The following is a 72,089-nucleotide window of genomic DNA, read 5'->3' as shown; positions in this document are numbered from 1 at the left end:
AGGCTGAGTGAATTCCTCAGTATGCAGCAAGGACCTAGGGAAGGTATCCATTCGGCTGTGTCTGGGGGAATCAATAGCAACCTCCAAATCAGTTCTGACATGCTTTTGCCACATTATTGTCTATACGTATTTAAATTTAATTTTTAAGTAAATTAGTGATGCACAAATATATGCTTCCTTGGAAAATATTCACAAATAGAGAAAGGCTAAAATCCCATTTGCCATCACCCCTAAACCTGGTTTCCTCTTCCTTTTTTAAAGAAAAATCATGATTTTGTCCTGCTATATTAAGGAATATCTATCCAGAAGAAAAATTATAGACCAGAAGTCAATGAGAACACAGGTTTTAATATTGTCTTTTTTTTAGATTAAAAAAGACATGAAACACCAAGAATATAGGGAATATAAACAGGGGAAGGGAAAAAATAAAAAGAGCTTCTGATGAGATGTTGGAGATATTTACCTCTGTTAGCCCAGCCTCACAAATACAACATTTCTCAAGAGGAAGGAAAATGTAGTGAAAGATATGGGCCCATATTGATTGATGTACCCTTCCAATGTGTTTCAGGGAGAAAAAAAGAAAGAAGGAAGGGAGGGAGGAAGGAAGGAAGAAAGGGAGGGAGGAAGGGAGGGAGGGAGGAAGAAAGGAAGGAAGGAAGGAAAAAACCACATTACCGAGGTTGTAGCTACATAGGGCAAGCCTCTGCTGACAATATCTAATCATCTTCCTCAAAGCTGCCTCATCCAGGGACCCACGTTGGTGATTCAAAGTAGTTAAGAGGTAAGAGGTTAGGCAGCCTTTCACGGAGTGGCCTATTAACAACTTATCAGTAAAATTCCCTGATTTGACATGTTTCATGGAGTAGACAGGATTCCTAAGGCACCAAATAAATAGTCAAGGCCTCCATGTGCTAGTTAATTTCTTATCACATGTTTTAATGGAGCCATGTGATTATCATTATTTAACTTAATGAGGCAGGTGCTCTGATTACTGTGAAATAGTAATCTGGTAAATGGCACTTTCATGGCCTCCTAGAGTTAATGCAGTTTCCCTCTGGCTTACTGTCCAGGGGCAGAGTCCCCCCGTCTGGAGCATTTTGTTCTCTATCAACATGGCACATAACTGATGACAGATGACTTGGCGGTCCTCTGAGGTGTCAGGCAGGTGAGGCAGGAGTCCTGTCCCATCTAGGGGAGTTAAGTTGAAGATGAGTGAGCTGGATGCCCATGACCAATATAGCCCTAGTTATGGGACATCTCCTGCCTTTGCAGCCAGCACCTTAAGATCACCTTGCAGGACACAAGGACGACCAAATCTTCAGTCTTCCCTTTCTGCAGGAAAATACTCTGTGGGCCTCTAAAGAAGAGGTCACCTTTGCTTTCTCTCCCAGTCACTGATGCTCAGGCAACTTGGCTTATGACAAATGTGAGCAAGGTATTTTGTAGAAGTTATTTGGAAGCTGTGGCTTTTTGGGCTGATAGAATTTTCAAAGGGTTGATTCAAAGAGATGATAAGTTGGGGATTGTGATGGCCATACAGCTTGGGGGGAAAATGGGTCCATGGCCTGTTGCCCTGAGTTCTATTCCGGATTGCTCAGTTGTGTGTGGGCATCACAAATGATTTGGGAAGAAGAAGAACCCCACCACCACACACACAACTTGGGTGAACCCACAAAGCTGGGGAGTGTGTCCCTGGATGGGTGAACACTTTCCTAACCATTAGCCTTCAGACTGAGAATCAGGTCTATCTATTTGACAACTGAGGAACTGTGAAGGATGAGGGAGGCCAACAAAAGAATAACCGAGTCCCTGCCCTTGAGGGAGTGACAGCTCTGTATCCAAGCAGTCAGAGACGAATTGTTCCCCTTGCTGTCATGTGCACACCACACAAGCCTAGCTGACAGCAGGTTCTCAATACAGATGCGCTCTCAGCTGTAAGTATGACCAGGATGCCATGAAGGTGGGCAGGCTGAAGCCACAGAACGTGCCCGCATACGAGCAGAGGTGATGAAATTGAGGATTTTCATGTGTGGTGAGGAAGTGTGGGTAGTGTCTGAGAAGTGCAATTTGGCCATGTGGACAGTTCATGTTTGAGAGCACTGGCTTGGGAGTCAGGCAGGCCTGATCCAAATTCTGACTACCACTTACAAGCTCTGTGACCCTGGGCAGATTCCTGCATATTTCTGAGGCTCCGTTTCCTCTTCTATAAAACGGGATCAATGATACCTACTTTGAAGCATTGTTCTACAAGTGAAGAAAGATGACATATAGTAAGCTTTTAGCCCAGTGCCTGGTTACAGTTGATAAATAGAGGTGCTTACTCTTCTGGGGAAGGTATCAAAGAGCGATGTGTGGAGGGAACGACCATTAACTTAGTCAGGGTGGACCTGGACACAGCCAAAAGGAAGGAGCTGGAAGCAGCCATCCTGAGAGAACCTTGTAGGTCAGAGTGTGGGCTACGTGCAGAGAAGTGGTGGAAGGTTGAGTTAGACAGGGGTGAGGTGTGGACTGACAGCCAGGGTAGTCAGGCGGTGGAACAGAGAAGGGAAGAGGGGTCTCAAGAAGCCCATCTCCACGGGCTCCTGGGTGGCTCAGTTGTTTAAGTGTTCGCCTTCGGCTCAGGTCATGATCCCAAGGTCCCGGGATTGAGCCCCGTATCGAGACCTACATCGGGCTCCCTGCTCAGCAGGAAGCCTGCTTCTCCTTCTACCACTCCCCCTGCTTGTGTTCCCTCTCTTGTTGCGTCTCTCTCTGTCAAATAAATAAATAAAATCTTAAAAAAAAAAAAGCCCATCTCCACCCATTACCCCTCAACTGATTGGAAGAGAGAAGCCAACGAGTCCAGAAATCCTTGCTGCCCAGCGTGTTGGCAGCGCCACAAGAACTCACAAACTTCTCTGAGCTCCTTGTATTGTATCTTAACAACCAAGGGTATTTTCTTGTGCTGGGTTTTGATTAAATGCATGGAGTGAAGATTGGGCATATGGGAAGCTGGCCTGGAGCTGGGCACATGGTGGGCTGTCCTTTAATTGGACTCATCTCCTTACTCTGATTCCCTGACTTGCTCTCAAGAAGATACATGGAGACACTCATTTTCTACTCACAAGGGTCCTGTAATCTTTTAAGGTGACTGAAGAAATTGTGGGGAATATGCATATTGATCTCAGGCGGGGAGAAAAAGAACTTTCCAAAATGCGACTTCACCACTTACCAGCTCCTTGATCCTAGAGGAGTTTCCAGACCTCAGTGTCTCCATCTGTAAAATAGGGATGATAGTGTCTACCTCACTGGGGCTCCTGGGAGGACTCAGGAGAGCAACAGCCTGGAGCTCCTGACACTGCGGAGGCCTTCGGTAAATGGTAAGGGAGCAGGCCTGCCGCTCCTGCGTAGGATGGTGATGGCGACAGACTCAGACACCTACCAAATGAGGATTCGGAGATGGGAGCGCCAGAACAGAAAAGCAATGACTACAACACATCTCTCCCTTCTGTTTCTTAAAAAAAAAAAAAGAAAGAAAGAAAAAGAAAAAAACAAAAACAAAAACAAAAACCCCCACAAAAACAGCAACAACAACAACCAAACCAAAAATAAAACAACAAAATATCATTCAGGGCCTGCTCAGTGCAAAATTTCAAAATGCAAAATTTTATCTTTGGCTTTCACTACCCTTAACTTTAAAAAAGAAACTGTAATAAAATACACATAATGTAAAATTTATCTTCTTAACCCCTTTCAGGTGTGTAGTTCAGTAGTCTTTTTTTTTTTAAGATTTTATTTATTTATTTGACAGAGAGAGAGTGAGAGAAGGAACACAAGCAGGGGAAGTGGAAGAGAGAAAGCAGGCTTCCTGCTGAGCAGGGAGCCCAATGTGGGGCTCAGTCTCGGGACCCTGGGATCGTGACCTGAGCCAAAGGCAGATGCTGAACGTCTGAGCCACCCAGGTGCCCCGATATTTGTCTTTTTTATCACTGGCTTATTTTACGTAGCATAATGTCTTCAACATTCATCACCAGAGTAGCCTGTGGACTGAAAAATATCTCCTTGTGCATATAGACTTTATTTTGTTTATCCATTCACTTCTCAATAGATATCTGCGTGGTTTCCTCCTTTTGGCTATTGTGAATAATGCTGCCAGGAACGTGAGAAGACCCATAAGTCCCCTTCTTTCTCTCTCCCTCTCTCCGTTTCATAATCCAACCTTCGGATCGCACCCTATTCAACATTCTGCCGTCAGGAAAGAAGATGTGAGAAATCATTAACACCTTGCTGCAAATGTGCTTGATGTGTTACCTCTAAATGAAAGCGTCTGAATTTTAAAAAGAGGACCAAAGGGAAAGGAACATAAGGGAATGAATATCAAATGGTAGAGTCCCTGGGTGGGCATTCTGTGGGCTTATGGGCCTCCCAGGACATCTCAGAACCCATGGGAATTCTCTACCAATAGAAGCAGGACTCTGTTCCTGTTAGCCCAGAACTTTCTCGTCTTAGGTGCCAGCTCCAAACTGAGTCCATCTTTACCATGAGATGCACGGAGGAAATATAAAAATTCAGCATACGCTCATCTTCAACTGTAATCACTTCATGTCATGCTGGAAGAGAAAGTCCTTATACTGTGCTGGGGAAAGCTCATTCCCTCACACTGTGGTTTCCTTCAGATCCCAGAACACGCCTTCCCACTGAGCCGTTTCTTCTTCGCTCCAGCATCTCTGCGGCCACAGCTCCCGCACAGCTGTAATCCTCCCCGGCAAGGGTTTACTAATCTCTATTATCTTTTCCTTATGACAGGCTCTTGCTCTGCTCTGCCACACCTGTTAATTCATTTTCCTCTCCAAGTTCACCACCACGCTCACACTGTTGCCGGAAACGCAAGTCCTCCCACATCTAAAGATATGCAACCTAGGAAATCTTTTTCTTCCTACAGACTTTACCCACTGAATTCTCAGAAAATGTTACCAAAGCTGCAAGAATTCGTGGTGGCTTGAATGGAATCTCTCTATTCTTTTCTTCTGCTGTAATGTCAACAGCCATGACCTGTCACATCCACTCCGTTGCCCAGACCTGTGTGCTTCCTTTTTGCAATGCTTCCTGCATCCCTCCCTTCTTAGCAGCTGGACACAGAAAGGGGGCTGGTGCAGGGGGCTTGAAGCGGGACAATAGGGAAATACTGAGGCCGGTCTGCGAGGTTGATGCAGAATTTGGAACCAAGCAGGATGCCTGGGTGGCTCAGTCCATTAGGCATCTGCCTTGGTCTCAGGTCATGATCCCAGAGTCCTAGAATCAAGTCCCAAGTAGGTCCCCTTTCTCAGCGGGGAGCCTGTTTCTCCCTCTCCCTCTGCCACTCCCCCTGCTTCTGCTCTCTCTCTGACAAATAAATAAATAAAATCTTTAAAAAAAAAAAAGAATTTGGAACCCTAACCAACGTTAATTTGTGAGCATTGCAGTGAGAGACCGGGACTTAGGTGAGCGGGAGTAGCCAGCTGTTAAGCAGGGGCTGAAGTGGTAGGGGAGAGGGATGGGTGCCAGAGTAGTGGACCCGAATTCTGGAACTGCATGGAAGGGAGAGGGCAGGAACCAAAGAGCTAAGGAGGGTATGGAGAAATGAATTTAATCCTGGAAATAGCTTTTCACTGGCTGCTTTTCTTTTTTATTTTTTGTTAAGCAGGCTTTCACCCAACCTGGGGCTTGAGCTCATGACCCCAGGATCAGCAGTCCCATGCTCTACCTAAGGAGCCAGCCAGGCACTCCTTGATGACTGCATTGAAAAGATTAGGTATACCACTCAGCTATGCTTTGAGGGAATTTCCTTTCTTTAGGACTTCCGATTCCCACTTAAAACTCTCATGGTATTTTAAAAATATCTTCCTGCCTGAGTGAAGTCAGAGTCTCTGAAGACAGGCCTTAGGCATTAAATAACAAAACAGCAATTTCCCGGGTGATTTTAAAGAAGCCAGAATGAACTACTGCTTTTTTTTTTAAATTTTAAAAAATATATATATTTTATTTATTTGAGAGAGAGGGAGAGGGCACAAGCAGGGGGAGAGGCAGGGGGAGAGGGACAAGCAGGATCTTCACTGAGCAAGGAGCCCAATGTGGGACTCGATCCCAGGATTCGAGATCATGACCTGAGCCCAAGATAGCTGCTTACCTGACTGAGCCACCCAGGCATCTCTGATCTCCTGCTTTGGCCTCTCCCCATGTATGCCTTTTCTCCACACTGCTTCCAGGTAAATCTTTCAAAGTCTGATGATTTGGAACCCTTCATTTTCTCTCCATTTACCTCTGACATTGATCGGATTCCCTGGCCTGTCTTTGGAGACACTTTGTGTCGTGGCAGCCCACGGCAGCTTTAGCGCTGTGGCTTGCTTGCCTTCTTCTTATGCCTCCCGGCCTGGTTATCTCCTGGGTACTCCTGGTCTCCTCCATGGGCCCTGAAAGGGACAGGCCTGGGTACAGGTGCGGGAGGGAAATCCCATCTGGCAGGCAGAATGGGGTATCTGAGGGTCATGGGTGCAAACATGAGGGAAGCCCACTACAGGGACGGGAGGGGTCACATGAGCCTGGGTAGTCATATTCAGAGGCTCAAGCAGACGGGAAGATCACAGACCAAAGCAGGCTCCCCGCCATGAATTTGTGGTCCTAGAGCCCTAGAAGGAACGCTTATCAAACCCAGCTGGGCAATAAGATAGAATGTCAAGCCCAGCCCCAGTGCAGCTCTGTCCCCACTGTTCACAATAATGATCTGGAAATCTGTCATTCCTGCCCCCTCTCCAAGGCAACAGCATCTGCCGAGGATGATCCCCTAATCAGCAGGATAAGCACAGTCCTTGGTTGCCGGACTCTGGAGGCCTGGAGCCCAGAAGACCGGTGGGAAGACCAAGCCACCCATCTGGGCGTGCTCTCCTGCTTCATTCCTGGCAGCCTCATTTCCTGGGCTCGGCCTGCCTCCGGCTTTCCCGCACCTCCACGGCCTGGACCCCTGGGCTCTGACCCGGCTCTGCGTCTGCCCCTCCCACGTGCTCTGCTCTGCCCTTCTAAAGTCTCAGCTTAGCGGTAAGCCCTAGCAGAACCGCCCCACCCCCACCCCGAACGGGGTTGGGGGGGGGACTCCTGTACCAGCTGGGAAACAGGTGTTGAATGGGTCATGCCCCCGCTGCTCACCTGAGCTAGGTTTGTCATTGTGATCCCTTTCCAAAGCTACCACTCGCTCCTACTTCAGCCTGCATTCAGCTCCACCGCCTTCTTGCTCCGTTCAGACCCCAAATGGCCCCTCCCCGACCTGTATGCTTTGCATCCAACTCCCTATCAGACGGTAACGCTTAGAGGGAACAATTTAAAATCACGCTACAAAGAAATGTTTATCAATGTTGGTGTTGGTCTTAAGTGAAAAAAAAGGAGACTGAAAGAGAGTGTGCATTTTTTTGTGTTCAGCCCAGCTATGGGGTTAGACCATGCACAGAACAAGGATATTGAGTAATGTGAATACTACAAGGGTACAGTCTACAAGGGTATTCAGCAATGTGTTAAGAGTGGTTGTCTTTGGGGTGGAATTATGGAAGTCTTCCTGTTGTCTCCTTTTTGTTTATCTCTATCATCTAGTTACTCTACAGTAAATGAGAATTGTTTTTTAATAAGGAAAACAGTAAGGTTTTTTTTGTTTTTTGTTTTTGTTTTTGTTTTTTGTTTTTTTTTAACAAATAAAAAACACAAAGTAACTTCAGGGATCCTGGTTCTCAGAAACAGGACAGAGGTCCACCGTCAAGCACCAGCCCAAAAGCAGAGTTCAGTTTAAAGACTAGAAGTTGCAGCTGAATCCCAAAGTGTGGGTCCCCCACTCCCGAGGGCAGGTGCTTAAGACTTAAGGGGGGTGCTTGACACTGCTACTACTAGTATCTTGCTTGGGTTTGCATTCCAGCTCACCACCTGATAGCTGTGCAACTCTAGGCAAATTGCTTAACCTCACTGTGCTTTGCTTTTCTGATACTGAAAATGAGATAAGATAGTTTCATGGACAAGCTTATAGGAGTATTTTTTTTTTAATTTTTTATTTTAATAAACATATAATGTATTTTTATCCCCAGGGGTACAGGTCTGTGAATCATCTGGTTTACACATTTCACAGCACTCATCATAGCCCATACCCTCCCCAATGTCCATTTCCCCACCACCCTCTCCCGTCCCCCTTCCCCCCCGCAACCCTCAGTCTGTTTCTTGAGATTGAGTCTTTTATGGTTTGTCTCCCTCCCAATCCCATCTTTTCATTTTTTCTTTTCCTACCTCCCCCCAAACCCCCCCACCTTGCATCTCCCCTTCCTCATATCAAAGAGATCATATGATAGTTATATTTCTCCGATTGACTTATTTCGCTAAGCATGATACCCTCTAGTTCCATCCACGTCGTCGCAAATGGCAAGATTTCATGTCTTTTGATGGCTGCATAGTATTCCATTGTGTATATATACCACTTCTTCTTTATCCATTCATCTGTTGATGGACATCTAGGCGCTTTCCACAGTTTGGCTATTGTGGACATTGCTGCTATAAACATTCGGGTGCACGTGCCCTTCGGAGCACCACGTTTGTATCTTTAGGATATATACCCAGTAGTGCAATTGCTGGGTCGTAGGGTAGCTCTATTTTCAGTTTTTTGAGGAACCTCCACACTGTTTTCCAGAGTGGTTGCACCAGCTTGCATTCCCACCAGCAGTGTAGGAGGGTTCCCCTCTCTCCGCATCCTCGCCAGCATCTGTCATTTCTTGACTTGTTAATTTTAGCCATTCTGACTGGTGTGAGGTGGTATCTCATTGTGGTTTTGATTTGTATTTCCCTGATGCCGAGTGATGTGGAGCATTTTTTCATGTGTCTGTTGGCCATCTGGATGTCTTCCTTGCAGAAATGTCTGTTCATGTCCTCTGCCCATTTCTTGACTGGATTATTTGTTCTTTGGGTATTGAGTTTGATAAGCTCTTTATAGATTTTGGATACGAGCCCTTTATCTGATATGTCGTTTGCAAATATCTTCTCCCATTCTGTCAGTTGTCTTTTGGTTTTGTTTACTGTTTCCTTTGCTGTGCAAAAGCTTTTAATCTTGATGAAATCCCAATAGTTCATTTTTGCCCTTGCTTCTGTTGCCTTTGGCGATGTTCCTAGGAAGAAGTTGCTGCGGTTGAGGTCAAAGAGGTTGCTGCCTGCATTGTCCTCAAGGATTTTGATAGATTCCTTTCGCACATTGAGGTCCTTCATCCACTTTGAGTCTATTTTCGTGTGTGGTGTAAGGAAATAGTCCAATTTCATTTTTCTGCATGTGGCTGTCCAATTTTCCCAGCACCATTTGTTGAAGAGGCTGTCTTTTTTCCATTGGATATTCTTTCCTGCTTTGTCGAAGATTAGTTGACCATAGAGTTGAGGGTCTATTTCTGGGCTCTCTATTCTGTTCCATTGATCTATATGTCTGTTTTTGTGCCAGTACCATACTGTCTTGATGATGACAGCTTTGTAATAGAGCTTGAAGTCTGGAATTGTGATGCCACCGACCTTGGCTTTCTTTTTCAATATCCCTTTGGCTATTCGAGGTCTTTTCTGGTTCCATATAAATTTTAGGATTATTTGTTCTATTTCTTTAAAAAAAATGGATGGGATTTTGATAGGGATTGCATTAAATGTGTAGATTGCTTTAGGTAGAATAGACATTTTCACAATATTTGTTCTTCCAATTTATAGGAGTATTTTGGAACCAAAATGATCATATCATGTCACAAGTACTTCAAAGGGTGCTTGGTACACAGTTAGTGCACAATCAATGTTAGCTATTACTGGAAGGCCTACAGGGAGGTTGAGGGGAGGGGGAGTAACACAGTTGCGTGTGTACTTGTTTCATTCCCTTTTTAGAACCAGACACAAGGAACTCGTGTCGTACCTTCCGTGCTGTCGCACACATTCACTATTTGAGTTGTACCACACGTTTTGAAGACGATCCATTTGTCCTACCAAAATGCTAACTGCAATCTCTCACCTGGGCCCCCGGGAAGTGCTGAGATTTATCGCTTTAGTGGAATACTTGTTGCTTGACATGGAGAAGGAAAAGTAACCGCACATTTTAAATGGTGAACTTCGGTGACATGGAAAGGCTGACTGCATCAAAGAGTGCACCCATTCCCATCTGTGTTATTTGCAAAGTAGGTTGCAAATAAGATGGCAGGTTGTTGGAGGAAACCAGTATCTGGCCACAAAGTTGCAAATGTCTGCGATGGCATCCAAGTGCTGAAGAGGGATGGCATCTCATTCCCGGCCAATTTTAACGTGAGGAACTGTGCAAGGCTGTGTAGTTGGCCTGTAGTCAGCAACGTTCTATTTGGAGAAGAAAAATGCTAAACTTGCAAGAGTTTTGTTTTATATTTACCTCCTACATGTCTTGGCAAATAAACTACATACGTCGTTTGTTATTTTCCATCTAGACCATACTTCCTTCTCAAATGTTTCTCTATTACCTTTGCGGGGCAGCCCCAGTATCTGAACTGTAGCGTTGCATCAGCCTCTGTCAGTGGGAAGCGGCTAGAGGGTTGAGCACCTCCTCGCACACGGCTGTATGTTAGCGGCGTATGCCGAAGCGACGTGGCTACAAATGAGAGTTCAATGTCACAACACATTTGATCTGGGTTCAACGGCACACCACACCACCTCCTGTTCCAAGCCCACTGAAAATTGATTAGCAAGCACTGTTGTTGCTTTAGATGTGGAATAGTCTCTCAATAAATGCTTATCGATGGGTTGCCTCGCAATGCTTGTTTAATGCCAATTTTTGAAAGACAGCGATTGTAGAAATGGTGTCTGCCCATAAGGAACCTGCCGTGTTCACCGGACACAGAATTCCTGAAGTGGGCTAGGGCGGTGGGAAAATACAGAGCACGTAAAGAGAATTAAAGGCGATGGTGGGTAGCACGGAGCTTTGGGACATTGTGTCCACTGATGTCCTGCCTTGAAAGGTTGAGACCTATCTCTCTAAGACTTTTCTGAGCAGCAGGATGTTGGGGTGAGGAGGAGGTAGTGGGAATGTAATCTGCCCCAGCTTTGACCTCAGGATCTTTGTTTATCCAGAAGCATTCCTGCTTTTCTCCTTGGCTCTTGGGACTTCCTCTGCATGCGTGGGAGGGAGTTAGGCATGAATGGATAGATGGATGTCTGCTGAGTTTGAAAACAAGCCTTTAAACCTGGGACATAATGCGGGCCAAAAGGGCCAAGTTATTGGGAGGAGACATGTATTATTTATTGATTCAGAAAGATTTCAGCTTTCATTTATGATTTTAAAAATACAGAGGGGATCATTTTAAAAGAGAAAATGACTTCATTTTGAATCATTTGAAGAGAAATGTTACTATTACTACGGCATGTGGGGACAAGGTGGGGAGAGTGACAGATTAATGTTCTGTTGTTTCAGATCTAAAGACCCAATGCTAGGAAAAGGAAGAGAGGAAGACATGTGGGCACGTGGAGGGGAGACGGGACAATGCTAAGCGAGCGTAACTGCCCAGCACCCAGAGCCCTCACAGCCTTGACAATATGTGGACAACATATCTGTTGTGCTGTAAGTTTCATGGTGCTACGCTGAAGGTTCTTTATCTTTCAGAAAACTGAAATTACAGAAAGATTGTGGGGCACTGTTAGTCTCTCTAGCCTGGTTGAGCTTGACCTCTTCTGGTTTCCACTGACAATCGAGTGGGAAACCGCTTTTAGCAAGGCTTCACGGCAAATCCATAAGTTATTAACTGTAGCTATATTTAAACCTACAAGAATCAATCTCTACGATCCCAGCAATTGTTACTGACATAAAGACAGGTTTCTCAAAAACTCCTTTAAAAACAATGATTTCAGATCTGGGGGTGGGGATTTGCACTACCCTGTCTTCCAATCATCTTTGATTTGTTCCCTGGGGCTGGGATGCACACTTCCATCATGTTCTTAAGAGTACCTATCATTGGGAGGTCTCATAAGCAGGACTGCGATGTATCTTGTGTGTTGGGGCAGATGCAAAGTTAGAAACCACTGTTTAAATATAAGTCAAAACCAGTGTTTTCCAGGGAGGCTTTATTAATAATTCTGTTATGTGTTGAATTGTGCTCCCCCATTTATATGTTGAAGTCCCAAACCCCAGGCCCTCAAAGTGTATCCACGCTGGGACATGAGGTCTTTAATGAGACAATTAAGCCAAAATGAGGCTTTTAGGGTGGGGCCCTAATCCGGTATGACTGCTGTCCTGATAAGAAGAGAATGAGACACCAGTGGGTGTGTGCCCAGAAGGAACACCAGTGAAGACATAGCCAGAGGGTGGCCATCTGTAAGCCAAGGAAAGAGGTCTCAAAAGAAGCCAGCCTTGCTGGCACCGTGACCTTGGACCTGCAGCCTCCTGAATGGTGAGAAATAAATTTAAGGCCCCCAGCCCATGGCACGTTGTTGGCACTTTTGTGTAACAGCTCTAGCAAACTCATATAAAGGCTAAGTCACTTCTGGGTATGTTTATAGCTAAGTATTAGACATCATCTCATGATACTTATTTTGGACAGAAGCATATCAGCAAGTGTTTCAGATATGGTACTGTTAGAAGTAGATGGTTCACTCTAAGGATGTCATTGTTGAGTTTAAGGAAGGGATGATTTCCAGACATGTGTGCAAAGCAGAAGGGACAGAGGAGGATGGGGCAAACCAGGGACTGGCAAACAGTGGGATGCCATTAGCATACCCGACCTGAGGGACAAGGTGAAGAAAGTGTTGCTGGAGCCGCTGGCTGAACTGGAGCTGTGGAAGAGAGGCAGCTGGATGGAAACAGTAAGCATAGTATGGCAGGGGTTGGTGGGGGTAGAGGGTAGATAAATAAGCTGCCCACTCTGTCCTCCTGGTCTCTTAACCTCTGCCAATGCCTCCCATTGCCTGAACTGTGCATTGATACAGCCCTTCAAGGTCAGGCAGAGAAGGGTAGGAACAGAGGAGGGTGGGCACAGTGAATAGCTATTCCTCTCTCAGAAGACCCACCCCAGAGAACCTGCAGCATTTAGAGTGATGCTCCTTCACCCTGTGTTTCTTTGGTTTCTCCTTCTTCTCTCACTTTTGGTACTTTTCTTAGTTGCAGTTTCTTCATTTTTTTTTTAAGATTTTATTTATTTATTTGACAGACAGAGATCACAGGTAGGCAGAGAGGCAGGCAGAGAGAGGAAGGGAAGCAGGTTCCCTGCTAAGCAGAAAGCCCGATGCGGGGCTCGATCCCAGGACCCTGGGATCATAACCTGAGCCAAAGGCAGAGGCTTTAACCCACTGAGCCACCCAGGCACCCCAGCAGTTTCCTCATTTTTAAAAGGGGGAGGTGTAAATATCTTCTTCATGAAATTGTCATGAATGAAACAACCTATAAACCTATTGAAAGCCCTTGGCATAGAGGAGGTCCTCTGTTCATCTCATTTGTTCTCTTTCACCCCAACTAGCTCCCTTTCCCACTTGTATCTTCTCCATGATCTTCTTTAAACCTTCCAGAGGTCCATGCTAGATTCTCCTGGGGTGGCTTTGTCAGCAGGCCAGTGAACTCTACAAAAATGGGACAGGAATAGGAAAGGAATAGGTAAGAAAGCACTTTTGTGTAGTGGCCAGAATAGAGATAAAATAAATGTCCATTAAAGAAATGGAGAAGAAGAGAAAGTGCAGAAGATCCATCACAAAAGAAGAAACAGATGTTCTCTGGTTCTTTTTCTTTCCAAGGTCTGAAATCTCACTCCTGTTGAGGGAGAAGGGGAAGGAGAGTTGAGTGGATGGCTGGGTAGATAGGTGTTTGGAAAGATAGACTGGTGGATAAATGGATGGATGGATAGATGGATGGATGGATGGATGGATGGATGGATGGATGAATGGATGGTTGGATGGATAGATGGCTGGATGGTTGGATGAATCATTGGATAGGTAGATGGCTGGATGGTTGGATGGATGGATGGTTGGTTGGATAGATAGATGGTTGATAGATGGTTGCATGGGTGAATAGATGGATGGATGGGTAGATAGATGGGTGGATGGATGGATGGTTGGTTGGTTGGTTGGATAGATAGATGGATGGTTGGTTGGATAGATAGATGGATGCATGGGTGAATAAAGGGATGGGTGGATGGATGGATGGATAGATAAGTAGATGGAAGCTTCGGTTCCTGCATACCTATACATAACTGCTCTGTTCCAATAACAACATTATGATTTGGGAAGCACAGAAAGAAGTGCTAAAGATCCTAAGCCAGAGTTAGGAAGGAAATTTTTACAAGGGTATCTGGGTACTGTTTTGCCAGGTAATCTAGTTGTCAAGAGTGGATGGGAGGGTGACAGGGGTGATAATATTAAAAAGAGATACAAGGTGCCTGGCTGGCTCAGTTGGTAGAGCATATGACCCTTGGTTGCAGGGTCATGTGTTTGAGCCCCAGGGCTGGCTATAGAGATTACTTAAAAATAAAATCTTTAAAAAAAAAATCACAAAAAGAGATACAAAAATACAAGGTGAATTTTAGCTCTTGGTTTTATTTTTGAGATGAGAACCATAAATAGCCACAATCTTACCCAGTCTTCATCCTTCTTGGCTTTTCATAGGGAACTCTTACCTAAGCGCAGAAGATGCATAGTCAGAGCTAAGCTTCAAATAGACTTCATATCAAGAATTAGGAAAACTAGCAAGAATGCTTCTTACTTAGCATGATGTCTTTCTTAGGCTATCCCACACAAAGAAAGGGGCATTTCCTGTCCAGGAGAATGTAGCCGCATAGTGGGTATTCTTTGGTATCACCAAAAGAGTTAAGTGAACCTCAGTTTTCAATAAAAATGCCAAAATGTGGCTACTAATAAGAGAAATTATGCTAAGGTCTCATTAGTTTTAACATGCCTAAGGTAATGTCATAACACAATTGTTTTTTCCCTAAGAATCGCCATTGTTGGTCTGTGTTATGTTGCTCAGAGCAAGCAAGCATAACCATGTCCATTGGGTTGAGCACGCTGCCCTGGGGACTGCCAGTTGCTTGATGACGTAAGCCCATGAATGAGGTCTCCAGTCTGTCAAGAGGCAGACCAGATTCTGGAGCAGAGGCGTCCCAGCACACAGTGAGTGTCCAGTGAAGCTCTGCTTTCTCTGCATGTTCTTCTGCTTGTTTTCATTTCTCAAGGGCAACCTGGTTATGCACAAATTCTACGCAGTTTAGACTAAGTGGTGTGTCTTCCACTGACAAGTGTAAATAACTGAAGGATGATTTCTGAGATTGAATTAGGCACCCCATAGGTGTTTGAGTTAAAGAGGCAAACCACCCCTGATTTCAGATAGCACCCAAGAAGAGTTGTGACTGACAGGGAGAGGAGATCTTGTATGGGAGGTAATGACCATGGCCTTGCTCAGAGTCCTTCATCTTTTATATTTTCTACCATTGCATTTTAATTTTTTACTTTTCTAGATTTTTTTATTTTTTTAGATTTTATTTATTTATTTGACACAGAAAGAGACAGCAAGAGAGGGAACACAAGCAGGGGGAGTGGGAGAGGGAGAAGCAGGCTTCCTGCTGAGCAGGGAGCCCGATGTGGGGCTCGATCCCAGGACCCCGGGATCATGACCTGAGCCGAAGGCAGACGCTTAATGACTGAGCCACCCAGGTGCCCTACTTTTCTAGATTTTAAACCTAAATTATATTTACCCGATCTCTATTTCATTGTTTACACTTTTTTGACTTTCAGTCTTGATGTGGCTTAATTAATTCTCTTAAAATGTTTAATTGATGTTTTAAAGTACCATGAATTAATCCTAACTGATTAGATTTATTCTTCTCTTAAACAGCTGCCTTGCCTTTTATTCTTTCCTTTCTTTTCTCTGATATTTTAAATACTTTGTGATTTCATTTTAGGGATCATGCATAGTTCAGAATTTGATTTGGGGGATCACAGGACCAGACAGGAAAAGAAGTATATGACTTAAGCCAGACGGAAGACAACAGGGGGGTTGATGGAGAGAGCACTTCCTGACTAGAAGATCCAAATGGAGAAAAGCAACATTGATGCAAATATCGGGGATGAAAAGCAGGAGTTAATGGTGCTAATTATTGAGCAGGATTGTAGTTTGGTTTTTTCCTTTTCATTTGTCTATGTTTTCAACATCTTACAAATGTCAATTACAATAATAATGGGAGGAGAGTAAAAACAAAAGGAGAAGACAACATAACGGAAACACTATTCCAGCCAGATAAACTCGTCTGCTAGCTGTATACGGCCTGCGGGCTCCATGCGTGACCTTGATTTATTTTCCTAATGGCAGGACAGAAACTCACATTGCAAAGAGGGGAGGCTGGAGGCCCTGCTTCTCACAGCAGCTACCCTCCTGCTCTGCTCCTCGGGCTCCATGCCTCTCAAGGAGATTTCTCCCCAAATCTTTACTTGTCGGGTCTCCAAGCTCCTATCAGTAAAATTTCTTACCAGTGAAACTTAAGGAGTACTTTGTATGTTCCAGTGCTCCTCTTTCTTCTGAGCGACTGAATTCTTTTTATTTAATAACTATCGGGCGTCGTATTTCATTCTTTGGGTTGGCAGCTAGCTCAGAACCAAATAGAACAGTTGCTGTTCATGATTTTAGTATTATCTCGCAAAATGTCCAACTCTCATGTTTGTTCTTTGATTTTCTCATTAATCTGTGATCCTGTTTTTGTTGTCAGACACTTTAAATCTTCTTTGTAATAATATAGTATATTCATAAAGTAACTAAATGAACATGACCTGCCTCATTCACTTCCTCAGTCTCATTTCTGTAAACGTCTTTTCACACTGCTCTTTTATACACAACACACACACACACCCCATATGCAGGGCTATCCAGAATTAACAGAGATATCTACCTGTACATCCTTCCTGCTTTGCATTTGGTATCGCTTTACCCCCGAGTTGGCCTTTTGCTTACTTCACTGATTCCCACTCATTCTTTCAGAGTTTGAATCTCCTGCTCCAGCAGCTGAATATCCTCCTTCGGTTTCCCTCTCCTGCCTTTCCACTTAAGATACTTCTCTCAACGCTCATAGAACCCTCTAGAATAGTGCGTATCTTGATTGTAATAATCTGTTTGCTTCTCTTGATCTTCTCCACTAAACTGGGAATTCCCTGGGGGCTGGGACTTTCACTTTTTTGAACATTCCCATTAAGTAAGTGCAAGTAAAATGTTCTCCGGACACGTGTCCACATTGAAATGAGTGACGAAACGTAAAATAGAAAGCAGTGAGGACACTTCCAGAGGTATGGGCCTTTGTTTGGGTGGATACATCTAGTCTATGTAGATTTGATCTCGTCATTTCGTCATGCATCAATGTCAATGGATGACATTACCTTAAATCGCCTGGATCCCCCTGGAGAGCAAGGTTTCACTCACTCTATTAATATCTGTCATGATAGATCACTTGGTTTGCTACACACCGACCTTGCATTCAGTTGTGTGGAGAAATGGTTCAGGTTTTCAGACTCCAAACCTTCACACAGCTAGTGTTTGTGCATTTCCATCTCTTCTCTTACACAGTACCCAGCACATTTCCTTAGCATTCACCATATAGCTCCAGAAGTTTCCCTTCAAACCTGCTCTTTCTCTGGTCTACCCTGTAAAAACATCCTCCTGCTCCACCCCTCCCGAAGCCTGAAACCTTGAAATAGGCTGACATTTTAATCTTCTCCTCTTCCAGCGCAGGGTCAAACCCCGCAGATCGCTCTAGAACACACCCCCCAGAACATGCCCCCTGTGTGCTCTTGCCCGTCCTCTCAGTTGGCACCTTCATTGCCTGTCACGTACTCCTCTTTCTTCCGTGATCCACTGCAACTGGGTAAGAGGAATCTTCAAAAGCACCGCCCCCCTCCCCCAGCACCCCCCCCCCCCCCCGGCTCTCTGCACTCTTGTCACAGCGCTGGGCCCAGCCACCGGGCTCACACACCTTGTTGAACGGAAAAATTGTCTTCAGAGATGCCTCACCATCTTTGTCTGAATTCTGTACAAGACACTAGTGACCCTACAGAGTTACAACCTAATCTCTTCTTCCAGCTTCTCTGCAACTTTCTTGGCATTTCCCAGTTCTGCAGTTTCTCTCAACTCTGCCATTTCATACTCCGGGGACTCTCGTCCAGTCATCTCTGCTCACGCCAAGTGACATCTGTCCCTAAAGCTCAACTTGGTTGGTACCTCTTTCATGCTTCCACTTGGATGGATATATTTTCCCTCTCCATGATATTCAAGTGGGATTCAATTTATAATTTACTTCTCTCCTAGAATCTACTACATTTTTTCCCTTGACTTACATTTTTGTTTGTTTGTTTTTGCATTTGAAAACATACTGAGTTTCCCTTTCCGTGCTGGAGGGATTCTTTTTGATGGCAAGAAAAACCATTATTCTTGGCTTGGCATCCTCCAAAACATCTTGCAACATATATCTCCTTTTAGGAATGCTTACTGAACATAATTAGTCCTTTGTACGTAGTAACTAAGAAAGCCTAATTATCTCTTAAGAGTAGTGAGTGCTACAGGATAGGACACGGGGATCACAAAGACGAATAAAACATCCACCCCGAATGACTCCAACTGGGAACTAAGGTAATCAGGAAATCTGGGATTTGTTAAAATAAAAATTGTCTGAGGCCCAAGGCAAGTCATTTAACTTCCTTGCATCTCAGATAACTGATCTGTCAAATATCGCATCTTCAAGGGCTTTTCCAAGGAAAAACAAACTTTTCAAAACTGCCCAAATCTGTTAAGATCTTTAAATTTTATAGGAAAAGCCTTTGCATAAATAACCCTCATATAAATGGGTTTGGGGTGGTTAACCAGCAAAATTCCCAGGCGCCGATGGCCAAGGGGAATGACTGATAATGAAGGCAAGTTCTTCAGGTAGCATCAGCCTGGGAGTTACTGCCCCAGTTGGCTTATGTAACTCTACCTGACCACAGCACAGAGATAAAAGCCGTCCTGGGCAATTGCAGCAGGTAATTCTGCAAACCATGCATTGCAAGACAGTGTTGTACGTCCATTTCAGGAGCAAATTAGGAACAGTAATAACCCAAGCAGTAGAATGAAGACTCTGCATTTTAATAACTGAATTTGGAGCAATTGCTCTTCAATTTCTGCAATAATCTGAAGGTAGGGTACATGTGGGTCTTAGAGCCACAGCGTTCTCAGACAGGGATGAGCAAATCAGAGGAGGCTTTCTATGGGACCGGCACAGGGTTGTTCCTCTGACAATTATCAGGCAATGGGGTTTGTTTTAAAAAAATGTCCTATTGCAGTAGATCGGTGTATCCTATAGCCTACTGGCCGTTTGCTTAAATGTGTAGAGTGAATTTTAGCTCACTTCATATGCTCTGGGTTAGTCAGTAAACTTTCTGCATTGTTTGTAAAATACTGATTCGAAACAGATTTCCTTCAGGTGGTGAAGGACATGGATCTCATCCATCAACAAGCGCAGTCTGGAGAGGGAAAGGGTTGAAGAAGAGGAATTGTTAATGTTCTCTGGACACTGGCAATTGCACAGCGACTTTTAGGTTCATGTTATGAGACAGAAATGGATGGGGGCTCAGAGACATTAAGTTCCCTTCCTAAGGAAATGGTGGATATGGAGCGTGAATCCGCAGTGGTTTCATTCAAGGGCTCATGCTCTTTGCATCCTGTCCCCATGCCTCCTAAAGTTCTGGGGTTCAGAGTAGGCAGACAATGAATGGCATCTACTTATGGCCCGTGTTGATCTTGCTCTAACACTTTCTGCAGCCAGGGAACTTCAGGTGTTCTTCCTCCCCTCTCCCCCCAGCAAGGTCAAGACTGTGTGTCTATTGGATGAGGGTCAAGAAAAATGGACAAGTGTCACATGGAGCTAGGGCAGTGTGGAAACAGGCAGCGTACACAGGCCATAGTGTTTGGAGCTGTGCCCACTGTCCGGCCCATCATCACCAGGCACCTTTGTTCTTCCTGATGCTATTGTCATCAGCTTCATGATAATAAGAAGCCCGTGGAAATTTCTGAGCCTGATGCCTTGGAGCCCTCTGTTTTTAAGTGCTGTTTGGATTGCTTGCATATTAGTTTTCCCTATGATATTGTGAAAATCCATTCAACAAATATTAACTATGGGCCTGGCATGTGTTAGGAGCTAGGAGTTCAAGATGAGTAAGTCTCTGCCCTCCGGGAATTGCCTGCCTGGTGGCAGACAATGAGATATGGTAGGAGAGGAGGGCGAAGGAGGTGAGGGGAGTCCAGGCGCCAGTGTGAAGACCTGCACCGAGGCTCTGGAGAGGGTGGCATTTGAATTGCGCTGTGAAAAAATGAGATTCCCCAGTGGAGAAAGGCAGGGAAGGTATTCAGACAGAAAATGTCCAGGCACACAGGAAGGCAGGGGTGTGGGAGGCTTTGGGGAAATTAGTTGGAGCTGGGCATTATTAAGGGTTTTATTTGACTTACCTCGTAGACGGTAGGAGCCTCTGAGGTTTTGAGCAGTGGAGACATGCTATTAGATCTGTGTTTTAAAAATCGCCCATGAGGGGCCCCTGGGTGGCTCAGCAGGTTGAGTGTCTGCCTTTGGCTCAGGTCATGATCCCAGGGTCCTGGGATCAAGTCCACATCGTGTTCCTTGCTCGGCAGAGAACCTGCTTCTGCCTCTGCCTGCCACTCCCCCTGCTTGTGCACATGCTCTCTCTCTCTGAAAAATAAATACATAAAATATTTTAAAAAAAAGACCACGATATAATGCAAAGACAGACCAGAGGGGAATGAAGCCATGGGAAATGTATTAGGAATGCTATTCCAGCACAGAAGATGATGGCAACACCTTCAGCCTGAGTGGTGGCAACACAAAAGGAGTGGGGGGACAGATTGAGTGAAGTCCCAGCTGCGGCGTCAGAATGGTGTGGACACATCGTCCTGCTGACTCATTTAGCGACTTTCAGGGCTGTCCTGTCCACTGTAAAAACAGCCTTCCTGTGATAGTACCCCTTGAGCAGCCCTGATAAATAACAAACTTTCTCCGTGTCTTATCTGTAAAATGGGCATAACACCATAGATCCTACAGATATTGTATTAAATATAACAAGTAAAACCATATGGCAAGTAGTGAATTCTCAATTCACGTTCGTTGTATTCACCTTCCCATTTTTTCCCCTTACTTAAAAATAAAGTTAGTACCAATAGACTGCCCTGCTCTCATGAGATAATTTGGTGAATATTCCAAGTTAAGAGGAAGTTCCTCATTTTTCCCAGGCAGACTTTATTCTTGGAAGATGTGGGTATGTAGATGTGTGTATTTATTTCACTCTGGTGTCAAGATAAAAATAGATACTCTCCTTCAAAAGGAAGCTAGACTAAGTGAAGCATGTTTATAAAGATTTATGTATGGAGCTAAATTAATTCTTGAAAACCGAGGTATTTGTACTCAGCATTTCACTTCATTCTGAGAACAAGTACAAATGAACATGTTGAAAGTATGACAGTTATTAGGCTTTGAATTTGGTTTCTTACATATTCTAATTATACTCTTTTAATCAGTAACCACTCTGGTTCTTTAGTTTCCCCAAAGTAGGACTGAACTCAGTTCCTCATGCAAAAGAGTTTGTAATTTTTATGTACTATGACATGCTATTAAGTAAAAAGAACAGCAATTGTTTTTTCACCAAAGACTTTGGAATGGTAAAGGAGAACTTTAGCTAATCACTGGGCCAGTATCTAATTTATGGAGCCTCTTGAAAAGGACAATGCATCATCACTACCCACGTCATCTGATTAACGTAAAGATGACACTAGAACTACTTTTTAACTATGGGAATTTATCCAAGAGCTTGATCAGGCAAGGGTAAAGATGAACAAAGATGACACATTTCAAGAGGTTTTAAAAATATCGTTGGGAAGATCTTAGGAACACATTTGAGAGCTTGTTCAGTTGTCACAATAACACTAGACATCAGGCATTCAGCTCGCTGGTGGATCCAGAACCGGCGGCACCTTGAGCTTCATGCAAATCGTTTCACGAAAACATGAATGATGGCTCACTCACCTAGCATCACCAGAACTCTCTTAGCATGGTGCCTTACCAACAGCCTCCCTTGCGCCCGAGTTTGATTTTACTATTTCCTCATGATACCGGTTTATGGGGATAAAGACATTCTATGTCAGACTGGACAGTTACTTACAGAAAACAAAAAGGGGAACAATGCATCTCGAGTAATTAGACACACCTCGTCTCCGTGGTCCCATTTGATATGCTCTGCTTGTCTTTTCTTATATACTAGAGCAGTCAAGACATTTTTGCTCCTGGAGATATGTGCTGAAGTATTTAAAGTGTCTTGGTGTCTGCAATTTGCCTTCAGTGGTTGAGTGAGGAAAAGTCATGTACACAGAGAGACAGAGACTCAATGAAGAATGAAGAAGCAAATATGGTGGTGCCTAGACATTCAGTGAATCTGGGTACAAGGTAGATAGGAGTTCATTGTGCCAGTCCTTACATTTGAAAATTTTCAGTATAAAAATTGGGGGGAACCCCTAAATTGAAAAAAATATATATGTGATAAACTTTTTAAGATTTAGACTTTTTAAGATTTAAACCTTTTAAGATTTAGCAATAGCTGAAGGGCAATAGAATTTGTCTGTAAATCCATTAAAGGCCTATAAATAAAATGAGGGTGACTTCTCCAAAAGCAAACCTTATTTCCTTTTTATTAAGTTAACTTCAGTATGTTAACATTATTATGTTAACTATGGTTCCCTTTTTAAAATGATTGACAGGCTTTATTTTTTAGTATAGTTTTAGATTTATAGCATAATTGAGCAGATAGTACATAGACTCAGCCTACCCTAACCCCCTCCCCCTCTACCCCTCCCACAGTTTCTTCTGTTATTAACACTTTGCATTTTTGTGGTTATAATTAATGAACCAATATTAACACATTTTTATTAACTACAGCCCATAGTTTACCTTAAAGTTCACTTCCGTGTTGTATATGCTATGGATTTTGACAAGTTTATGATGTTATGTATTCACCATTGTAGTATCATATGGAATAGTTTCCCTGCCCTAAAAATCCTCTGTGCTCTGTCTATCTATTGCTCCTCCCCCCAACCCCTGGCAACCACGGAGCTTTTTAGTCTTTATAGCTTTGCCTTTTCCAGAATCTTATAGTTGGAATCTACAGAATGTAGCCTTTTCAGATTTGCTTCTTTCACTTAGCAATACACATTTATGATTCCTCCATGTCTTTTCATGGCCTGATAGCTCATTCTTTTTATCACTGAATAATGTCCTATCGTCTGGATGACCACAGTTTGCTTATTCATTCACCTACTGAAGGATTCGCTGCTTCCAGTGTTTGGTGATTATGAATACACATGTGTGTGCAAGTTTTTGTGTGGACATAAGTTTTCAACTCATTTGGGTAAATACGAAGGAGTGCGATTGCTAGATTGTATGGTAAGGCTATGCTTGGCTTTGTGAAAAACTGCCACATTATTTTCCAAAATGGCTATACCATTTTGCATTCCCATCAACAGTGAATGAGCATTCCCATTGCCCCACATCCTTACCAGAATTTGATATTATTAGTTTTTTGAATTTTAGCTATTCTAGAAGATGTGTTGTGCTGTTTCATTGTTGTTTTAGTTTGCAATTCTCTGACATATGCTATTGAGGATATCCTTATTTGCCATCTGTATATTGCCATCTCTACCTCAGTGAGATGTTTGTTCAGATCTTTGGCTCAATTTTAAACTGGGTTGTTGGTTTTCTTATTAAGATTTGAATGACTTTTTTTTTTTAAGTGCGTCATCTCATGAATAGAGAGAGGGTCCAATCACATATTCATTTATGCCACAACTATGGCAGAAACTGCATTCCCCTTCTCCTTTACTAACAAAAACCTGACATTGTTGCAGACAAGGTCCCTGGCCTTAAATACTTAGTATTTCAGACTGGCATTGAGTGGAGGTCAGGGGCAGGTGGTGGGGAAATGGTCAGTGTGACACAGTGCAGCCAGTAAGCGCTGGTTGGGGCTTCCCAGAAAAATTGTTAAAAAGGAAGACCCGGTTGGCATGCACTTCTTTGATCTTTTGCCTTTTACCCATATCCTGCCATTTTCCGGAATGTGATACAGTGCCCAGAATGGAAACAATCATCTTGTGAGGAGACAAAGTCACCTGACAAGGACAGCAGAACCGATGGATAGAAGGAATGTGAGGTACAATGACACCATGGAGGTGTTGCAGAAGCCCAGGGTTGTCTCTAGACTTCTTGCTGTGTGATGAGAAGCACCCTCTATATGGTAAGAATTTAGTCAAGTTTCTGTTACAGGCAACCAATTCATTCCCTGATATGGCAACGTTTTTTAAGCACTGTTAAGTGTGAGACGCTATCTCCCTAACAAGACTATTCTGAGCAATTTTTATTTAAAGGACTGGTTCACAGAAGTACTACATTTGAAAAAATTTCTGTATATTATAGACACAATGCTAAGATGAAGCTATATTTACATGTTCAGCACTGCATTAGACATTATGGGGAGAGGAAGCAAGAGTACAAAATAAGGACCTTACCCTCATGGAATTTACCACCTAATCAGAGATAAGACCGACCTATGTGAAACAATCCTGAATGCTTCAGGATAGTAAGATTAAGGGTTAATAATGGATGTAAACTGAGTGTAGCAGCAGTTCAGGTAAGGTGGGTTCACTGAAGAGGGAAGGAGCAAGGGAAATGTGATTAGTAACTCTGAAGACACACTTTTTGTATCCTACAGCTTCCTGTTTTTGAGTTTTTAAGTCAATGACCTAAATACAGACATGGAAGCTATTGCCAGGGTAAGTGAAGACAAAAATGAAGGAAAATCATTTTAATTTGTATACCAATTCAGCTTTGAATTCAGAAGAAATTTATCACTCTAGTATCAATATTTCCAATACAGAACACTGTAAGAATTCACTACAGTTCTATTTACGTTATTAATTGTCAGTATATTTCATGTTGACATGAAATGGAAACTAAGTATATGTTACCTTAAAATAGGGCTTTTGAAATCGTTCCTTTGGAAGTAAGGTGGGTTAACAGATTAACATGAAGAGGGACTGGGGATTTTTCTTCCGCACCTCTGGTATTGCAAACATTGCTAATATTGTCAGCAACTGCTATTCATTTTTCCTAGCTGGTAGTTGCTGTAACTAGCTGTAACAGATGTGAACCGTTATCACACGTCTGTACAGTCAAGAGCAAGACAACCTGAATTAGTTTTTTCTGGACTCTTCATTGGGATTTGAACTTTTTTCTTTTCAATTTAGTGATTTTACTTGTAAATCAAAAAGAATAAAGGCATGCAAATCGAAATATAGATAACATTTCTATCTAATGTTTTTAACCTTTCCTTCAGGACCTAGGAGAACATACTTTGCTTTTCTTTCTTCTCTTCTCTCCCTTTCCTTTCCTCTTCCATTCTTAAGTTTACGCCTGAGGCATCAAGTACCACCTGGCTGTGTTTCATTGCTACGGGGTTTAGTTTCAATGTTATGTCATGTTTAATAGGCATTGTGAATTTTCTCACATGTGGGGTGGAGGGAGACTGGAGACAGGATGATTAAAAAGGGAAGACTCTGTAGAAGGATATGAGAATAGGCAGAAATGCTAACGGATTTGAGAAGGGCATAAAACCAACAGATGACGATGGCTACAATCCTCTCAAGGTTGCCTGAACCCTTAACCCTGCAGGACCTCTGACTACCTACAGGTAGATGGACGTTTTTGCAGGAGCCTCAAAACCCAGGTAAGGTTAGGGCGCGGGTGGAAACTCAAAGGGACTGCAATGGGTACATGGTCAGCAAAGGTGATGGAAGGGCCCCCTAAAATAAACTCGGCCCAAAGTATCCCTGCCTCTCCACTCCGGAGGCACTAGGGCCAAAAGCCACAGCCGGAATGGGGGGCGGAGGACCGATCGTGAGAGCCACCTCCTCCGCAATCCCCCGCCCTTCGGCGCCGACGCTCCGCGCTTCTTCCGTTTCCCCATTGGCAGAGGCGCTCGCCAATCCTGGTGAAGCGGCTTGGTGAGAGGCCTCTGGTTGGTGGAGCCGGCGCTGAGTCCCCCTCTTGCTCCGGCCGGGCCCCCAGCCGAGAGGGGGCGTGGCCGCGGCCGTGGCCGGGCCGGAGGCGGCGTCGCTGGCGCCGCTGCGTGCGGTGTGCTGCGGGGCGGGGGCGCCGGGCGGCCGCGGCGCGGCGGGACCATGGAGCTCGGAGCGCAGCCCCGGCGCCGGCAGCGGAATCGCGGACCGGTGAGTGCGGGTTGCGGCCGGCCGGACTCCTCGGTCCTGGCCCCTTCGATGCTTGGCTCCGGGCCGAGCGGCTGCCCCGGGGGAGGGGCGGGCGCGGGCCGGGCCCCCGCAGCCCCGTGGCTAAGTGAAGTTGCTGCATCGCGCCGGGCGCTCTCGGGCGGGCAGCGGGGCCCACTGCGGGCCGCGGCGCCGCCCCGTGCCTTGCCCTGCAGCCCAGCCGCATCCTCCGCGCTGGCTCCCGCGCCGGCTTGGGGCTTCCCGCCGTCGCAGCGCGGCCCGGCGACCGCTCTAGCCCGCGCCGGCCCCCCCAGCCCTCGGCCCCGGCGCTGCCCGGTGCGCGCTCCCCGGGCTGCGGGGCAGGCGCCCGCCATCCCGGCCGCAGGTGGCGCCCGGGCCTCCACTCGCGCCCCACGCACAGTGCCCAGGGCTACCCCGCGTCCGGGACTTTCACATCCCTCGGTACCGCGCGCCCTGCCCGCATGTGGCCCAGTCCCCGCATGCCCGTCGCCCTGGGTCGGGCCCGCTCCATGGCTTCGCCCTCCCCGCGCCTCTGAGCCGGGTGCCCCCTCCCCCGGGGCTGCGGGCCCGCGGGGCTCCCGGCCTCCGCAGCCAGGCTTGGCTTCCCGAGCGCAGGGCAGGGGGTCGTACAGCCGGCGAGGGGCGCGCTGCAGGGCGAGGGGAGAGGGCTGCGCGCCCGGGAGCCGCTTCGCCGGCATGGATCATCCCCGGGAGACTTTCCCTGCGCGGCGGCGGGGGGGCGGGAGGGGGGGCGGGCCGCGGCGCCTGGCCTCTAGCCCTCCTCCGCGCCGGAGCTCCAGCGAGTGGAAAACCTTCCCCTCTCCGTCTGTGGTACTTAGAGGCAATGGCGATTTCTTTTTGGTTTAAGTCTATCTGCAAGGGATAGTTTCGTGGCGGAGAGTAGAGTTCTTAATTATTAAGAAGCTAACCGATGGGCAGACGGATGAATGGGAGCATCTCATTTTCTTAGCCGCTGTTATGCGTATTAGGAATTCTTTCTCATGTGGGGATCAGTTTTAAATTCGCACTTAGTACCAGTAATAATTTTGGAGTTTTTAAAACACCGAGAATTAAAAGGTTTTTTTTTTTTTTTTCTTTGTGATTGTTCAAATCAAATGCATTCTGGGGCATGAAATTTTAAGATTCAGGGCCCACATTTTATGAGAGGAGGGGCTAAGTATTTGAAATATTTTTTTATTTTATAAAAATTAGGTTTGTCTAAACTTAAAATATCTCCGTCTCTATCAAAACTAAGTTTAGAGTGTTATAATTGACTTATTTTTCTGTTGCCTCTAGGGCACATTCTGCTGAACCTTGGTTGCTTCTTTTTTGTATATGCTTTACTCAACTTTCCTTTTCTTGCAATGAAACAATGCAGTGATTCTTGAAAGCTAGTTCTTTTATCTACGTGAGAGGTTAAACAAAGGAAAGGGAGGTTTGACCTTTCCCATAGGCAGTTTTTATTGTGTCTGGTCTCCTTTCTAATAGGGTCCCCATAATCTCATTTTTCTTCATTTTTGAAGATCTTAATTTGTATTCTCTAAAGTCGTGTCCTTTTGGGTGTTTAAAACTCGGTAGGTTGGGACGTTTGACTTTATATATTTACAATCTGACCTGTATTCACTGTTGTCTTCTAGCAGGGAAAAGAAGCTTGTTCTGGAACTATCCACATATAAAAATTATTCTTGCTACTTCCAGTTGCTGACATGAAGTTTCTTTATAGCATTGTTTTATCTGTTTCCTTAAAATTTATGACCTTATAGTCAGTGTTGTGCTACAGTCTTTTAAAAATTCTGAAAATAAAGGTGGAACACATTTGGCTAAGTGGTCATGCCAACGCTGTAGACTCTTGCTTATTCTAGCGGGTCTTTGTAGGTCTCCTTTACACTTCCCGTAGTAACCTGCATGTGGCAAGTCACCTTTCGGTTTTTGGAATGTTTCATTAAAACAGTTGCTTAATATAAGTATTAAAAGAATTGTCTGCCCTGGCCGGCCAGTACAAGTTGTCTTCTTTTAGAGTTCCCAGAACTTTCTTTGAAGAATAATCACAGGTTATATTTACCACTTCTATGCTATTGTCATTCCTTATATTTTCTTGGGGCTGCCTCCACACTGCTGTACAGATGTATATGCTCACCTTCTCAGTCCTTGTTTTCTTAGAAGCCAGTTTTCTTCTTTAAGGTCAAGTTTTCTCCGGACCTGCTCTATGGTGCTTGGAGGCAAACGCTGCTTGCAAGTGCATGCGTTTTTCAGGACTGGTTCTTTACACAGGATACATTTTATGCTGGCAATACAGGAATAGTGTATGGCAGTCATACTTAAATAAGGCATATTATAAAATCAATGGAGTATCGCTATGGAGATACATGGAGTAACAAATCTCAGTTCTCTTTACCTCCTCTAATTGGTGCTCTGTCCTGTTTCTTTCTCCAGAGGTAGCCACCCCTAATCCGGTGGGGTGGGGGCATCCAGAATTTTTTCAGTCGGCTTTTTTCTTCAGAAGCTGTTTCTTGGATGCTTGCTAAGTACCTGTACTATTTTGATACTGGCATAGCAGAAATAAGAGAGAAAAGCTCTCAAGATGTTGATAGTCTGCCGAGACACACAATTTCAGCATGGTGCAATCAGTGCTGTGATGGCGTTAGTAAGCAGAGAAGGATGTGAAGCATCACATGGATGACCTAGTCAGTTCATTCGCTTGCTTTATTGCAGAGTTGATCCTATGTGCTGGGGATACTAAGATAAGCAAGGCGGATACCTCTTGCAGAGCTGTTCAGCTGGGTTCTCTTGGACAGTTTTAACCATCGGTTACAGTGCAGCATATGGTATGTACTCTGAAAGGGGTCAGCTAGAGGAGCTCACAGGATGACTGCAAACCCAAGCGTCGGGACGATTCAGAGAGATGAGAAAGGCCTCCCAGAGCAATAGGAGAGAAGGAAATTGTTCTGAGTCAGGGCTGAGGAGAGGCTTGATAAAGGCTGTCAGAGAGAGGGTGCATTGGGCCAACTGGAAACGAATGTGGCTCGGCCAATTGCAGAAGGGCAGGGAAGTGGCAAGAAACAGAGACAGAAGAAGTGACTAGGGGCTGAGCCATAGGGGGGGTCTTGTGATTCTTGTTGTAAGGAGTTTGGACTCCTCTATAGGCAAAAGGAAACAGTTGCAGAATTCTGAAGCAAAAGGGCATGATCTGATTTGCCCTTTAGAGAATCCATGGAAGGGAGCAAGCGTGGAAGGCAAGAAGGTCAAGGAGGTGGAATTGCTGGGACTTGGTTCTTGGCTGGGGGTTGTATGTGCGGTGGGGGAGTTGGGAGAGGGAGGAGTTCAGGGCAGTGCTGAGTCCTAGCTGGCCAGTTGGGTGGATAATGGTGCCTTTCTTATGGAGCAGCAGCCATTTGGAGGAAAAAAAGGTGCATTTGGCCTTGTTAAGTTTCAGGTGGCTATGGGACACAGTGTTTTAGGGATCTGGGTGTTGGGGGTGTCTGGACTGGAGACAGACATCTAAGAGTCCTTAACACCACAGTTCCCAAACTGTGCTGATGTGATGCAGTGAACTCACAGGGAGACTGCAGGATATTGAATGTAGAAGTTAGCTCAAGGGTGCATAACATCTGTCCAACCCTGTGGGAAATGCTAGCTCAAAGTCGTCAACAGTTTCTACTGTCCATTGCGCTACCTTCCTTTTGATGATAAGTTTGTAAGGCTGGGTGTTCAGTGGTTGCATTTCCTGTGAAAATCATTGTGGAACAGGAAATGAACGAGGTGATATCCAGTCCAACTCCAAGGTTTGAGAAATTGTACCTGTGGTTTATTTAATAATGACAGAAAGATACTGATTTTTTTCTCAGTTGAAGTGTGCTTTTAAAAAATGGGTAATACAGTTGTTAGGGCGAAAAATACTTAAGATATTTGAACTTATCCAGTGTTTCAATTACTCAGGCATTCCTTTTGGCCTGAGACACTAAGAGTGCAACGAACAGAGAACGTCTCTTCTAGAGAAAGTTCCAGAACTTTCTGGAATCTCTGCCCTTGCCTGTATTTGTTAATGGAGGCTGATGGAGTGGATGAAGTTATTCAAGAAGTATGTACAGAGTGAGAAAAGGAGTGGTGTAGAATGTGATCTGAGGAGCTTTTGTGTTCAAAAGATATGCAGGAGAGAATAGGCTCCCACATTGAGACTGAGGAGGGCAGTTGTGTGTGGGGGGGGAGGGGTTCATGAAGAGTGTCTTAGAAGCCATGGTCCAAGGGAACATCACTAAAGAGGGATGCTAAACCAGAAAGTTACTAGTAATATAGGTGGTGTCAGTGGGGACACGGTGATGGGGACATGGGCGGGATGGCCAGGGGTTTAATAGTGGGAGCCAGGAAGTGGTGCCAGAATGTGTACACAGCTCTTAAGAGGGGTGGTGGTGGTGGTGAAGGGTGGGTCCAGGAGGGTGGGTAAAGGGGTGGGGATATTTCTTTTGTTGTTGGTTTTTTTTGTTTTTGTTTTTTTTGAATGGAGGGATTTGAGCATGTGAAGGAACCGAGAGAGAGAGAGAGAGAGAGAGAGAGAGAGAGAACACGCGCGCGCGCTAGCCAGAGATCCAGAAAGAGCCAAAGTTTCCATTGGATTTAGCCCTAGGATCAAATTACTGGTTTTCACTGGAGGAGTCTCAGGGGAGCCTTACTTCTGTGGACTAAGGAGTGAATGGCACTCAGGCAGGGAAGCTAATCAGGGTGTGCAGTGCTTTCTAAAACTTGGTTATGAGGAGGAAAGAAGGGCATTCACTAGAGAGGGACATCTGGTATAGGGTGAAATTTTTTTTTTTTAACAACGACTTTATTTTATTAACTTCTTTTTTAAAAAGGATGCTGTTTTTCTTCTTTAAGACATGCTTTTCTTGGGACTCATGGGTCCTTGTCAGGGTGGGGTGCTCTGGGCAAGGCCGTGCCTCTTGCCAGGTCCTGGCGTCCCCTGAAGGTCGTATTGTCTGTGACTGTACTGTCCTGTTTTCCTTTCTGAGTGGACGCTTTCTGCTGTCAGTGTTCAAGGTCAGTTTTGTTTTGCGTAAGAGCCTATCCTCCCATCTTAGCAGATGTCCTTAGATTAGAATAATTTTTCCATACTCAGATTTCGCCCTTAATCTTTGGAGCCACCCTGTTTTGTTTCTTTTCCCTGGATCTGTGTCTCTCCTCTTCTCTCTCAGGTTAGCTCTTTTCTTCTGTTGATTTTTTTTTTTTAAACTTTAAACATCTCAAATATCCCAGGGTAATTTCTCTTCTTTCAGGTCTGGTAGGAGCTTCTGGACCTCAACTCTGAGCTCAGTATCTGGGATCATTTCTCAGAGACTTTTTGCTTACGGAGTTTTTCCTTGGGCCTGTTCTTAAGGTGCCCTCTGACCTCTCGGAAACAATGGCCTTGAAATTGATCTAAAGATGTTTTCTGCTGTATTGTATATTCTTGCCCTATTGCAGAGTTTTATTTATTTTGTTATTTTTCTTTTATATTTTGCTTTACGGTTCTTTGCAAGAGTCCACATGTTTGAATGCCTACCACAGATCGTTCTGGTTACCAGTGATAATAGCATTGCTAGGACCAAGCTCCTGTCCTCCACACCTAGAGAGGGAAAGCAGAGGTAAATTGTCTTGCTAACTGTAAACTCATTGTGGGCAGGCACCAGACAGCACGGTGCTTTGTATATAGCCAGCACTTAGTAGATGTGTTCTAGCTGTGTTAAGTAACCTTTTAAGCATGTGGTCATGTGCACTCTGTTGTTTGGGTCACAACCTTTGTGGCCAGGGGTAACACCCAGTGCCTCCTTCGCTCCAACTGGCCATTTCCCCACAGACTTTGTGATCTCTGGTCCTTGAGTACTTCCTTTTACCAGTGACTGAAAGCCGTATTGGATTTTTAAAGTTGTGCTCCAGTGCATGCTGAAGATTTTATTACCATGCTGCTGTGATTCCATTTTAGCTCATCTGGCTCCTCTCATTGCGTGCTGTTATCCATTTCGTGCACACGAGTGGTTTAGAGAAATTATATTGCAACAGAAGAGTATGGATGTGATTGACTGAACTACGAATCCATGTGGCCGTTTTTTATCAGCTAAATGGAAGAAATGGTGTATTCTTTGCACATAGTATATTCTCAACAAATACTTTTTCATCACCTGAACGTGTCCTGTGTCTTGGTTCAGGACCATAGAATAAGCAGAACAGAGTCACTACTAGGTAATTTTTAAAAACCTGGGCTGAGTCATTAGGCCCTATTAATGTCACACTTTTGTTTTCAGCCCCTCAGAACATGTACATGACACCCCCAGTCCCTGTTTTTAATGCAGTCCTGTGTTAAAATTGTTACCTAGGCACAGTTCAGCTCTGAATTGACTTTGTAACTTTTTGCGGGGCCATATTCTATGCTGTTTAGAATGAACGCTTATGGAGAAGTTCATGGATTTAAATCGCTCCCTGTGGAACATGGAAGGAACAGTGTCTACACACTTAGGGGGTGAAGTGTCTAGTCCAGTAGGGGGATGACATGAACCAGAAGAGTAGCAGGAGAGAGAGGAGAGAGGGAACAGCTTATGTTATATTTGTATCATTCTGACATTCTGAGAGAGTCTTTTCACAGCTTGTAATGAGGAGAAACAGACAGACGTGCCTTCCATCCCTTCAAAAGTAAGATACTAATTTTGGGGGGAAAGATCGTAGTTTTTCAGTATAGGATATATGCCCATTTTTGATAGAAGTAGAAAAATACATTTTGTTTATAACCAAACCTATAGAATTTAAAACATATCTCGGTTCTTGGTTTTCCATAATATTTATTTCCTGTTCTGTACACCTTTTAGAGTTAATTATCCTGGTTTTCGATTTAAAAACCAGAAATGCACAGAAACCCCTAAATTCCCCAGTCACCTGTCTTCAGATTTTAATTACACACTGCAAACAACATTGTTTCCAAAGGCTTTACTAAAATGTGAATTGTCCTTTGAGATATGCGGGGGGGGGCAAGATTATTAAAACATTACCTTTTTTTTGTTTTTAAAGGGGCATGGAGCCTCACACAGGGGCTTGAACTCACAACCCTGAGATCCGGACCTGCACTGAGATCAAGAGATCACTTAACTGACTGAGTCACCCAGGCTCCCCAAAACATTACTACTTTTTATTTATTTTTATTTTTTATTTTATTTTATTATTTTTTTTTAAAGATTTTATTTATTCATTTGACACACAGAGATCACAAGTAGGTGGATAGTCAGGCAGAGAGAGAGGAGGAAGCAGGCTCCCTGCTGAGCAGAGAGCCCGATGTGGGGCTCGATCCCAGGACCCTGGGATCATGACCTGAGCTGAAGGCAGAGGCTTTAACACACTGAGCCACCCAGGCGCCCCAACATTACTACTTTTTAAAAGCTGTTATTGTAATATTGAATGATTGCGAGGCTTATCAATGATAATGAAGTTCATACCTGAGTTATAGTTAAAATTTTCATAGCTCATACACTGTCTTTTACATTACATAGACTAATTAAAAAGTTTCTCCATTTCTGACATGTCTAGTTTTTTCCATACTACTTATCCAAAAAAAAAAAAAGGCAGAAACAACACAGCTTCATTGCATCACTTGATAGAATTATATAGGGATTAGGTATTACAGGGGTTAGAACATTTTTTCTTTTACACTACATTTATGGTTACTTAGTCGTCCTGGATAGGAGTTTAGAAATATATGGTCCATTTCCTAGGCTATTTGGTTTCTAATGATTGTCCAATTCCATTTGAGACAAAATATATTGCCCTGCATTTTAGTATTTACCGAGTCTTCTTTCTTTCTGGACCCTCCTGATACAGTTTACTCAACTGTGTATAAGTGAAAGTTACAAATAAGGTTTTCTTTGAATGTTTATATTCATCCAAATATATGTTTATCCAACTATATTTTTTGAGATTTTTGTTGGAGATGCTTACGGTTTTACTGAACACGAAAAGTGGAGGTTTGTCCTTTGTCTCCCATTACATAAAGCTTTGAATTAGCTAATAGGAAATACCCGTGACAATGAAGCTGAATATAAGTAATGAGAATTAAAGGTGTGTGAAGATCATGACTGAAAAAAATAAAACCTATTCTTTGAACAAGGTTCCAGCCTCCCAGGTCAGTGTTTTAGTCCTAGAGAGCTAAGTACTTTACTCATGCAAGATTTCAGTGACTCAGCACAAAAAAGCTTTGGGGTCCTTCTGGGGTGGTCTTCCACAGGGCCCTTCCAGTAGTCGGGCTCTTTCCATTTGTGACTCAGCCTCCAATAGGAAGTGGGGACTTCCTCCTGCTCAATTCAGCTGGTGGGTAGGGAGAGAGCCAAGTCCTGTGGGAGGTTTTATTGGCCAGCACACACCACTTGTCATCCCACTGGCTGTGCTCAAACGTAGGCTGGCTCTGAACCCCTGAGAAGAGAAGACACAGATACTGGTGACATAACCAGTTTGCAGACTGGAACTTGGCTGAGTGTCCTGATGTCCAAAAAGAAGGGAAAACATCCTCAGCTCTGTGCTGTAGTTTCATCACCCACAGAAAACATACCAGTTTCCTTTCCTTAATATGTTCTCTGAACTCACACTTAAGGTTTTGTATTGGTTACATTGCAAGCTAAAGTGAGTGACATGCAGCACAGAGAACATGTTTTTATTTTTTATTTTTATTTTTATTTTTTTGAAGTAGGCTCCACGTGCAGCGCAGAGCCCATCGCAGGGCTTGAAATCACTATTCTGAGATCAAGACCTGAGCTGAGATCAAGAGTTGGACACTTGGGGCACCTCAGTGGCTCACTCCGGTAAGCCACTGCCTTGGGCTCAGGTCATGATCCCAAGGTTCTGGGATCGAGTCCCATGTCATGCCCCCTGGTCAGCAGGGAGTCTGCTTCTCCCTCTCCCCCTGCTCATGCTGTGTCTCGCTAACTCTCTCTTTCAAATAAATGAATAAAACCTTAAGAAAAAAAAAAAAGAGTTGGACACTTATCCAGTTGAGCCATCCAGGGACCCCTAGGACATGGTTTTTATGAGGCTGATTCTTCTCTGGTTTTAAATGAATTGAAACACAACTTATTTAAAACATTTCTGCAGAGGGTCAAATTAACTTTTATTTACTTTCTAGTGGTAAGAATAAACGCATTGCATATCTGTCAAAGTAGCCATTCAGGACTATATATTAGCTTCAAGTGGATTTTTGGTGACAGATTTATAGAAGCTAGTTTGGAGTTATCTTTTCTGATGAGGTTGGAATGCTGGTATTTTATTTTGTCAATTAAAGGTAGCCTTAGAGACCAAGAACAGAAATGATTGATTAATTCAAAGTCAATGTACTGCATGCAAAGCTTATTCTAGGACCGGGGTTGGTAAACAGTAGCATTTGGGCCAAACCTGGTCTTTTGCCTGATTTTGTAAAGAAAATTTTATTGGAGCATGGGCTTACCAACTCGTTTATATATTCTCTGGGGCTGTTTTCATGCTATAAGGTAGAGCTGAGTAGTTGCGACAGGGATGGTCTAAACTACAGAGTACAAAATGCTCACTATCTCTTTAGAGCAAAACATCCCAACTGCTGTTCTAGAGGGTGAGGTTTTGCCCTTTCTTACTGAGATCACATTCTAGTGTGGAGGTGGGGGATAATAAGTAAATAACATAAATATATGTAATGATAAGGGCTGTGGAGGAAATAAAGAAGCAAGAGGAGAGAGTATTAGGGACTGCCATTTGTCGTAATGTGGTCAGGGAAGTGGTCAGGGAAGGTATCCCTCAGATGACAGTTGACAGAGGTGTGATGAAGGTGAGAGAGTATACCAGGCAGGCAATTATTTTGGCAGCGAGCCTTGTGGAAGAGGAACAGTAAGTGTAAAGGCCCTTGAGGTGGTAGGAACGTAGTATGAGGAAGTGGTGTGTGTGTATGTGTTGGCGGGTGGGGAGGGGGTTCAGAGGTAATAAAGGGCCAGATCCTATAGGGTCCACGAGACTATGGTGGCACTTTGGATTTTATTCTGAGTGAGCTGGAAAGCCATTGCAAGTTTTTGAGCAGGGAAATGATGCCGTTTGACTTAGATTTTAAAAGGATCACTAGGTATGCAGCGTAGAGAATAGATTGTAGGGGACAAGAAAGAGTATGAAGGAGTGTGTCTGCCTGCTAGGAATTGGTATGCTGAGGATATCAAGATGAATCAAATGGTTCCTTTTCTTGAGGGGTGATAGTGTAACAGCTGAGAAAAACATGTAAAAAGATCACCATGGTATACAGCTATAGATGGGAAAGCCAAAAGTGCCCCGGGATTGCATGGGGGGGTTCTTGGTCCAAGTGGGAGATGACACCCTGACCTGAGAAAATGCGAGGACACTGATGAAGACTAATTTGAATAGGTGCCCATTCTGTACCCTAGCTTGGAGATTCTTGGAAAGACTGCACAGACAGACCCTCAGAAATTCGACCATCAAGCAGAGGTGGCAGTGGGTTTCAGATTGTAACAATTGCTGTCTGTCACACTGTGGGAGAGTGATTCTAAGATTGCATTGGGCCTCAATGGGATACAATGCAGTGGGCGCTGAAGGGGCAGGCTGATCTTAGCCGTCTTTGCCAGAGAGCAAGACCAAGGTAATTTTGGTTCAGAAAAATGGAAGAAAAGTGATACACTGTGGAGTGTATGCACATTGCTAACCTTTCCCATGAGCCAAGCAGCGTGAATTAGTTGCAAAATATACCTCTGAGTAATTAAACAAGTTGATCTGCTATTTGGTGTTATTGGATCTGACCCAGTGAAATCTTGGAGGATGTCTATAATGATGATTTTTGAGATAGGTGCTATGAACTCATTTTGGATAATAATTGGCTGAAAAAATTGCTGCCATTTTTACTGGCATTGAGAAAGTTACTCACCTTTCTGTTCTCTTTTGTAGAGTGTCTAGATCATCTGAAGAGAATTTTAGTGATTATAATATAGGCTTTAATAGAAATAGGGAGATGAAAGAGATTCATTCATAATCATAGAGGGAGTTACTAATTTTTTTTTTTTTTACACAATGCTTATATCAGAGTGAACAAACTTTAGTAAGGGTGTAGAAGATTTGAACAGCACAATTAATAAATTTGCCTTGCATGGCTATATGTTGCCCCTAACAACTGCAGAATGCACAATATTTACTAGTGTTTGTGGACATTCACCCAGGCTGTCAGCTTGTGGGACAAAAGCAAGTCTCAGGATACTTCAAAGGATTCAAGTCAAACAGAACAGTATAAGCTAAAACTAAAATCAACAGCGAAAAGCAAAGTTGTTTCTAAATAACCCATGAATCATACAAGATATGTTAATTACCAAGGGAATTTTAAAAGATTGACAAAATATTTTGATCAGAATTAACATAAAAATACTGCATACCAAAATTTGTGGGGTGCAGCTAAAGTTGTACTTAGAGGGAAGTTTATAGCTGTAGATGTATATTAGGAAAGAAGAAAGACTGAAAAAAATTTAGTGATCTGTGCAGCCATCTCAAGAAGTTGTGAAAAGAACAGCAGACTAAACCCAGAGGAAGTACAGTTGACCCTTAACATGGGGGTTAGCGGTGCCAATCCCTGGGCAGTCAAAAATTCACATAAAACTTTTGGGTATGGATTTTAGGTCAGGGTCAGAAAACCTTTCCTTACACAAATGATTTCTTTAAGAACTAGGATAGTTTTCATTTCTTACATTTAGATTTCTGCTGTACTTGGAGTTTATTCTGATATGTGATATTAAGAATGGACTGAGTTGTCCCAACATTTCTAAAATCCATCTTTGCTCAAGTCATTTGAGGTGCCACTATTGTTATATATTAGATTTCTAAATAGTAGGTTGGGTCTATTTTTGGGATTTTGGTTGCATTTTTGGGGTCTGTCTGCCTATTCAGGTGCTACTACCACAGTTTTAATCATGGAGCTTTGTTCTTAATATTTGGTGGAACTAGTTCTCCTTTGATAAGCTCCTCCTAGTCTGTGTTAACTGAGTATCAACTTGTGTAGCTCCATAAAGAAACTTCTGAGTAATTTTTGTTGGAATTGCATTCTATTTATAAATTAATTTAGGGAGAACTGACAACCTGATAAAGTTGTGGTGTCTTGACCAAGAATGGTGGATTCTGGAGTCTCATTTGTGTGCCTTTTAGGAATGTGTGAATCTTTGGATTTCTTCATGTAAGTCTTGAACACTTCTTGTTAAGTTTATGTTCTTTTCTGTTGCTGTTTTAAATGGGGTTTTCTCTTCCATTGTACATTCTAACCAGTTATTTGTGTATGTGAAAGCTATTGTTTATTATTGGTGTATATGAAGGTTTTGTTTTTTATATCCTGCTGCCTTGCTGAATTCTCTTTCTTGAGTTATTTTCATCATTAATTTTTTTGGTTTTCCAGGTTTACTGTCCTGTCATCAGCCAGTAGAGAATTTTATTTCTCCTTTTCCATTGTTTGCATCTTTTTTTCCTCTTATCTGACTGTATTGGTGAATGCCTCCAGAACAGTGTTAAATCATAGAAGAGGTAGTGGGCATCCTTGCTTGGTTCTTGGCCTTTGTGGGTATGCCTCTGGTTTTGGCCCAGTAGGATGTTGGCGCTCCTACTCATTCATTCCCTCTCTCTCTCTCGGTAAAGCCATGTTAAGGAGTATTCCTTCATTCCTGTTCATCCAAGAGAGGGTTTTTTTCAAAATTAGGAATGGATGGTGAATTTTGCCAGGGGCTTCTTCAGCCTTTTTGGGAGGTAATTGTGTATTTTATTTCCTCCTCCTCCTCCTCTCCCCCCCATCTCCCCCATCTCCCCATCTCCCCCCGAGCCCCCCCCCCCCGTCCCCTTGGTAATTAGGTATTTTCATCTCCCCGTACCAAAATTCTGTACCAACTGAATACTCCCCATTGTTTTCTTCCCCCAGCTCCTGGCAGCCACTGTTCTCCTTTCTGTCTATGATTTTGACTACTGTGGGTACTTTTTAAAAAAAATGCTTTATTTTTTATTTGCAAGGGAGAAAGAGAGAGAGAGCGCGTGCATACACAAGTCGGGGGAGGGGCAGAGGCAGAGGGAGAAGCAGGCTCACCTCTGAGCAGAGAGCCTGATGCTGGGCTCGGCTGGATCCCAGGACCCTGGGATCATGACCTCAGTGGAAGGCACGGGCTTAACCAACTGAGCCACCCCGGTGCTTCTAGATCTTTTACTTTAAGTCCTTGTTTTTCTCCCCTTGACCTGTTTTTTTTTTTTTTTTAAGATTTTATTTATTTATTTGACAGACAGAGATCACAAGTAGGCAGAGAGGCAGGCAGGGAGAGGAGAAAGCAGGCTCTCCACGGAGCAGAGAGCCTGATGTGGGGCTCGATCCCAGGACCCTGGGATCATGACCTGAGCCGAAGGCAGAGGCTTTAACCCACCGAGCCACCCAGGCACCCCTCCCCTTGTCCTGTTTTATGTACTGAGTGGTGACTGTCTCTTATTTATAGAGAGTTTCTATTTCTTTCTTCTTGGATTGGTTATAGTTTCTGTAACTAGGTTTACGGATGTTAATAAGATTTTTTTCATTGTGAAATAAAAGCTTTTAGGATTTATCCATTCGAATACTTTTTGTCTTAAATTTTATTTTGTCTGGTATGATTGCAACCTAATTGTCTTCCATTTGTCTGAAAAGTTCTTGTGTGTCCCTTTATTTTTAGCCTTTTTTGAATCATTGCATTTTATTTTTTTAAAAAGGTTTTATTTATTTATTTGACAGAGACACAGCGAGAGGGAACACAAGCAGGGGGAGTAGGAGAAAGAGAAGGAGAAGCAGGCTTCCCACTGAGCAGGGAGCCCGAAGAGGGGCTTGATCCCAGAACCCTGGGATCCTCACCAGAGCTGAAGACAGAGGCTTAACTGAGTGAGCCACCCAGGTGCCCAGTGACTATATATCTACAGTTGTGGATGGATATTTGAGATTTTGATCACTAGTTTTGATAATTAAGAATAATGGTTCTATATACACTTTTGATGTAATGGTAAAAAGAATGGGATCTGGAGTTCCATGGCTTAACTTCAAATCCTAATTTCAAAACACATTAACTGTGTGATCTTGAACAAGTTACTTAGCTATATTTGCCTCGTTTCTTCATCTGTATAATGGGTGATTATACTCACACTATTGGTTAATCTGTTTATTATGTTAAAGAATACAAAGTCACTGACACAGGACCTGGCCCATAGTAAGAACTCAGTATCTATGTTTAATTTTCAGTTACTTTTTTTTTTTTTTTTGCCTTGAATTGTATCATCAGTGTTGCCATTTCTGTATAGGCCATTATAATTTCTGTAGTGCATTTTTGTCTGCTCCCTTTCTTTCACCAATTCTGTGTTCATCTTTTAAAATTTTGCGGGAGTATCTAGATGTGGAATTCTTTCAGAAGTTTTATGAATCATTGCATTTTAAATATGTCTTCTCATATGTACAGCATAGAGTTGGCCTTTGGTCTCTAAGCAAGTTTGAAGAATTCTCAAGTAGACAAGTTAAGTTCATTCACATTTACTGTTATAACTGATATATTTGTTTTTACTTCGGTTATTTATGATATAATTACTTACTGTTTCATTCATTATTAGGTGTATTTTCTTTGAGTTTAATAAAAAAACTTCATATCTAGGAAGGACTAAATTTTTGTTCTAGTGTTTACTTCTTAATTATATACATTTGAAGTACCTTTAATCCCCTTCCCAGTTTTTAACCTATTCTTTTACTATCTCCCATATCACCTTTAAATGGTGTCTTTTGATTTTCACCTGTAACCTATATAATAGTGACTTTATTCTGTTTTTTTTTCTTTCTCTTTTATCTTCCCATTATTTCAGTCGCAGTTTTCTACTTTGTCATAACATAGGTTTATATACCATTCATCTGCCCATGACCCCAGTCTTGTTTTTAGTTTTAGTTCTATAATTGAATACATAAACTTCTTCATCAGTCCTTTTGTGTAAACTTCTTCAGTCATTCTGTTACCCGTGGGAGAGTCTGTATTGTGAGAATGGATGTCTCAGTTCTTAGATTCCCTGTGTGAGAGTTACGTTATGATCCACACAGTCATACTTGAATAAAGACAGCCAGAAGGAAAGTAGCAAGCACAAAGCAGTTTATTAAGGACAGTATACTCTCAAAATGAGAGAGTGGACAGGCCCAGAAGTGGCAACTGCACTGGGGTGAGTGGTGTCTCTTCATGTTTGCATAGGTCGTGGGTTATAGTGAGGTTGGTCTCCGACTGAAATTGATTCCAGTCATCTAAGGGACTCCTCCTTCTGGTAAGGAGGGGGAGTTTTTTTGTTTTGTTTTGTTTTGTTTTGTTTTTTAAAGATTTTATTTATTTATTTGACAAACAGAGATCACAAGTAGGCAGAGAGGCAGGCAGAGAGAGAGAGGGAAGCAGGCTCCCTGCTGAGCAGAGAGCCCGATGTGGGGCTCGATCCCGGGACCCTGGGATCATGACCTGAGCTGAAGGCAGAGGCTTTAACCCACTGAGCCACCCAGGCGCCCCAGGAGGGGGAGTTTTTGGCTCTACAATGTTCTTGTCATAACAGTCATGGCCATCTTCCCCCATGGGGAGTTGAAACAACAATGTAAGTATGTTATAATGAAGCTCTGGGTTACCCTGGGGCAGAAGTTGGAGAGAAGAGTGCATGTTCTGCACCTGCAGCTCTTGGTCTCTCAGCCCTGGGTGTTAGCAGCCATAAGGCAAGGGTGTCAAAAGCCTCAAAATCAAGATGTTGTGCCTTCAAGCTTCTACCTGTCACCTGTTTATGACCACCTTTGCCTCCAGCCCTGTCTAACTGCCTTGTTTAGATGGAGTTCAAGCCATAATGCATCCATTGACTGTAACGGATTAACTTCTTTCCTGTGCATCTAGAAGGGTATTAGTTGTGTATCTTTGGAAGAACTGAAAAAATAGTCTCTCAGATTGTTCTGGGGTGTACTGTGATTCAAATGATGAGCCTGAGTTGAGAAGGGTGATCAGGACGGGTGCACATATAAGTATTTTGTGAGTTCTTGCTTGTTCAAGTAGTTTTCAAGGCCTTGATATTTAAATGACAGTTTGGCTGGGTATAAAAACCTTGTTTTTGCTCTTTTCCCTTAAGTTTCTTGAAAATGATTTGCTACTTTTATGTAAGTGTGACTTTCTGATATTGTAAGTTATCTTTTTTATATCTTAAAGTCTGACAGTTTATTAGGGTACATTTTATTTTATTTATTTATTTATTTTTAGATTTTTATTTATTTGACAGAGAGAGACACAGCAAGAGAGGGAACACAAGCAGGGGGAGTGGGAGAGGGAGAAGCAGACTTCCTGCAGAGCAGGGAGCCCGATGCAGGTCTCGATCCCAGGACCCTAAGATCATGACCTGAGCCAAAGGCATACACTTAACAACTGAGCCACCCAGGAGACCCTATTTATAGAGTACATTTTAGAGTTACTTGTTCTTTTCAGTTTTCACTAATAGGCTCTTTTAATGTGTAGCTTCAAGTCTTTTTTTATTTCCAGAAAAGTGTCTCTGATTATTGTTTTAAATACTCTCTTTCAGTATGTTAAATATCTTTTCCCAGAGTCTGGAGTATAAGTATCTTGGAATATATGTATCTTCAGTTACATGATGTTTGACTTTCTTTGCCTATTTTCTGTTTCATTCACTTCCTTTCTGCATACTCATTTCTTTATCTTTTTCTTTTGGTGGTTTTCTCGGTTTTTATCAATGCCTTTCATTAAATTTTCATTTGTATTTATTCTCCTTTGGGCACCTTTTAATTCAGTCTTTTTAAATAATATTTTTAAAAATTTCTTTTCTAAATAAGTTCAGTTTGCTTTTGTTTCACTTCTTTTTCACACCATTTCTGATCTCAGTTTCTGTATTAGATTTGTAGCCTGTTGGAGGCTGTTCAGTTCCCTTTTGAGTGTTGTGTTACAGATTTCTTTGGTTTCCTGGCTGCTTTTGGGGTGGGGGGAGAAGTTTTATTAGTGAAATGCTTTGATTTACGTTTCGTTTTCTTATAGCAGTTTTGTGTGGGTATGGGCTTTATTTTCTTTGAATCCCTGTTTATTTTATGAGTAGGTTTTTTGGTTGGAGAACATTTCTTCCCCAGCATTCCTTTTCAGTGATGTTGGTTTTGATGGATGGATGATTTGTCTTCTTTTGCTTTTGTTTCTGCAGTTCCTTAATTTTCTCTTATTTCTTTGTTTCCGTTTTCTGCTATGTCTCCAAGAAGTGCCACTCTCTCTAAATAATGACCCTCCCTCACAAACAATGCTTCTCCAAGGCTGAAACTTCTGGTTCCACTCACTTTCATATACCCCAGTTCTCTGAACTTATTAAGCAGTGTAGTATTAACATCTATAAGTGTAGCCAAACATGATTAATGAAACCGAGTAGAAAGCCCTGAAGCAGGCCCACACACAGGTAGTTGTTTGATTATGTTAAGTGTAAGGATGTAAAGGATAGTCTTTTTGATAATTGGTATGTAATTGTTAAGATGGGTATCCATAAATTACATTTAACCCCTACCTTATATCACACACAAAAATCAGTTCTAGATAAACTGTAGGTCTAAAGGTGAAAGGTAAAAAATAATATAGAAAAGTCTCTTGGCCTAAGAGTAAGAGAACCTTTCTTTAACAGGACACAGACTATAAATGAGTAGATGCTAAGTTGAACTAAGTTAATATTAAGAACTTCTGTTTATTAAAACATACAACTAAGATTATAAAAATAATCTACAGGCTAGGAAAGAATGTTTGAATCACATGTGAACTGACGTGTTTCCTACCTAGAAAATTTAAAGAACTGGCAGAAATCAGTAAGACAGCCAGATAATCTAATAGTTAAATGGGTAAGAGACTTGAACTTGCAGTTTTGAAGAAGATGCACAAATAGCCAATGAAGATATGAAAAGAAATTTAAACTCAGTAATCAGGAAGTGCAGATTAAATAGTAATGAGATATCAGCGCAGTCTTCAGATCAGCTAAAATTGAAAAGACTGGCAGTGCACAGTGTGGAGAATGTGGAGCAGCTGGAAGGCATACCCTAACCGATGGCGGTGTAAGTTGGTACAGACATGTTGCAGAACTGGTGGGGCTTGTACTGAAGTTGAAGATACCTTATGAACCAGAATTGGTCTTCTGCATATACACTCAATAGCTGTGCAGGCACGACGGTGCCAGGATGTGTGTACGATGGTGTGCATGGTAGCATTATTTGTAATAGCCTCATATAGATAGAACCCAAATGTTCATCAACCGTGGAGTGATTGTGTAAGTTGCGTTGTATTCGTACATTATTTAGTGGTGGAAATGAAGAAATGGAAGCTGTGTGCAGCAGCAGTAATAATCTCACAAACTTAATGTTGAGTGGAAGATGCTAGACATAGCAGAATCCAAACCGTACAATTTTGCTTAAATAAAATTTTTAAGGGGTGTCAGGAACAAGGAAAGTGATTATTTTGTTGGGAGAAGAAGGGATTCATAACTGACAAGGGGGCATGAAGGGCATTTCCAAGGGTGCTGGCCTTGCCCTATTTCATGACCCTGTTGTTGGCTCCCTGGATTGGTCCACTTTGCGATAATCCTTCAAGTTGGAATTTCTTTTAATCACTGGATTTATTTTATATATCACTTTTATACCAGTGTTTGGATATAGTGTTCCTTTTCAGCTAGTGTCTGGTTTTTATCCAATTCGCTTTTAAGTGTTAATCTTTTCAGTGAAAATCAACATGGTTTTTGAGCCAGCTCTTCCCCCTTCCCATCTGATTTTTCTAGTGGAAGTCCTGCCTTTCTGGAAAGCCTCTGACAGCTGCAGACCTCATTAGTCTTCGTTTCTTTTATGGTTTATACCAGCAGTTCTCTAAGTATAGTACGGGGACTCTTGTGGGTCTCCAGGACCTTTTAAGGGGTCATTGAGGTCATACTTATTTTCATAATTACACTAAAACATTATCTGCCCTTTTTACTATCATTATTTCAGAGCATACAATGGGTTTTTCTGAGGCTACGTGACAGAGCCACAGTTACCTGAAAAGACTGTTAAAATACTCCTCTTTCCAACTAGGTATCTGTGTAAGGCTGAATTGTCTTCATACACTGCAGTCAAAACAACATATTACAGTGGAATGAATTCAGAAAGCAGATAGGAAAATCCAGCTTCCTTTTTTTAAGCCAGACATTGAAGGAACTTGTAAGAATATAATGGTGTGCTGATAGTTTTTTGTCTTGAGAAAAAGAGTTAGTTTTTTTGAAAATACATTTGTTAACACATAATGAATTTATTTTGTTGTTTTCAGTGATATAATAAATATTGAAAACTTTTCTGTCTTAATTTCTAGTATTTGGTGAATATTGATAAGCAGTGCTTGGAAATTTTACCCAGTTTATAGTTTGGAATAGTTGTATATCATATGTTTATGTAACTTCTATTCTTGAGGTCTTGAAAACAAATATAAGTTGGAGGGCCCCAAATTTGTACAAAAGAATCAGCTTGGGGATCTTAATTTCATCGTTGATTGTTGCTCTTATGTAGAAAAGTTGATTATTTTTTTTTAAAAAACCTTTTGTTTTGAAATAGTTGTAGACTTAGAAGTAGAAGTAGCACAGAAAGGTCCTGTGGACTTCACCCAGATTTACCCCCATGGTGACCTTCTGTGTAACTGCAGTACACTATCAAAACCAGAAAATTGATATGGTACTATCTGTAGACCTTTTTCTGATTCCACCACTTTTTACATGCACTCATTTGTGTGTTCTGTATGATCACCTGTGTAGATTCGTGGAATCACCACATCAAGGCACATGCCTGTTTCATCACTATGAAGGAGCTCATTAATGCTTCTCTCTCTCTCTCTCTCTCTCTTTTTTTTTTTTAGAGAGTGAGAGGATGTGCGTGCATACAAGCCAGGCAGGGGGGAGTACATGGCAGAGGAAAGAGAGAAAGAGAATATATCCCAAGCAGGCTCCAAGCCCAATGTGGAGCCAGATGCAGGGCTGGATCTCATGACCCTGACATCATGACCTGAGCTGAAATCAAGAGTCGCCCTCTTGACTGAGCCACCCAGGCATCCCCCACACCTCATGCTTCTTCTTTTGGTCATTGTGGTTGATTTTGGTATATTGATTTGTATCATGTGACCTTGCTGAGCTTGTGTTTTCGTTCTAGTTTTACTGTGGATTCCTTAGGATTTTCTGGGTATAGGATTATGATATATTCTAGTGATGAAATTGTTTAGCCAGTTTTACTTCCTTTCCGATCTGGATGGTTTCTCTTCCTCTCTTTTTTGCTTTATGGCCTCGGGTGGAATAGAAGTGGTAAGCGTGGGCATTATTGCCTTGTTCCTGATTTTAGGGGAAAAGCATTCAGTCCTTTACCATTAAGTATGATGTTAGTTGCAGTTTTTTTGTAGATCACCTTTGTCAGGTTGAGGAAGTTTGTTAGGAGTTTTTAATCGCAAATGAGTGTGGGATTTTGTGAAACATTTTTTTCTGCATCTGTTGAGATGGTCATGTAGTTATTTCCTTTATTAATATTCTTTATTATCCTAATTGATTTTTGGAGGTTAAATCAACTTTGCATTCCAATGATAAGTCGCATTTGCTCATGGTATACATCCTTTTTATACGTTCCTAGATTTGGTGTGTTAATCTTTTGTTGAGGATTTTTGCATCTGTATTCATGAGTGATACTGATCTGTAGGTTTTTTGTAATGTTTTTATCTTGGTCAGTCTGAAGGTTTGTCAGTTTTGTTGATCTGCTTCCCTCTAGGTAGGATTTAACCTCAGAGTTGTTTAAAAAAATAACCATTATCTGATGTCTATGATTGTGTTTTAGATGGTGGAATTTTAGGATGATGACTGTCTGGGACTGTCATTTGAATGTGAAATGGATATTTAGTCCCTCTAAAAACAACAAGAGAGAAACTAGATTAAAATAAAAAATAAATAAAATACCCAAGCTAGAGAAAGGGGAAGGATGCTGATGATTCATTATCAGTGAATTAACTATAATCGTTTTTTTGGCTTACCTTTTATTGAGTAATTTCGAATGGTAGACAAGTGACACTCAAATATTTTCATGTTCCATAGATTATGTAGGTGAGTATCTGGGTCTAGACAAATGTTGAATTGAAGTGCCAAGGGTGGGAAATAAGGTTGAAAATAATATTTCTCCTGTACTGAGGAGACATTTATATTTTGGGTTGTTTTGCTCAACAAAATCTCACATACATTGTCTCCTTGTCTATTTTACCATTTTTATTTTTGGCTCTGTGAATTCCTGAAAAAAAAAAAAAGAAAAGAAAAAGAAAAACAGGACTATCTTGCAGCTCACCCCCACTGATTTACAGACCTGATACATACCCTTGCAATGACCCTCTTCTACTAGGAGGTGACATTCCTCATTGGTGAGTGTGAATGCTGCTTTATGCATGCACAGTTATCAGAAATGAATGAACTGACAATGCAAAGGCATGAATGAATCCAGAAAAAAATGAAACCAACTCATGGTGAAAAGCAGATGATTTCTAGATTGACTGCATTTCTGAAACCTTAGTTGCTGAAAATTGGTGATGTCTGCATTTCCAGTAATTTCTTACTATGTATTTTTGGCTTTCCAGTATATAAGATTTCATTTAAAAAACAAAATAGTCTCTTAAACTTTTCCTTTTAGAAGACTATTGGGACAGGTTCATTAATATGAATGTGTCTACCAGCGGGCTTTCTCAGAGGTGCCATAGCATAACGTGGGTTAAAAAATATGTTCATTTTCCATTTCTGTCAGTAACATTGGAAAGAATCTCAGTGAATGGCATTTATACTCTCCATGGGCTTTATATAAAACTGGCCGAGCATTAGATTTCATATTCTTTTGTAGGTCTAATTAGCATTCAAATATTATTTCTTAACTGTTGGATTTCATATAGTTTAGTCCTTCTTGACATTTTCTCCCCTAATTTTCTAATGTCAGCCTCAAATTATTTCTAGTAATTTTGGAATTTCTTTTCTTACAGATGGCGTTTGTTTTTGCAGGCATTGTTAATGAAATGAGGAACCCTTATCTGGGAGGAATGGAATGTGATTTCTCTTCCTAAATTGAGTAGAATTTGATTTATCCTAGTCTTCTCACCAAAGTGCTAAAACAAATGATAAGATTTAGCAAATTACGTTTAAATTTAAGTTCCTAGAATTTCTGAAGTGGTACAGATAGGAATAATTAACTAGTTACAGCAAATTTGTGAGAAGTCGAATGACTAGAAGCCTAGGGTGGCTTGAGTTGACCAAAGCATTTTGATCTGTTTCCTTTCCCTCTCCCCCAGATGCAGAAATGATAAATACTACATCTTAAGATTTTATTTTAAAGCTTGCTTTCTGGTTGTAGGATACTTAAGTCAATTTAGCATAGTTCTATAACTTTTTTGAGTTGCTAATATTTTCTTGCTGCTCTTTATAAGTTGCCTCATTAGCTTCAGTTTTCTTAATTTGCAATTTTTCCTTTCCAGTGAGATTTCCTGTATGCATTTGTTTAATAGCTTTATTATCCAGAGTTTTGTTTTCACTGATAATTGTTCCTTTAGGGAGGACAGTAAGGGGCAAGCTTGATAAATTTATCTTGTGGTAGAAGAAAGCAGTAGGAGATGGGTTAGCTCTAAATGTCAGAGGACAGGCAGTAGTAACGAGAGTCTTGTCTGGTTTCGCACCAGTTAGGGTGGAGAAATCACTTGGAACCCTTCCACTCTCATTCCCTTTGTAGCTGCTTGGCACTCTCATGGAAAGTTACTGTTAGCCTAAAAGAATGAAAACAGCCAGTTATTTTACCACCAGGATGGGTTTATTCGGGGGTAGCAGAGAATTGCCATTTGGGACCTGCAACCCGTGGCAGGCAAGTCCCACAAACGAAGGAGAGAAATGTTAGTTTATGGAGGAGGAAGTTGGGAGGGGTTGTTTGGAACCAGAGTTCCTTGGAGAGAAGCAAGAGTTCAGGGTGATGATGGTTTCTCTTTGGCTGAGTTGCAGGCTGGCTGATTCCTTGTAGGAGATGCAATGTCCGTCTTTTCAGTTGGGGCCTATAATTGGCAGTTCTTCCTGTAATTAATGTTGGGTGGACTGGACTCTTCTTTCTGGCCTCCCTACTCCATTTTAGTGAGGTTTCCTGTTACTCGTTTTCACATTACGGAACCACTGCTTTTGTGGGTAAGGGGCCCCAAATTATGTTGTCAGTGGGTGAGAATCAGAACTTCCTGGCTTTTTGTTTTTTATTACCTCTTCCCAGAGGGTCTTTGGCAATCATTTGCTACAGACCAGCCTTTGGTATCAGAAGAACAGATGGGGCTGTTAGGGATATTGAGGAGGAAGGAATATGTAGTGGTGCTTTGGGATAGGGTGTTGTTAGCAGGTGTGGACAGAAATATGTTTGCTTTTGGGACTTAGAATCAGAAGTAAAGGCATTGTCTCTGAGTATTTGGTAGGTTTGTGGCCGATAGACATGGAATTCTGTAGTATTTCAGATTCCCCTTTACAAGTTCTTCAATTAAATTTGTGTTTCGCCTTTAGCAGATGTGTAGGGTTTAAGGGATGCTTTTTGCCCTTGACTCATTTCTAGCTCACTTAATGCTGCTAGACTTTTTTTTTTTTTTTTTAAATTGACTCGCAACAAAGGAACACTATCTCTTTGGAACAGTGGGATGTACATAAATGCAATCATATGTGGTCCTGATTAGACCTCCTCCTTTGCAGGTTTCAGGCTCAGGGCCAGATGATTGATTGCCTCTGAGACTGGATGGGACAGAATTGCAACTCAGTCAAGAGCAGGGGCTTTGGGGCTAGACCGATTGGGGTTCAGATCTTGGTTTTGCTGTCAGCAGTGTGGATTGGGGGGCATTTGTCAACTACAGTGAGCCGTGCTCTAAGACAGTACCTACTACATAGAGTTGTAAGGAATAAAGGAGAACATGTAAATAATAAATAAATGGTTGAGAGTAATGTGTCAAGAATAGAAAATGCCCAGTAGCCAGCAGACAAAGGACAACAGCAAGAGTAAGAAAATTCTTGAGAAAGTTTCAGATCTTTGTGCTTCAGATACTTTTGAAGAGAGGGACAAAACAGCCTAGGTGTCCTTTTTGCTGTTAGAAGTAATAGGATAGAATTCTGAGGGCATAATTCATCAACAAGAAAGAGGATGACAGGCACCTCTGTGGATGTTCAAAACAGGGCAGAAAAATTAATGCTGTGTTAGTCATTTGGGATCTTAGGGCCAAGAGAGTGACAAACTCTGGTGTTGTGGTTTGGGCAGAGTTAGCGTGGGTAATTTGTGTTAGTTTTCATAGGACTGCCTTCTTGTGTGATGATTTATGGTGTCAAGAGTCTTAGTGATACGGTTGAATTTGATGTTTCCAGCTCAGAAGGTAACTTATTATTCAGATGAGTCTGGTTTGCATGGGGGCAAGTTCCAGAGGCATTGGGGTGGGGGGAGCAAGCAAGGATGAGAAGTACAATTATTTTCCTTAAATGAGTGAGACACAGGGGTGCCTGGGTGGCTCAGTGGGTTAAGCCTCTGCCTTCGGCTAAGGTCATGATCTCAGGGTCCTGGGATCAAGCCCCACGTCAGGCTCGACGCGTCAGGGAGCCTGCTTCCCCCTCTCTCTCTGCCTCTTTGCCTACTTGTGGTCTCTGTCTGTCAAATAGTTAAATAAAATCTTTAAAAAAAAATTCCTTAATCTTTGCATGAGTCCCATGTTTTCATTTGCCTTTTCTTTCGTTTGTTTGGTCTTATACTTTATTTTTTTCCCATCATGTTAAGTGTGCTCTTTAATCCTCATCCCTTATATCCCCCATTCTCCCACCCCCACACCCCTTTCTGGTAACTGTCAATTTGTTCTCTGTAGTTAAGAGTCTGTTTCTTGGTTCATCTGTCTCTTTTTTTCCTTTGCTAGTTTTATTTTGTTTTTTAAAATCCACATGTGAATGAGATCATATGGTTTTTGTCTTTTCTGACTTATTTTGTTTAGCATTATACTGTCTAGATCCATCCCATGTTGTTGCAAAAGTTCCTTCTTTTTTATGGCTGAGTAATATTCCTGTGTGTGTGTGTATGTATACCACTTCTTTATCCATTCATCTATTGAAAGACACCTGGGCTACTTCCATGGCTTGGCAGTTGTAAATAATGCTTCATTAAACATGGGGGTGCATGTTTCCCTTTGAATGTTTTTATATTTTTGAGGTAAACACCCAGTAGTGCAATTACTGGGTTGTAGGGTAGTTCTACTTGTAACTTTTTGAGGAACCCCCATATTGTTTTCCACAGTGGCTGCACCAGTTTGCATTCCCACCAACAGTGCAAGAGTGTTCCCCTTTCTCTGCATCCTCACCAACACCTGTTGTTCTTGCATGTTTACTTTTAGCCATTCTGACAGGTATGAGGTAATATCTCATTGTAGTTTTGATTTACCTTCCTCTGATGATGAGTGATGTTGAGCATCTTTTCATGTGTCTTTTAGTCATCTCTAAGTCTTTGGAGAAAAGTCTGTTCATATCTTCTACCCATTTTTAATTGGATTATTTGTTTTTGGGGGCATTGAGTTATATCAGTTCTTTATATATTTGGGGTATTAACCCTCTATTACATATGTCGTTTGCAAATATCTTTTCCCATTCAGTAGGTTGGCTTTTAGTTTTGTTGATTGCTTCTTTCTCTGTGCAGAAGCTTTTTATTTTGATGTAGTCCCAGTAGTTTATTTTTGCTTCTATTTTCCTTGTCCCAGGAGACATAGCGAGAAAATGTTGCTATGGCCAGTGTCAGAGAGATTACTGTTTGTGCTCTCTTCAAGGGTTTTTATGGTTTCAGGTCTCACTCTTAGGTCTTTAATCCATTTTGAGTTTTTGTGTATGGTGTAAGAAAGTGGTCCAGTTTCATTCTTGTGCATGTGGCTGTCCGGTTTTCCTAATACCATTTGTTGTAGAGACTTTTTTCCTGTTGTATATTCATTCCTCTTTTGTAGAAGATTAATTGACCATATAATTGTGGTCTTATTTCTAGGTTTTCTGTTTTATTCCATTGATCTGTGTGTCTTTTTTTGTGCCAGTACCATACTGTTTTAATTAAGACTGCTTTGTAACATAACTTGAAATCCAGAATTACGATATCTCCAGTATTGTTTTTCTTTTTCAAGATTGCTTTGGCTATTTGAGGTCTTTTGTGATTCTGTACAAATTTTAGGATTGTTTGTTCAGTTCTGTGAAAAATGTTGGTGGTGTTTTGACAGGAATTGCATCAAATGTGTGGATTGCTTTGAGTAGTTTAGACATTTTAACAAGAGTTGTTCTTCCCACAGTTTGGATTGTCTTTAAATTATGTTTCTGTATTACATTTATACATAAGTATCCCCTTTCTTCTTAAAGCCTTGGCAGTCTTTTGAAGCCACTCTAGCTTTGTTGCAGTTTGCTTTTGTGATTAGGAGGGTGCATAAAAACCAGTTCTGTCTCTTCCAATAACCAGGTAGTAGTAGGAGTCGCCACTTACGTAACCTGGAAAGGTTTGGAGTGCAGAAGCCAGGAGGCTTACCAGAGACTTAATGTGCTCAAAAAGGTCCTGAAAACTCAATTCAGTAAAGTACATTTTGGGCTCAGTGCATTGAATCTGTGACCTCCTGTAAGATACTGCCATTTTTGCTTAATGTTTACTTAAACCTCTGACTTTTAAGAGGTACCCCTTGTGCTCTCCCACCATTCCACTTCTTCCCCCAAAAACACTCACTTGGTTTGGCAGGATTATGGAGATAATGATCCAGCAAACAGTTTAACAAAGGCATTTTCTTCTAGGTGCCTCTTTTTCTGGCATCAGAGATGAGTTACTTAGTTGTAAAGGGCCAATAAATTAGAATGCTATTTTTTTTTTCTGTTGCTTTTTCTTGAGGGCTGATAGTTTCTGCTGGAATGCAAATGACACATCTCAGAATTTTATGGATCTTTACTATGAAAATCCCTGGCTGTGGCAAATTGAGAATGTTTTATTAATTCCTGGGAAACACTTGCTAAGAGTACTTCTCTAGAGTGCTTATTTGTAGAGTAAAAGTGTGATTTTAATTTCCATTACTATGCAGTGAACATAATTTTTATATGAAACAGTAGTAGGATCTGGAATTAACACTATATGGCCTCTGTTCACCTAATTTGTATTTGATACATTTAATGCAGTTTATTGAGAGTTCTGGTTGTTAACCAGTGGAATTATTTAATAGAGCAATTTATTAAGGACAGATCATTGGAGTTGACTTATAATTTCATTTTTTTCCATAATTGAGCAGGTAAAAGGATAACATTTTGAGTTCAATCACTTTTTTAAAAGATTTTATTTATTTAAGGGCGCCTGGGTGGCTCAGTGGGTTAAGCCTCTGCCTTCGGCTCGGGTTATGATCTCAGGGTCCTGGGATCGAGTCCCGCGTCGGGCTCTCTGCTTGGTGGGGAGCCTGCTTCCTCCTCTCTCTCTGCCTGCCTCTGCCTACTTGTGGTCTCTCTCTGTCAAATAAATAAATAAAATCTTCAAAAAAAAGATTTTATTTATTTATTAGAGAGAGAGAGATGGAGAGCAAGCATGAGCAGGGGAACAGCAGGCAAAGGGAGAAGCAGGATCAAGGAGACCAATGTGCGACTCAGTCGCAGGACCCTGGGATCACAACCTGAGCCGAAGGCAGATGCTTAACTGTTTGAGCCACCAGGTGCCCAATTCAGTCTTTTTTTTTTTTTTTATTTAAATAAGGAACTTCTGAAATATTCTGCACAGTATTATGTTCAGTTATGTAGAGCACATTTCACGGGCAGCAAAGAAACAAAATAATTATTCAGGAATTTCAGTTGCTTGTATTTGTCCGTTGAAGGTACATAGGGGAATAAGAGGTTTTGTAATCTCTTTGCAAAGTCATTATTGCCTTGTAGACTGACCTTACAGAGAAAGTCGTAACCGTTTTAGAGTCTTTTAAGTGAAAAAATGAAAACAGTTATTACTCCTTTGGCAGTTGTGATAGCTCATGCTAAAGGGCCAAGGGAATGGAGGAACGCCACCATTCTGTACTACCGGTAAAGATTGTAGGATGGTGGCTACCTCCCTGCAAATGGGAGCTTCCATCATAAAAGCCATAATATAATTCTCCTAAGCAGGATTTGAGGAAGCAAAAAAGGAAGAAAAGCTTTCAAACAAATGGACTGAAGTGAGCTAGTGTATAATTATAATAAGTAATATGTCTAGGTCAAAAAGGAAGAATGAATTGATAAGAACTTGGAGAAATACCAGATATGGATAAAGGCAGGGGGAACTGCATGGAAACAAAAATAACCTGGTTTCTGGATCAAGGTGATATGTTAACTAATGACCTGAAATTTTATTTTATTTTATTTCATTTTATTTTATTTTTTGAAAGCAAGCATGCAGGAGGTAGGGGTGCAGAAGAAGAGAGAAAGAATCTTTTTTTTTTTTTTTTTAGGTTTTATTTATTTGTCAAAAAGAGAGTGAGTGCACAAGCAGGGGGAGCAGCAGAGGGAGAGGGAGAAGCAGACTCCCCACTGAGCAGGGAGCCCAACATGGGACTCAATCCTGGGACCCTGAGATCATAACCTGAGCCGAAGGCAGATGCTTAACTGACTGAGCCACCCAGGTGTCCCAAGAAAGAGAGAAACTTAAGTAGGCTCCAGGCTCAGAGTGTAGCCTGACTTGGAGCTTGATCTCGTGACCCAGAGATCATGACCTCAGCTGAAATCAAGAGCCAGACACTTAGGTGCCCCTATTAATCTGAATTTAAAGAACAGCTCTTTACCCACCCCTGCAGGTGGCGTACCTCACTTAGCTGATACGCTGTTGCAGTAGTGTCTTCAGGTTTTGAGCTGAGTCACTTAGGTATACCTATAACTAGTTTCAAAAAAATCTCATGGTTAGTTATGACTTGCTTATAGTAAGAAGTTAGGTAAGTATCATTTTGCTTCATTCAGGCAGTCATCTGGGGAGATTTGTGATGGAAGCATAACGTGTTATTGCTGTTGGTAAGCAGATACCCTTTCCTCATCATTTCTTTGACTAATAAGCTAGTTTCTGGAAGGCAGAAGACTGGTTCTTTATCATCTTGGAGTCTGGCATAATATCTTCCGTAACAGTAGGTGCTCAGTCATCCCTGTTGGTGCTATAAATTTGGTCAGCATTCACTGCTGAACCTGCCTGTTGCCAGTCTGGCCATACACCCCAGAGTAAGCTTGTCAGGGGAAACTGTTAACCTCTTAATTGCTTTACCATGTTCATGTTCTGTTGAAATTAAACTGTGGTCCCAAAATGCATCACGAAAGACATTGCCTTATTGTATGTCTGAAAGTTTCTAACATGAGTAGAGGTGACAGCTGTGGGCAGTGCTTTGGAAGCCTCATGTCATAGGCCTAGGCAGTGTTTGAGATTGTTACCATGCGTTCTGTAGGATTGGATTTTTTTGTTGTTTTAAAACTTCCTAGTGATTTGGGGTTGTATGAAATACAGAAACAGTGCTGTCCTTCCATGGCTTAGAACCTGGGTTGTGTGCTGGTTGGAATTGTAATGCATGGAGGGGACTTCATTTAATGCCTCATTTTGACTTTGTTGATGGAATTTTCTGTAAGGAAGTAATATTTTATGTTTTCAAGTATTTCATGTTTGGCTTCTGTTGTTTTTTGGTCATGATTTGGAACACCTTGTCCACTATAAGATCATTAGAAAAACATCCTTCTGTGTTTCTTCCAGTCCTTTAGTGGTTTCATTTTATATATTTTTGCTCCATTTAGAACTTCAGGTGGTATAAGGTGTGAAGTAAAGACTCAGTCTGGGGTATTTTTCTCCTCTGACAGGGTACTCCGATTTTGATACAATGGCATTTAATGAGTACTTCTTACCCCAGTGATTTGAAATGCTACATCCATTTATACTGAGTTCCTCAGCATGCTTTAGTCAGTTCCTGCACTTTCTCCTCTGTGCAGTTATTAGGTTGATTTCCTCAGAGGCCAGCACCACACTATTTTAAAGTGTTGCTATTTTATAATGTTTCAGTGTTTGTTAGGGATGTTCCCTACTCTTAGTCTTTTTCAGACTGCCTTATCTATCTTTGCTTGGTTTTTCATAAGAACTTTAAAATCACCTCGTCTTGTACCTAAAGGAATTATTGGGGGTGCCGAAAAGAAAACCTTCCTCATTGATGAATGACCCCGGATTCTTAGAGCCCTATTTGTTTTGTGAGTCTGGAAACCTGGTTTTAGATCTAGTTTTGACATTAACTGGCTGTGTAATAAAAAATTGGATTTATGTTTTACAGTTCTACAGATGTTTGCAGATGCTTTTAAAGAATTACTATGTATTTGCAAGTGTTTTTCTTTACTTTCTCAATCTGTAGATACAGCTATTATAAGAATCCTCAAATTTCTTTTAGCATTTACAGAGGGGTCCTTTATACTTTCAAAAGTTGGAAACAACTGATTGAGAGTTCTCTAAGCTCTTTTCTGTTCTGAAACTCAGTTCTAAATAATAAAAGGTGGTATATCATCATTCCAATCAAGGGTTGATTTTAATCTTTGTAGCCACTGAAAGGGCTACTCTACCAAGAGAAGCTGCAGAAATGTTTCTTGGCAAGATCATTTATCTGTTTCTTTCTTTTCCTCTGTAAGCAGTTGGTGTTTTGAAAGGAAGCATATTGTCTAGATTTTCAAAGTTCTCTAAAAACAGGATGGAGGAGTGCGTTATTTTCGAAGCCTGTAACACATGATTGCATCTTAAGCAGAATTAAGTGCTTTGAAACTTGAATTTGTGTTGTCATAGTTGAGCATTATGATTGAAATAACTGTGTATGTATCTTCTTCCCTTCCTGAGTGTTCGTTGTTAGGTCCTGTGAGAGCCTCTGGTCAGAATGATTGGTTTATGGGAGAAGACAGTCAAGGCTGTGATAATTCTTAAAAGTCAAACTTTACATTTTGAAGGACAAGTCACATCTATAATTTGTATAATTCTGTAACAGATTGGGAAATAACGGAACAAATGAGGAGAGAAAATTGGCCTTCATCTGTTGGTGAATGGCAGGCACCACTAAATTAAAGTGAGTTTTTAAAATGAAAAATGACCTTTTTAAAAAAAGATTTATTTGTTATTTGAGAATGAGAGAGAGCGAGCGCATGCGCATGTGGGGTGGAGGGATGGGGAGGTGGGGGGACAGAGGGAGAGAGAAAAGTGCAAACAGACTCCTGGTTGAGCGCAGAGCCCTATGTGCTGCTTGATTTCAAGACCTGAGATCATGACCTGAACAGAAATCAAGAATCACATGCTTAACCAGCTGAGCCATTAAAGCGCCCTGAGAGACGACAATTTTTTTGGCTCCTTTTGGAAAATTACTTATAGATTTCATTGATTTGAAGTTGCTAGTTATAAAAACAAACAAACAAAAAAAAAACAAACAAAAAACAAAACAAAACAAAAAGCCTTAAAAAGATTTACCAGAAATCCTATAATTCTATGAAGAATAATATTCTGACATAGAGGGTGAGGTTTGGGATATGTTGAGTCTAGTTCTACTAGACTCAGTCTGTTTAAGAAATGTAAATAATGTTCTTAAGAAGGAATGAATATGATAATTAGATAAACTGATATAAATTACCACTACTGAAATTAGGAAGGTTGGGGGGGGGCGGTTAGGAAAACAAAAATATAAGCAGAAAATAATCTTAAGAGTGAAAGTCCGTTCATTGAATCCCCAAATGTTGTTTGTGTGCTAAATAGGAATAGAGTATCCCAGGAGTGTGAGACTTCTTCAGATAAAGATCTTGAGTTTACATTTCCTTTCTTGAAGAGTACACGTGACTAGAATAAACTAGAACCAGAGACCCAATTCTGCATTCCTGGGAGGGAAACTGGCCCCTTCTGGACTGTGTCTGTCTTGGACCAGTCAGCAGTGGCCAGGAGGTGGGGGTGGGGTCACGAAGTCAAGGGCTTCAGACAGTCACTGACCCCTCTTGTTTCTGCTAAAGGCAAACAGTACCCTGAAACTGACTTCCAGTTCAGTTGTCATTGCAGATTGCGTTTTGGGAAATACAAATTTTCTTCCTTGGAATCTATGTGATCTTTTGGATTCACTGCAATCCTAAAAAAAACTTAATTTACAGTTTATACTTCCACCAGTACAGTGTAAGAGTGTCTGTGTCTCCCCATCCTGGCCAGCCCTGGGGTTTTTCATATTAATCTTTGCTAATCTAGTAAGTGATAGTAGTGTGACACATTGTGGCTTTAATTTGCACTTCTTCAGTATCATAGAAGGTCAGGTGTTTTTTCATGTCTGCCTTTCTGTCAGCCGTTGGGGTTAACAGTTACTTAGTTCCCTGCTTTTGTTCAGCCAGATTGGTAGGCTGCGGGGAAGCTTCTGTTTTGTAGAGTATTGCTTTGGAAAAAGTTTCAGCTTGTTCTGTCTGGCGTCAAATTAGCACTACAAATGGTTCATCTCAGGACTGGCTTAGGTGGAGTGGAGTGGGCAGTTGTCCGCAGAGCATTAAAGGGAAGTGATCACAGAGCGAGGTGTCATGGCGGGAACCGTTGTGATTGGTAGACAGCAAACTGTTACTGCAAATTGAGCGCAGCAGGGATCAAGGACTGTATGGTTTAGAAAGGTACTTATGTAGGCAAGCGGCACCGTCCTCTGAAGGCTTAGACATTTGGGCCTGGTGCGGCATTGTCAACAGGTGCCTTTGTATGAGGGGTCTTGCTGTTTAACATTAGGTAAATGTTCATGATAAAATTGGGACCACGATACTGCTTTCGGAGTGATTTTGCATATACCCAGTATTTAAACCTTTCCTTGTGTTATTTCTTCAAAGCACAACATAGCTGGGCAGATTGATATGTGTCGTTTTCTCCCAATTAAGTTAAAAACCATCGTGTTAGTGTAGGTTGGTTGGGGAGTAGGGTGTCGTCTACTCATGCTTTGGATTGCCTTGAACTATACTCCCTTTGGCTGGATGTTTCTTTAGATTTTAATATTCATGAGGACCATCATCACGCTTCTTACATTGAATTAAAGCCAAGGTAGGGTTGTCGGAAAGCATCTTTGCATTTCTTTTGCGTTACTTCCTTGACTGGCCTCTCTCCGTCCCTGGGTTTCTGCCAGTGCAGATGATGGTTTGCTTCATTAGCTTTCAGTGTACAGGAGTGAATGGAAAATGTAAACATGCTTCTGTTCTCGTATGTCCAACTTTCCCCTTCCCCTTTGCAACCAGTTCCTTTGGGAAAGCTGAAACTGAAGACCCATGTCTGAATAGCATTTTAACAGTATTTCTCATTAATATGCTTTGTCCGTCCTCCATTTGCAAGAAAGGCACTGTCAGGATGTTCTTGGTTTGAAGCCTGGACGCTTTGATTTCCGTCCTGTTAATTTCTTATCTGTGACCCTCTGCTGAGAATTGCCCCTCCCCCCCATTTAATCACACTCAGAAGAAAAGGTAAAACTTCTGATATCTTTTTTTAATTGTGTTTCAATAAGATTGGTGCCTCATCCTCTCTGTATAAAGATGTAATATGGTATTTACTTTTGCCTCAGTATTTTTTTTTAATTTTGACCTTTTTTATTTGAGAGAAAAAGACTAAAGGAAGGCATCAAGTGGAAAAGTGTTGATTATTCTCTTTAAATGTCTTTGCTCCTACAGATGTCATCTTTAAGAGTAGGTTTTAAACTAGAAATATCCCCTAGAAATTTACTTGCAGAAACCAGTCTGGATGAGATTTAAGTGCTATGCAGATCTACATGAGATCACTGGTGAGGTCACCAAGGAAAAATTCCAAATAAACACATTTAAAAAAATCTGGTAATCTCGTAATTCTCTAGTTTCTCCTAGAGAAAAAGTAAGAATGAAATGCCATACAAACTTCATTCTTTCTGCAACTAGTTATTAAATACTAGTGCCACGTACTATTCTGTGCCACGTACTATTCTGTGCACTGGAGGTAAGTCTGAGCTAAATGCTAAAAAAATCCCTGCCCTCCCCTCAGAGCTGACATTTTAGGCAGTAAAGGAGATAATTAATTACACACATACACAGAGCATATCAGAAGATGATAGGTACTATGGAGAAAAAAATCATTAAAGAACTTTTACCATTTTATGTTGGGTTTGGGTCAGGGAAGATGGTATTCAAACAGAGGTTTGAAGGAAGCATGAGGGGTGTAAGGTGGGTGGGGAGGAACATTCCAGGAGAGGTCACAGCAAATGCAAAGGTCTTAGGGCTGGCTGCTGCCTTACGTGGAGGGAGAGCTGGAAGGAGGCCCGACTAGGGAGGTGACCTGAAGTAGAATGAGAGAGATGGGGACACAGTGGTAAAGGGAGGGAAGGAGGCAGGTCCTGTAGCTCTCCCGGGTCATTGTAAGGGTTTTGACTTTTATCTGAATGAGATGAACAGCCATTGAAGGGTCTTGAAGTGGGGAGAGACATGATCCGACTTCCCCTTTGGATAGAATTGGGAGCAAAGTGTAGAGGCAGGAGACCAGCCAGGTAGAGGTGTCAGGTGAGACTGCCTGACAGCCTAGGTGAGGATGGAAGTGGTCGAGGTGGGAAGAGCAGTCTGATTTGGGTAGATTTAGAAGGCAGAACCTTCTAAATCAGTAGGATTTCATGATGGATCCTGTGTGACGTATGTGAGGGAGAGAAGTTAAGGATATGCAGGTTTTTTGACCTGAGCATCTGTGACTGTGGAGCTGCCGTTAACCGAGATGGGGGCACACGGCAGGTGGCAGTGAGGGTTCATTCTTGGGCAGGTTAAATCCGAGTGCCTATTCGACCTCCATGTGAAGATATTGAGGTCACTGTCGGGTATACCGCTTCGAAGTTCAGGGGAATGGTCTCCACGGGAGATGTAAATTTGGGAGTTGGCACTGTACGTTTGGCATTAAAACTGTGAGACTGGATGAGACCAGGAAGAGCAGGAGTGCAGATCGTGGAGAGCAAATGTCCAGGGACTGTGTTAGGGTTCTTCAGGTTAAAGCTTTAGGAGCAGCTGGGTGTTGATGCTTATAGCTCTTGGTTACTCTTTGACATACTACTACTTCTCTAGCTGGTTGACTGTTACATTTTAATCCCAGCTTTACTTCAGGATGGACGTCTGGCTGGAGGACATGTTAGGTAGTAGTTCTCAAGGACCTAGGAGGAGAGACGGAGTTTTACTCTTTTGCTTTCCACATCAGACTGATTCTGGATTGTTCTGGTTTCTGATCTTTCTACTGGTAAACTTTGCTATATTATGGTTGTAATGGAGTTTCTGATGTCACCAGAGTGCTTTATTTAAGCAGTCTCTAATGAAATACTATCTCTTTCTGACAATTGACTTTTTTTTTTTGGCAAATAGTTAATATTATTTAAATCACATTTACTTTTCAGGAAGTATTTCAGAATACTAGGATTATTTTTGTGGGTTTTTTGTTTTGTTGTTTTGTTTTGGAGTGCATCCCAACAGTTTCTTACTTTACAGTGCTTTCTCATTTCTCTGTCTCTAATACAAAGACATTCTTATCAATTTCCTGCTGCAGGGTAATTTGATGAAGATGAATGTTCAGCTGTGTGTGTGTGTGTGTGTGTGTGCTAGATACAGAGAAAATATTTTCACGGGGTGTTCCTGTAATATGTTGTACAACTGTGACAGTATATTCAGTGCTTTTCTTCAGCACTGAAAGTTCAACCAATTTTCATAAATTGGTTACACTAGTGTGATGCGTGCACTATGGGAAGCGGTCCTAAAGTGTCAGTAGCACATTCAGTCCTGTTTCTAGGGCCAGTGTGATTTAAGTGAGTCCCTGCCCTGCTGCCATGTGATACTGACTCACTGCATGAATGAATGCACTTAGGTGAATGTGTGTGTGTCTGTGGGGGCGGAGAGTTGTACTATAATGAAGATGGAAAATGGAAAAAATTCCATCTTAGCTCGTACAGGGAAGGCTCACGTGGGAGATTTTCTACCTTCTGCCTTACAGAGGCATTCATTTTGGCCCAGAGTGGCTCAGCAAAAGCACAGGCTTCCTTATGCATGTTGCTTTCATGTACTTTCTGAGTTATCTGGTTCCAGAGTGGGAAAGTGAGAGTTTTCGGGAAGTTCCAACTCCTGATGATGATGGAGGAGAAACCAGCAAGAGCCCAAGCACTTGTCGTTTACAATTACACCTTCATTTTTCTAGACCACTTACTAAACCAACTGAAATTTGCTTTGTTTAAAATTTTTATTTTACATTATTTTTACTATTAATCTTGAGGCTTATTTCTTTTAAGTCAGTTCTGGGTATTTTTATATAATTAATCATATTCTCTCATTATATCATCTCTTATTTGTTTTTTTAGCATTTATTTCACTTGAGATTCCCTTGCAGGTGTGTCTACCCTTTCTGGGTCATTTCCCAGTAGAATCCAAGCTTCACAAACACAAGAAGTTGTCTTTTACTGTGTTTGATGCCCGCTACCTGAGTAGTAGTACATAATCGGTATTCAGGAAATAGTCTTGTATCAATAAATACTGTAGACACTGCTTTGTTTGCTTTTTTGTTCAGTGTCAAGAATTTTATCCCATAGTTAAAAAGTCTTCTGAAGTGCTACCCAGCTAATTGCATAATAATTTATTTTATAGATCTAGCATAAATTTGCTTTAAATTAGTTCTTTTGTTTGCCATATTTAATTTCTTCTATTTTATTGTTGGAAATAACATTAAAGGAAGAATATCTTTATATATAGATTTTTTGCTCACATTTGTGTTTATTCCTTTAAGATACATTACTGAAAGAATTATTAGTTGAAACAATTCAAGTCTGAGCATGTACTGACCACGGAAGTATAACGATTTACACCCCCACTGGCATTTTAAAAGAGCCCCTTTCTTCTAGGATTTGATCTCTAATCCTGTTCCCTTCCCGTTTTGTGCTCACTCCCTTTGACAGTCCCATCGTTGCTGCTTCTGCAGCCAGTGCTGGTGATTGTGCCTCTTACCCCAGGCTCTAACTCAGTGTGTACTAGATGCTGGAGATCCCCCTGTACCTCAAGTTCGCATTCCCCAGCAGTGTAATCATTATCTTTCCATCAAAACCTGTTCCCTACTGCTCTGTTCCTTTTTGAGATCTATGAAAGTAACATCTTTTCAGCACCCAAGTTGGCAGTGTGGGCGTGATTCTCAGTCCTTCCCTTTTGCTCGTTATCCTTAACTAGTTGGTGCATGCCCCTTCATGTCCATGCTTTTTGCTCCTGTTTCGGTTTATGCTGATTGCCACCTCTTCCCTGGACTGTTAGATTATTGTTCTAACCTCCTGTGTCACTTTTCTCCAATGCGTCATCCTTAATGCCAAAGCTGTTTTCCTGAAAGGCCCATCATCTATTGCTGTCCCGATTAAATTCCTTCAGACTCTCCCAGGTGCTCACAGAGTGAAGTTTGAACTTCAGCCGGGACTGTGTGCTCTGCTTGCCCTGCGTGCAGTCTGCCCTTCGTCATTTCCTGTAATGAGGGCTTCTCCTCCGCCTCATTCTCCAGGTGTATGAACTGTTGGAGTTCCCCATGTGTGTCTTAACTCTTCTGTCCTTTGGTGGCTGGATGGATTCTGCCTAGAATACTGTCCCTCACTTGTTCATTTAACATTCATTTGAAAATTAGGCTCTAAGAGAGCTTTTTTACTGTTTTGTAGTGACAGCTTCCTTTCCTGTATGACTATAGGCGGTGTTTAAGTGCTTTGATTGACAGAATCTTCAATATCAGCATTGGTAATATTCATTTATAAGTTTGTAAGCTAGACTGTGTGACTGAACATTATTTGTCCTTGACAAACAAAAACAAGTAGACTCATAAATGCAGAGAACAAGCTGGTGGTTCCCAGAGGGGGAGGGGGAGGGTAATTAAGAGGTACAGGTTTCCATTTATAAAGTAAGTCTGTCACAGAGATGGAAAGTACAGCATAGGGAATATAGCCAATGATATTGTAATAACTTTGGTGATAAAAGTAACTGTACTTATTCTGGTGATCATTTTATAACATATATAAATGTTGCATCACTATGTTGGACACGTGAAACTAATAATAACACTGTATGTCAGTTATACCTCAACTAAAAAATAAAAACAAACAGGGCACCTGGATGGCTCAGTTGGTTAACCACCCGCCTTCCGCTCAGGTCATGGTATCAGGGTTCTGGGATCGAGCCCCGAGTGGGGCTTCCTGCTAAGTTGGAGAGCCTGCTTCTCCCTCTCCTCTCCTCTCATGCTCTATCTTAGTCTCTCTCTCTCTCTCTCTCTCTCTCAAATAAATAAATAAAATCTTAAAAAAAAAAGTTTCACCAAACCCAAGATAATAAACTAATTAAAACTGACTCTATGGGTATGGCACTTTTTATTTAGAAGACTCGGTAAACAATTCTGTCTTCTCTGGAAATCCTGTTCTGCAGCTGTGGTTGAAGATAGGAATAAGAGGTGAAGCGAATCATCTTGGCTCAGGGTGTCTGAGTAATATCATTTTGCAAGAAGGGCTCCATTGTAATTTATAGAAACAATTTTGAGTAAAGTCAAGTGAATTAAAAATTTTAAAGAGTGAATTAAAAATAAACTGCAGGAGTGAACAGATTCCCATTTCACGAAATACTAACAATTGAAAGTGACATCATTTTTCTTAATTTCACTATATAATCCATAAATATTTGGGGAAGTTACAATAGTAGTGGTAATATTTGTTACCTTCCTAAGTATTTACAATGGTACTTATGCCCACCTAATTAAAAAATGAACCAGAAATATACTCAGAATGTGCTTCTAGGAGCATGTTTGTGACCCATTTATTATAACAGTGTTTCTCATGTTCTGCATCATAATAACATTTATTACAAAAACAAAAACGATCCAAAATGCCCATTCAGATTGTTGTATATATCGATACTCCTTCCTTTTTACTGCTGAGTTAAACCATGGTATGGATGTAGGGTTTGTTTAGCCATCCACCCAAATAACATTTGAGCTGTTTCTAGCATTTTTGTATCATGAATAAAGCTGCTAAGTTTTAATTTCTCTGGAATAAATGCCCATGAGTGTGCTTACAGCGCCCAATGACAAGTGCACGTTTAGTTTTCAAGAACTTTCGGGATGCCTGGGTGGCTCAGTGGGGTAAAGCCTCTGCCTTCGGCTCAGGTCATGGTCTCAGGGTCCTGGGATCGAGCCCCGCTTTGGGCTCTCTGCTCAGCAGCGAGCCTGTTTCCCCCTCTCTCTCTGCCTGCCTCTCTGTCTACTTGTGATCTCTGTCTGTCAAATAAATAAATCAAAATCTTAAAAAACAAACAAACTTGCAAACTTTTTCAGAGTAGTTGTACCCATTTTACATCCCCATCAACAGTGTATGAGTGATCTAGTTTTCTTTGGATCCTCATCAGAACTTGGTGTTATTACTGTTTTTAATTTTAACTGTTCCAACATGTATATAGTGATATCTCATTGTGGTTTTAATTTGCATTTCTCTAGTGGCTAATGACTTTGACCATTGATGTTGGTTATTAATAATGATTACCATCTATGTCTCCTCTTAATGAAATGGTTCTTTATGTCTTTTGCTCGTTTTATACTTGGATTGTTTGCCCCCTTTTTTTTTTTTTAACTGCTGAGTATCATGATTTTTTATATATTCCAGATAGGAGGCCTTTGCTACATATTCAGTTTTCAAAAATTTTCTTCATGTGTGTATCTTGTTTTCATCCTCTTAACAGAGTCTTTGTAGTTCAATAGTTTTAAATTTTGATGCTTTTGTTTTTGAAAGTATTTTTGCTGGATAAAAACTCTGTGTGACTGTTTTTTTTTTTTTGTTTCTTTCTCAGCATTCTAAAAATGTCACTCCATTGCTTTCTAATTTTCATTATTTTTGATAAAAATTCATGTCTTATTGCTGTTCCCAATATTCAGTATGGCTCTTTTTTTCTGCAGTGGCTTTGGATATTTTCTCTTTATCTTTGGTTTTCAGCGGTTTGGTTGTGCTGTGTCTAGGTGTGGTTTTCTTTGTATTTATCCTCCCTGGAATTGAGTGAGCTTCTTGGATCTGTAGGTTGATGTTCTTCATTGCAATCTAGAAAGTTCTCAGATGTTGTTTCCTCAGATATTTCTTTGTCCCATTCTTCCTCTCCTCATCTTCCAGGACTCCCAGTTACACCTGTAGTTGAGCCATTTGATATTGTGACATAGATCTTGGGAAGTCTTATTGTTTGTTTTTAAGTTATTGTGGTTTTTTCCCCTCTTCAGATTTGCAGAACCTTCTGCTGTTTCCAGTTTGCTGTTAAGCTCATTGTAGTAGTTATTTTGGAAGTTGTAATTTTCATTTCCATCTCTTCTGTTTAGCTGTTTAGTTTCTGTTTTATTCTGCTGAAACCCTTCCCTGTTCATGTTTATCTGTTCATCTTTCTCATCTTTAACATAGTTATGTCTGCTGATTGCAACATCAGGGTCATATATGGGTGTATGGAGGTATAAACTATATGACTATTTTTTCCTCTTTTCTTTGAATAATGTTCTTCTCCTCTTATTCCATACTTTTTTATTGTGTACTGGTCATTGTGTGTAACAAACAGTAAAGACTGGTGAATATCTGCCCCCCTCCCTCACCCCAGGAAAGGGCTTGTCCTTTTTTTTGGTCATGCTGCTAATGTGGGAGACCGAGCTGGGCCTGGACTTTGCTATAGCAAGAGTTAGATTGAGTTCATCATTACCGTCAAATATTTTGAGAATGGGATCAGGACTTTGTTTTTGGCGGAGCTTCAGAATGATCCCAGTAAGACCTTGGAGATCTCTATGTTTTAGAGCGAGGCTGCCAACTTTCTGAACAAGGAGGGACTCTCAGTTTTATAGCTTAGCCGCTAGTTTTAGGCACACTAATGAATTTTCTTTGCTTTCCAGTCTGTGGCTTTCTTCTCCTCAGGAGATCTCTCTTTGCCCTCCTGTTTTTTTACTTTTTACTTTTTTTTTTAATAGAGCGAGTGAGAGAGAGCAGAGGGACAGGCAGAGAGAGAATCTTAAGCAGGCTCCATGCCCAGTATGGAAGCCCACACGGGGCTCAGTCTTGCTACCCTGAGACCGTGACTTGAGCTGAAAGCAAGAGTCAGACACTTAACCAACTGAGCCACCCAGGCACCCCTGCCCTACTGTTTTTTAGAGGAACTTTCTCAGCTCTCTTTTCTTCCTGCTGCTCTGTATCCAGGGAGATAGGGAGCCTGCGATAGCGAGTCTCTCAACTCTGTGTTCTATCTCTATGTGCACTGTCTATATGTATTTGGTAAAAACCCAAGCGAAAGAGTTGGCTGGTGAGTGCAAACTTGCCATGTGTGTGGGGCTCCTTGAGATTCTGACCTAACACTTTGGCTCATGTGAAGACATTAAAAGTTGTTTAATGGGCACCTGGGTGGCTCAGTCGGTTAAGTATCTGCCTTTGGCTCTAGTCCTGGGACCTAGCCCCATGTAGGGCTCTCTGCTCAGCTGGGAGTCTGCTTCTCCCTGTCCTCTTCCCCTGTCCTCCACTCGTGCACGCACTCTCTCTTGCTCTCTCTCTCTCTCTCTCTCTGTCAAATATAAAAAAAAAAGAGTTGGTTAACAGTTCAGCTGGTATTTTCTTACCCTTTTTTCTTACCCTTATTTATGGCAGATTCTTCTTCTTGTAACTCTGCTAGGGATGAAAACTGTTGTGGATCACTGGTCTCTTTGGAAGACCTTGTGAATATTTGGTATTTACTTCGATTCATTTTCTTTTTGTTCTGAGCTTTTTTTTATGGGTTTCTTTTTCTTCTTTTTCTTTTTCCTTTTTTTGTGGAAACTTTATTCAGCTTTATTCAGCTTATTCTCGTTATGGAAATTTTTTACTAATTTTTTTCTTAGCTACAGATATGTTTAACATTTTACTAGTGAAGCATCAATAGCTTCTGCATTAATTTCTGATCCTTAGTCAATCTGTTTCCTTAAGCAGTGGTCTTAAAAACCTTCTGATTATGTATTTCATAATAAGAAAATGAGCACAGAAGTCCAATATATGTACATCTTACAAATTATAGATATGTACTACTTTATTGAACTTTTTTTTTCACGTTTTAAGATATTAAACATTATAAGATTCTTGAAATTTTTAAAATTTTGTATTCATCTGATACTGTTGATAGTGGGTATAAATGTATTTCAGTTCATTGCATTGATGACTGAAAAATAATTTAAGTTAAGTTTTTGTAGACCTGTTTAGATTATGATTGTATTTAACTCATCTAACTGACAAGAGGACAGATACCAGCTTCACCATTTTCTTGTTAGCTTATTCGTGTATTATCAGTATTTAATCCTTTTGTTGTTGCTTCAGGAAACTCTTTTTTTTAACACTCCTCTTCCATTTTGTGAGAATTAGTTTTACTCAAACTGGTTAAGATGGTTTGTAATTCTACTTCCCCAGGCCCCCATAGACTGAAACCCTGCAGAACATCAAGCCTGCTGGTAGCTATCCAAACCGGGACCCTGCTTTCTGCGTAGGGTAATTTTATACTGTGGGGGAGGAAGACTTTTCCTCTGCCCTTTGAGATCCTCCTAGCAGGACTTAGAATCAAATTGACCTGAGACAGATTAACGGGAGAAAGATCAAATCCAATAGCATACCTAAGGGGAATCCACACAGACATGAAATTTCAAAGACAGTGAGGCAACATGAATGAGCTAAGGAGAGGGGTAGGACCTGCGGATACAAAGGGGAGGAACGCCATTAGCAGGAGGGTGAGAGATGTTTGGAAAAACAAAGATTTCCCTGTTATGCAGATCAGTTACTTAGGTAAAACCTCTGTTAATAGTTCTCTTCCTGATACAGGCTCTCCTTTCCAAAGTAAATTTAGGCAGTTGAGGGGATGGCCGAGAGCTCCTCCTGCCCCCATGGACACACCTGTGTCTGCCAGATTTTGATTACTTTTAACTCAAAATAATGTTGATGCCAAAGTGGCCCATCCTGGGGCAGCCTGCCCTTAGCGCCTATAATACCTTGTATGATGAATGACTGCTGACCTGTTGTCCACAGGAAGACATATCTTACCTGTGTTAACTATGAATAAAGCTTCTTTTCCTTTCTCTCTCCTTATTCAGTCATTTTGTGTCTCCATTCCCCCCTGCCTTTGGTGCCCTGCACTTTGTGGATCATTGTCCTAGAGAACTAGAGCCAGTTACGGATTCTGGGAGCAGCTCCTCCTTTCAGATACTCAGAGCTGCCATTGCCTTTGTTCAGGCAACTCTCTTGTTGCTCCTGTTAGAGTAGCTGTTTTCCCCTCAGCCCATGGCAGGCACCATCTACAGCCCAGCAGGATCCTTCAGGAAGGATGCTTCCTTGGTAAGTCCTGGGGCGAGCCATCTCTGTAATGTTACTGAATGGAAGTTACAGTTATCCCATGGGATTCAGTTCATTTAGACAAAGGAAGGCATCTCTGCTATAGATGGCCTGGGAGTTTAACCTTGCCTTTGCCTCTTAGAGGCTTGGGGTAATGTTCAGCTTTCCCTACTCTCTGAAAGGTACTCATTTGTTAATTGGGGTTTATAATACCTACCTCTGCCCTCCTCTTTGAGCTCTAAGGATTAAGTGATGTGCTGAATGTAGGAGTCCATGATAGACTTCCCAGAGCCTGAATGGCTTACGTAGGTTTGCTGTAGAGAGAGATTGTGAAATTTACCTTTGATAGTGGAGTGCACAGTAAGGTGAGTGGGATGGAAATTTGATAGCTTTCCATCTCCCGAGTTTTCTTTACAGTAACATTCTTCATTTCAAAAGGAAGGAGATGGGCAGTAGTTCAGAAGCGTAATCTCTGGAAGCAGAGACTTTTTCGGTTGGAAGCCCAACCCCGTGATGTATTGCGTGATCTTGGGCCAGTCTCCTCTGTTGCCTAGTTTCCTCCTCTGTAAAATGGGGATCATGCTGGCATGTTCCTCGGAGGGTTGTCATGAGGATCAAGTGAAAGACATAAACACGGAGGGTGCTGGAACAGCGTGCCCGGCTTGGCCTTGTGGTCTCAGTAAATGTCAGCTGGCATGCTTCTCTTTTTTCCTTTCTAAATGCCCTGGTGTGATACAATCCTGGTTAACATTTCAGCCCAGCAGAGAATTCATAATACAAATCCTGACCAAAAAAGGTGTTTTAAATAAGAAATCTCAACAGTGTTTACTGGAGCCGGGATTTTCTTTGCTTTGTTGGGTAATTAGTTTTGGAGGCCAGATATTTTCAGCACTTTGTTTGCATGAATTTAATCTCCTTGTGTTCAGGTTATCAGCAAAAGAGGAGCAGGAGCACCCTCTCTGCATCACTTCCGACCTCTGCGAAGCAGCCGGGCCACCCCTGCTCACCGCTCCAGCGGATCTTGTCAGTTTCCCCTCTGCACATCTCTTCCCGCCTTCCCACTTCTGTCTTCCTTCCTGTCCTTAATTGTTGCAGGAGGGTGCTCTGTAGCAGTGGTGGTGATGATCTTTGTTGGTGGCAGGGTAGAGACTATCAATATGCAGTTCTTTTAGGTTGAGAAGTTGTATGTTATGTAGTGAGGGAGGGCCATAATATATCAAAATCGCATGATTTTGTTAATTATAGTGTCTTTTCAGTATTTTTAAGTCCAGTAACTCACTAACTTGCCTCCAGTGGATTTTGGCCACTTTGTCAGGAAGATTTAAGGGCCATTTATTTTAAGCATTGAGATTGATTAAGAATTGATACCGTTATATGCCTTTGGTTTCTGGATTATGTAGTATTTATTTTAGTAAATTTCCATGGAATTACATTTATCTCTGTAGTTGTGAAGGGAGAAGATAAAATTGGATATGAAACTTGCTGGAGTGTGTGTGTGGTTTTTTTTTTTTTTTTAAGATTTTATTTCTTTTATTTGACGATAGAGATTACAAGCAGGCAGAGAGGCAGGCAGAGAGAGGTGGAAGCAGGCTCCCTACCGAGCAGAGAACCCGATGCGGGGCTCGATCCCAGGACCCTGGGATCATGACCTGAGCTGAAGGCAGAGGCTTTAACCCACCGAGCCACCCAGGTGCCCCTGGAGTGTGTTTTTTATTTCATCCCTGAATGGGTTGTTGCCACTGAATTCTCTCAGTTTACTTTATATGTGGAGTCAGTCGCTTAATCAGGTCCCCTGTGCCGAAAGGCGCTTTAGACTTGAGGTCTGTCTTTGGGAGAGTGGCCTTTTCTTGATTTGGAGAGAAGGCTAATGTCATCCATTTGGGATTATGGTGGGTGGTGGAGAGAACAGAACAGAATCTGGATCTTGGCATCGTCACGACTTCAGGGTTGCCAGATTTCAGGCAGAATTCAAGCTTAACCAAAAACTACAAAAGCAAAGGAGGTTTTGTTACGTAAAATAAACATGGGGCTTTCAAATATCAAAATGCCTCCTGTTTGGAAGATCCACATTTCCATGCCCTTTCTTTCACTGGGTAAATTGGCCATCGTCTTTACTTGCAGAAATCAGACAAGAGCTGGGTGGGGCACATCCTGTACATTGGCCACTTGCCATAGGCATCTGCTTTGTCCTTTGCAGACAGGTGGGTGTTAACTACAGTCACTTGAGGAGAATGAGAAAGCAGCCTGTCCTCTGCATTCACAAAGGCCTTGGTGTTTCCATTTTCCCTTTGCCACAGTGGCCTAAGTAACACTGCCCAGTTGTGGCAGAGGTTGGGGGGGGTGCTTCTGCCTCCTTGTGTAATGACAAGTGCATGACAGGTGCCCAGCAAGTGTGAGTTTAGCTTTCTGTA

The sequence above is a fragment of the Martes martes genome (assembly GCF_963455335.1).
Source record: "Martes martes genome assembly, chromosome: 3".
Lineage (NCBI taxonomy): Eukaryota > Metazoa > Chordata > Mammalia > Carnivora > Mustelidae > Martes > Martes martes.
This window is presented reverse-complemented; position numbering follows the sequence as displayed.